This window comes from Lagopus leucura, unplaced genomic scaffold (assembly GCF_019238085.1).
Source record: "Lagopus leucura isolate 7727_CA_CO unplaced genomic scaffold, USGS_WTPT01 Super-Scaffold_100001, whole genome shotgun sequence".
Lineage (NCBI taxonomy): Eukaryota > Metazoa > Chordata > Aves > Galliformes > Phasianidae > Lagopus > Lagopus leucura.
In genome coordinates this window covers 65,764,865-65,836,953 of record NW_024962262.1, presented here as the reverse complement: position 1 = coordinate 65,836,953, position 72,089 = coordinate 65,764,865, and the positions used below count along the sequence as shown (strand labels likewise).

Genomic DNA, 72,089 nt, shown 5'->3' with positions numbered 1-72,089 from the left:
GTAACCAGGTTCTTGTGTTTGCTGGCAATTGAGAATGCAGTATGGGAAAAAAAAAAAAAAAAGAAGAAATGTCATAAACACTTGTGTTGCTTTTAGACATGATGTCTGGATTGTTACACAAGGACAAAGGGGACACAGGAACCTTCTATCTCAAGATGAACAGCAAAGGGGAATTCTGCTAGCTTTTGAAGGAAGAGTAGAGGCTTAATGCTCCAGTACAAATAAAGGAATAATTACTTAATTTTCTCACCTTCACAAACTAATGCTTAAAAGAGCAGAGAGGTAGTTCTCTTAGAATCCAGACTGGCACAAATTTTTACACACACCTATTACTATTGCTGTTTAAAAGAAACAGATATAGCAGATAAGCAGATGTTTTAATGTTCAAAATGCCTCAGTGTTCAAATGTCTGAAGGGAATCATCTTCTTCAAGATTATAAAATGGATAATTCACTTGTGGAAAACAGCTCTCATGACTACCTGAAATTTCCTCTCACATAGCTATGTGTTATCTTCACGGTGGAACTCAGAAGCTAAAAATTACCAGAAGAGAGTGAAAAGGTCCAAAGATGCCAGAGAAGCTGTTGTTCTGAATATGAGAACAGGATATATGACCTTCCTATCATCTTGAGGAATGATAGACAGGTGAAGTATACTAATGGAACAACACAAAGGTGCTCTCTGCGAGCTATTAACCCAGAAAGAAAAAAAAACAAACAAAAAACCCCTATCTGCATCTTAATATTATGGGTGGTAACAGCCTTTGAAGATGATTTTAAGAACAAGTTTTTGAAATTATACTACTTCATTGTAATGGATGACAATACAATAGAGTCAGAGCTATAGCAATAACTAGCAGTAATACTTAGGGTTGCGCAAACACAGGTTTTTCTGAGCTTTTTGTTTTCTAGAGATTTTGTGGCACTCATCACTGCAGTAACTAAGTATCCTCTGGCTAATTAGATATGCATGGTAGATTCCTTACTGGGAGCCTGCTTCCTAACTGAAGATGTTTTCCTTTGAGTAAACATAGGCATTTTTACTCTTTTCCATCCCCCATTAATTTTATGATAGTGAGAAAGCTTCTCTCACAAAGTCTCCAGCAGTGCACCTTGAATGTAATCATTAGTATGGAAGTTCATTTTTCAGCAAAATATTTTGTCTGAAATGCTGTATTTCCTGCATCTTCATACTTTGATGTAGACTCCTTAGCTTAACATGATTGCAACTATCTTTATAAATAATAAAGAGTTAGTTAGTTGGACTCTAACTTGCTGAAGATATTGAAAGAAAACCTTGTGTCAGCTTTAAAAGTGCGCAAGAAGCCTGCAGAGAAGTCAAGGCACAGCAGCATCCTAGGCTATTGACATGCCATGTATGAACTTCCACTTCTATTACATTAAGTACATTAAGTACAACAACACAGCTTGGGCTTTCTGTGGAACAGGAACATTTATTGGGATGAAGATCCGTGAGGCCTTCCAAGACATTTTCAGCTGAGAGTCTTGTGTCTGTGCTAAGTGAAAGCCTAATTCTAACAGGACCTCAAAGCACAAACACCATTCACAAGGCCTGGGAGCAGCTTCTTCATACTACTAGCCTGTTGCAGCTCTTGGTACATCTGTCCATGTGAAGGCCTGATCTGGTCTGTGTAGGTTTTTTACACTGCTTTGGGACACTACATTATACCCTTAGTGATAATCTGATCAGTTCTTTCAGGGAGGAATGAGTGTTATGGCTGAAGCCTCTGAATTTGCTTTGCTGGGCTTACAATTATTTATGTATTTTTTCATAATAATTTTCAGAATAACATTTTTATCAAAAGATTTGTTTCCTACTGGAACTGATCTCCACCAACTGCTTCTATCAGAGAATTTCATGAACAGTGGCGAGAAGAAAAATCCTTTCTTAGAAACTGTAAAATACCATTAGTGGCCACATTTTTATAAAAGCTGTCAGAGTTTTGTGAATCATGAAGAAATTAGTAAGACTGCAACCTGTTTGTAGATGGGCTGTGAATACTGCTGAATACATCAGTTTTAATGTCCAATTTTACCAGCTTTAGTTCAATCAGCACAAGAATTATATTTCTGAAAGCTAAGACAACTTGGGCACATTATCCAAATTTCTTTCCAACATGTTGGATGCAGAGCAAACTGTTTTGTTTATTGAAGAGGACAGCTTTACAGTGAGAGTTTTTTATTTATATTCCTTTTCTTACTCAGTTACAGGGAAAGATTCTATAATTATCAACTATCTTTTAGTGGTGATTTACTTGTGGGAAGATTGATTAGCACAATCAGTCACTCTAAAGCAATTTTCATCACCAAATATCAGATGGTTTCTTTTTCTACTTGATTAGCAGTCCTACTGCAGGTTACATTGTAGATGTAATAACATAAACAGGGCTTGCAAAGTGTTGTTATGTGGCAAATCCATATCTAAATATAGAAATTCTTAAATATTTATAGTTACTAATTATGCGCCTGTGCATGCGCACACATGCGTATATGTGTGTTTGTGTATGTGAATGTGAAGAAAATCTGGAAATGTTGATAGTATTCTAAATGTGGAGCTTAAGATTTGGATTCTCAGATTAATATTCCATATAAGTAAATGAATAATGTTTTTGTTTGATTTTCATCATCCTGCTCCAGTACAATCTGCGTAAAAGAAATCTAAAAAATCCTCAGATGTGCTTAGCAGAAAATAATTCATTTGTCCTTAAAGTACAGCTAGATTCATAGATTTTAAGGGAAGAATTGTGTTCAGATTTTTTATTTTATTTTTATTTTATTTTTAATCGAAAATGCATGTTTTGTGAGTTATTCTGCTTTAAGCTTTGGGCATTATAGGCTGCCCTGTTTGCTCTCTAGGGCTGACCTTAAGTGATCTGCTACCCCAGCTGAAGAAATCACATGTCATTTCTCTTCTGTAGTCCTCCTCATATTGAAAAGAAAACAGAAGCAATCATGTTTAAGAACAAATTCAGGAGAGAAGCTTAAATGTCTGCAATCCTAGGTATATTTAGGAAAAAGGAAGGGAGCTTCTATTCCAGGCCCATGGGCTGGGGCAGTGTTCTCCCCTCACTAAGAAGTCATTGTGCTGCAAAAAGAAAGGATGGGTGTGAAGCCGGCGCAGGAGACTTGGGAGAGTTCAGCTGTTGGTTGCAGTAGATCTGGCCCCTATCTTCCATCTGGGTTAGCAGACAGCATGAGAAAGCCCCTAGTATCCATTTGTAGTTGAGTTAAAATGCTTTCTTGATTTCTCTGAAGCTAATTTTCCAACTAAGTAAAGCCATTCTCCAACTTTGTTTTGACCTTCCTCTCAGGGCCAAATGGGCTTCTCAGTTCCAGTGATGGATACAGCATGCTAGCCCTAAAACTTCTTTACATGGTAAAACGGAAGGAATACTTCACAGAGGCATTCACTGCTTGAAGAAGATATCAGTTCACATAGCAGTTTCATTGAATTTCAAATGGGACAAGTTTTCCCCACTTGGCAGAACCCAGCCCACAGCAGAACACAGGAGATGTGTAGAAGAGTATACTCTCCTGAATCTCCTACCCTTCTCCAAATCACAAAGACAGATAAAAACAGTAAAGCTGTTTTGCATTTAAAAATCAAAACTAAGAGAAGCTTCTGAATTTTTCCGAGTTAAAATATGTATGCTCTGTTGATCCCGCTTATTTTTTGTATGCTCTGTACTGTACTGTACTACTGTATCTACTGTAAGAACTAAGGGTGTTGTAATTTGCCATGTACGAGAGAAAATTATGTTATTATGCAAAGCCATGTAACTGCTATACTATCTCTTATATAAACACATAGTCCCAGAGGCAAATTTTTAAAAAAGATTCCCCTGACCTGAAGACACAAACTGCATGTTCGCATGAATGTCCAGCTTTGAGTCCCTGCTTATGGAGTAGCTGAAAAGAGGGAGTAACAAGGCTAACACACAATCCATTTCTCTAGGCATGGTACTAGGCTGTAAAATTTGTAGACACAAATGCCTGAGTTAAAAATAGCAAATATAAAATTTTAGAAATGTAACTCTGTTACACCATCATAATACACACACAAAAAAGCAGTAACAATATTATCACAAAGAAATGTTATTCTGTGTAATTTTCATATTTATTTTAACAAACAGATTATAAGTCTTTGATTTAGAATCTAAGCTAACAAAAAGAGTAGGAAAATTTATTGAGCTTATGATATTATTTTTTCTTAAAAACATAGATTCATTTATGAATATAAAATATTGCAGAATCACAGAATTGTCGGGGTTGGGAGGGACCCCTGGAGATCAGAGTCCAACCCCTAAAAGCAGGTTCCCTACAGGAAAAGTTGAGCAGGAAAAATCCTGGTCATGAATCTCTCCGGAGAAGGAGACTTCACTGCCTCTCTGTGCAGCCTGTTCCAATGCTCAGTCACCCTCACAGTAAAGAAATTCTTCCTCATGTCTGTATAGAACTTGCTGTGTTCCAATTTGTGCCTATTATCCCATTTCTTGTCTCTGGGCACCACTGAAGAGAGCCTGGCCCATCCATTTGACTCTCACCCTTTAGGTATTTACAAGCATTGATGAGGTCCCATTCTCTTCTCCAGGCTGAACCCCTGGGCTTTCTGCTTTTGCTCATACAGGAGATGTTCCAAGCCCCTCATTATTTTTGTGGCTCTATACAAAAAATGAAGGCCATTTTCCTTTTCTGAACTGAGATTGTGCCATTGGTAGTATACACACACCATAGTCTGGAACCTCTTAATGTATGTCAGGAATCTCTGTGAGTTCATACAGAACTACAAAAGCTTTTAAGTAACTAAGCGAGATGTTGAAATTTTTTAAAATAGTATTTGTGGCAACAACAAATTTGTGAACAATGATAGAGAAAGCTCACTGATCTGCAATGATTTCTTTTCTTGTAAAAGCTTTGGTTGTTCAGCTGCAGAAGATCTCTCAGCTCCTGCGGTACGACCTCCTGTGTGGAGCATGGTGTTCTTGTACAGTAAGCCAACAAGAAATGTATCTAACTTATTTCTGAACATCATTAATGAAGGTGACTTGGGTTCATCAGTAGAAAGCATTTTTCCATTATCTAATTGCTTGTCTGCTAAGAAATGTTTCCTTTTAATTTTACGCCATTAATTCTGATTTGATTTCGAAATAGAAAGCAAGTCATTCCTTTACATTTCTCTTCAGATGTAAGCAACTGGTAAATAGCTTCAAAGACAGTTAAGTAATACCAATTAAGTGCTGCACAATTTATGATAATCACCTTTGCCACAGTGATATTTTAAATGGGACTTAAAAAAAAATAAGGCAACTTAGGTATTTGGTTTTAAAAAGGTAGGTAATTAATGATCTCCTGAGTTGACAAATCTAAAATATTAGACATAGAAACCTAACACATTTTTTTAATAAATAATGTATTTCTTACTGAAATGAGGTACACATTGAGTTTTTGTTAGGTCTGGGTGGGTACTTTCAATCTACTTGGCAGTCTTTCATACAAAATGTTGGAAACTCGTGTATATACATGCACTAAAGAGCATACTGCTGAATTAGAGTTGTTATCACAAAATCCTATGAAAAGCCCCAAATATATCTGAATGTTGCCTAAAACTATTACATTTCACAAAAATAGGAATTAGAAAATAAACAACCTTTAACTCAAAATCCTGAGCCTTATCTTTGAAATTTGTATTGTAAATAGCAAATCATATGAGACATCAAATCAGGAAATAATAAGTATCTTTTCTGACTTGTTTTCATTGTGATGCAAGTTCAAACTTTTGCGAGAAACCTTTTAAATAATAGACAGGAAATGAAGAATATTTCAAATTCTCATCTCGGGGAACAGTTATGAGCATTGTCGGATGGCAACAGCCTGTGCGGTTGCTCATACTCTGCTCAGCTCTTAAATCTTAAATTTATATCACACCGAAGTCCAGAGTGTCTTCTTTGGTTGCAAATAAGTAAAGTTTAAAAGAGAACAGAAACATTTGAAATACACATCAGAGCAGTAAGTGATAATATCTAAACCAGCAGAGGAGCTGAGGTCAAGAGCTTAAAAGCTCCTTTCTAATTTCCAGATGAAGGATAATTATTACACAGTAAGATTCAATAAATAAATAAATAAATAAATAAATAAATAACCAGTAAAATTTTCAGCATGAAAATTGAGGCAAGGCACAAGCGAATATAGAGAAACATGAGCTTATCTTGGTCACAGCTGAATTTTTAGAACAGATCTTCTTTCTAAAGAGAAAAAGTCCTACCCACCCCTGTGGGAACCTGGTGGGGTTTCACTCTGCAACTCATATGCTGGCAGGCACTTCCCTGAGACCTGCTTCTTCAGAGCCAGTGCATACACTTGAGTAAGAGCAACACAATAGAGTTGGTGCATGAGGGACACTTCTCTTCACCCTGCTCTTCTAGTACACCCTGCATTGCCCCCCCCCCAAAAAAAACAACCAACCAACCAACCAAAAGAAACCACAACTGTTTTCAGCAAGAATAAAATGGATTTATGCCTCCTTATATGTGAGGCATCTTAAGCCTCACTAGAGGCTGTGACTGTAACCACCAGCTTGGACAACCAGCATTGACTCTCCCTCTTATAAATAACAGCAGTTTGTACAGCTAGATGGAGATGTCTCCACCTAGTAATATCCCCAGGACATTTTTCTGCTTTCTCTTCAACACAACCCATAATTTTAAAGCTTCCCAGAGGGTTGGCAGAGAACTGTATTTTCCATGTTTTACAGAGAAACCCAACATTCAGAGGATACTTGGAGGAAATTCTTTGACCATATTTATCCTCGTTTTACAAGGAACCAAATGGAATACTATTCTGCAAGCTTTAGGATTCATATAATCAGACATAGTTACTTGATTCTTATTTATTTTTATCCATTGAAAGGAAATAGTACTCATTACCAGAATAGATTAATTTTATTTTCTTCCAAAGAATGCAGTATATCTCAGATTGAAAGATATACACTTAAGCTCAAACCTGACTGAATACCAGGATTTACTTTGCTTCCAGGAGTATTAAGTGTATAATTGCAGGATGGATTGGTGCCACCCAGATAAAAGAACTCAGATGATGTGCAGATGTCAGGTGTCTACTGAACCTAAAAACAAACAAACAAACAAACCCAGAACAATTGTTGTGGTTTAACTTAGCGTGCAGCTCAGCACAATACAACTCACTCCCCCTTCCCAGTGGAATGGGGGAAAGAATTGGAAAAAAAACAACAAAGTAAAACTCCTGAGTTGAGATAAAAACTATTTCCTAAGACAGAAAAGAAAAAGAGAAATAATAGCAATGATTTAATATATATAAATATGTGTGTGCATAAATATATAAATAAATGTGTGTATTTATACACACGCATATATCTGTACATAAACACACACATAAACACACAGGTGCATGAGCAAGGGTTGCTCCGAAACTAGTACCTCCTATTCTATTATGTTGGCTCTCAACATCAGAGGTGAATATTGGTGATATGGCAGTAGAGGTTGAGTCTTCTCACCAAATATTCCATTATATTTTGTTGCTGTGTGACAGACAGCAGCAGAGGAGCAGTCTGACACAATGGTGTCAGAGCTGGAAGAGTTTATGAAGCAAAGGTGTATCACTGAAATCCTCCATGCAGAAAAAAATGGCACCCATTGACAGTTACCAATGCTTGTTGAACGTTTGTGGTGACCAAACAGCAGATGTGAGCACAGTGAGGTGATGACTGTTGTGTTTCAGCAGTGGCAAGAGTGATGTGAAAGATAATCCACATTCTGGATGGCCATGCAGAGTTGTCTCTCCATGAAATTTAACACATCTTGATCAGCTCATCCATGCAAATTGGCTAATGGTGGTGAGCGTGCTGAAAAAATAGTGTTTTGTAGCTGAGAATTTGTTCTATCAAATAGAGTTAGTTAGTGAGTTCTTTGTAACTGCTGTACATAGTTCCCATAGAAATAAGTAAGAAGTATTACTTTCAGAGCATCCTCTGTGTGTGTGGACCAACGTCCAGCTGGTGTAAATAGTGCTGGCCCACCCCGACACACTCCCCAAGTTTATACTTTCACGTGAAACCATATAGAATGGAATGCCCCTTTGGCCAGTCTATGTCAGCATCCTGGTTCTGTCCCCTCCCAGCTTGTTGTTCCCGCCAGCCCCTTCCTGGCAGCGCATCCCAAGATGCTGAAGTGTTCTTGGCTCTGTACAGTACTGCTTAACAACTAAAAGATCAGTGTGTTATCAACACTGTTTCCTCCTAAAGCTAAGACAGAGCACTGTACCAGACACTACAAAGAAAACTCTGTCCCATCTGAAACCAAGACACCAACCAATCTACCAAAAACTAATATGACAAAAACCCCTGCACAATACTGAGAATGCATTGTCCAACTGTGGCCTTAGAAAAGGTCTGAAGGCAAATAAATTTTAGGGGAAAAAAGAACAAAATATTCCCCTGGTAAGTGGAAGAGTAATTGGAGGAAATAGTGGGGATCAATGATATTAACACTATATCAAATGTTATGTATACATCCGGGACTTTATCAAACGTACCATGGTAAAGGAATGTATGTCTCTGACATAAATTTAAAGTATGTATGTACAGATAAGTATTACTAATCAGATTTTATTTAACCATAGTATATTTATGTTCAAAGTTTTACATATACGTGTGCATAAAGTAAAACCACACAAATTTCCCATCATTTACATTGTTTTCCACAACCAACAGGTACGTGAAGAAGTGATTAAAAAACACTGCAACTCAAAATAGATTATCAGTCAGTGACCTCATCTAAATGAATACCTGTGTTTCTGGAAGAATAGATTGCCTTTTTAAGAGGATGGAGGTAGTTTCTACTGTGACAAATCTTATCCCGATATCTAAGAAAGGCATAGCAGGAGCCAATTTATTGAGTGTAATTATTCAGTATGCAGGTAGCAGTAAATAACAAACATGAGCTTCTTAGAGCGTAGTCAGTAAAAGAAATACCTAATTACTGAGGATTTTTGCAAATCTCCTTTCAGGGCACAGAGTTGACATGCAGCTCCTAGGAACAATGCATCATTATCTGTTTTGGAAATGCTTTCGGCCAACAAATCAGCACTGGATATCTTGGCTGTATTTCTGTGATAGTGATAAAGAGGCAAACATAGCTGAATATGGATGACATAGCAGTATGACTTTGTGAAATATAAAAACTCATAATAACTCAACTAAATTGTTAATATAAATTAAAAGTTTATTATTATAATTAAAAGTTTCTGTTGCATTGTCCTCTTCTCTGTCTGTATAAGATTTATATTGGGTCAGTTACAGTATTTTGGCATCTGACAAATCATCAACTTCTAGACAGTTGCTGTTGTCAGAAACTGAATGAGCCTGAGATATAAGAAGGGTAGAAATGTTATTTGGTCTTTATAGTCCCTCCAAGAAGATCTTAATCATCTATTTACTGTGCTCTACAGCATACAGAGAAGGAGCCTAAATGTGCCTCAGAGAAATTTGGCTCATGAAGCATATAGAATGCTAATACTAATATTCCTTAATTTAAAATACTGTGTTCCCATTTTGTCTTCTTTGGCTGCTTCAGTGAGGTGACTCTTCTGGTAAGAGGTTAGTCCTTATCTCTTGCCCTCTTTATCTTAAGATAAGAAGACACTGGAAATAGACCATAACTGTTGTTCCTCTGAGAAAGAAACTTACTTTTGGAGTGGGTTCCTTCCTGTGCCTCCCTTTATAAATGTCTATCAACACTGAATTATCTTCCAAAGACCTGAAGACCGTTGAATTGTATTGTTTCAGGTTAATCCGACATAGATTTTTACCTCTAAATTATTATTATTATTATTATTATTTCCTTATGCATGCATTATGTGCATTAAGAGTACATTTTTCAATTTAGAATCATAATTCTTTTAAAGATATTTAATATCTTAGTACTGAAGTGTTATTCTAAGCACCTTTATTCTAAACGTCAAAGAAGTTTAAAGCAAGCACAGTGTTGGCAGCATCGCTTCAGTTTTGTGCTTCTTATTTCATATCCTTGAAATATATTCTTGAAACATATTCATGGCCTCTCAAGTATATTACCTGGATGTCTTGCTTAATTTTTGTCTTTTAGATTCTTTGGTAGATTTATGAAGAATTTATAAAGCTGGTAATCCTATAGGCAATGTCATCACATTGCCTAGTATTCTCAGAGCTTTATTTATAAAATGAAGTAATATGTTAATGGGCTAGTGAAGAGTCAAGCTGAATTTCTCCATATTTTATTATTTGTGTGCTGATATTTTTAATAGTGATAACCACTATTCTCATTCCAATTTTTTATTTAAAATTGGATTTAATCACATTTCCCTAAATGCAAATTCAACTTCTTCCTCCATCTTTATTGCCCATGCCATATCTTTCAGTTTCCAACATGGAATAATGGCTCAGCATTTTACTGACAGTCATTCAGTGGATTTCTAGGTGACTTGGATGTGTTATTGCATGACATTTCATCACCTTCATTCTGTCTCTTTTCTTGACATATATATTATGTAAGCTGCAGATTGGTGTCTTCCCATATCTTTTGCAGGTTTGTATTTCTTTCCTCCTACTACTATTCTTTGCCCTTTCAATTAATGGCTTTTCATGGTTCTCATGGTATGAGTTTAGTCCCTTTAGAACAAACGTACTCATGTTTACAATATTGATGCTATTGTATTTGTGTTACCTCCTCTGAGGATAGTACAATACTCTAGGGCTACTTTGTCATGGTTTGAGGAGTTTTTGTTTTGTTTCATTTTTGTGCATTGGATTAAGTTACAGCTTTCACTAGTATTTTCAAAGTGTCACTTTGCTTTTACTTGTTAAATTGCCTCACATCTATATCACAGCCTACAATCTTCTTAAAACCCTAAAGTCACAAAATTTGATCAGATTATGAAGTGCATCAGAAATAAATTCTAGGTATGTCTTTTTGCTCTTTCCATTTCCCCTTAAATGTCATTTTTTTAATATGATGTGCCCATAAAATGAGTATCAAAATTCTGTGTATTTAGGCGTAATCTGTCTTTTCCATGTCAGTCATAGACAGCACTGGATATCAAATATCGAGATCTTTGAATTCAGAAACTCAGATGCACTAATGTATCTGAGTTTCTATAACTGATTACTCTTAACATTGTCATACAGACCACAGTTTCCACTGTATTTCATTGACATTCAGCAGTATCAGTAGCAATTCAACCTTTTTGGTGTTTCTTGTACATTCTGAATACCCACTTGTACATAATCATTCTTTCCATAATCTTGTAGATCTTAGTGTTCTATTTTCGCTATTACATTTACAGTTTCTGTTCAGGATTCTCAAAATTGAATCCCTAGTCTTCTTCAGCTTCCACTCCAGCACACTTCATTTTCCACTGCATTTTCACCTATTACTCTCCCTACTTTTCATGAGATTTCCTCATAGCTAACGTGTAAAGGGATTTGAGGGGTTGCTGCACCTTTTCTTTTTCCCTTCCCCTTCCCCTTCCCCTTCCCTTCCCTTCCCTTCCCTTCCCTTTCCTCCCCTCTCCTCTCCTCTCCTCTCCTCTCCTCTCCTTTCTCTGTATTCTTTCTGCAGAAAAGGCACACAGATCTGAAGGAAGGAAAGGCAAAGTTCCCAAACTCTCAGGTAGGAAACATCAGCTGAGTCCAGAAAATTGTCTAAAAACTCACTGAATTCATGCTATGTATTATATTTAAAATTTTCAAATGCAAATATAACAGTCATCAAGAGAAATTTAAAAAAAAAACAAAAACATAAGGCTCATTCATACAAAAAATAAACTCAAGTATTGAGTGGAAGTCAGAATCATAATTTTCAAACGGTTTTGAGAGAGGAAGAACATTGAATATTTGACAGAAATTGCTGTCTCCAAAATTGCATGGCTATTTCTAATCCTCACAACAATCTTTTGTCTATTTCCACAATGGGAAATACTATTCTTCCCACAGAGTTCATTAATTTTAATTAAAAAATCAGTTTGAGAAAGAAAACAACACTTTTCGGCTGCTACATTTTGAAAACCACATTCTTACTTCTTGTTCGGAGTGGGTAAAGGAGACAAATTCAGTATCAGTATCATAAACCTTAATTTGCCTTGTTGTAAAGCCGGAGACATGGAATCATTCCAAATCAATATGGTGATGTTAGTTTATTATGTCCACGTATGCTTGTTCACACACAGCACCATCTGATGCTTATGTGTTAAGCAGAAATACTGGCATTAAGCTAAAGTTGTCACACAATTCAACAAGGTTTGAAAATAATTATGGCTGAGCCAATTTGGATTTGATCCCAACCCTTAAGGTTGTCACTTACACAATTTTCATAAAACTGAAACTTAAAAAAATAAAGCGCATATATTTAAAACTTTGGGTGGTTGCAGATGACACTATTTAATGACTTAAAATAGTGAGGAGTGGAGAATTATGGGTAAATGCTTCAAACGGTGGTCACCATCTCTGGATGTGTTCAAAAACCATTTGGATGTGGTGCTCAGGAACATGATTTAGCAGAGGGTTGTTAGAGTTAGGGTAGTATGGTTAGGTTATGGTTGGACTTGATGATCTTTAAGGTCTTTTCCTGAGCAATTCTATCATTCTATCATTCTAAAATTCGTATGTATTTTTCTTGAGCTAAATTCTGCAGTCTCAAAAAGTTTCTGTTCTTTCCCATCTTCCCTGTGGCAGCCAGTGAGGCTGGTTCCAGCCCTGCTCTCTGCCAGGGCATTGAAGACATGAGCAAAGTACACGACATCAAAAAGTATGTGAGCACTCCTTGCAGGGTGGGTGCTATTAAGCACAAAACGGGCAGATATGATCTTCTATTGTATTAGGATACCTTCATATCATTACACACTACCACACTACTACAGTCTGGAGTGAATGGCTATAAATGAGAGGCTGACCAACAATACTGTAACATCAGTGACATTCACACAGAGAATTTCTGTTAGGCACACAGTTTCAGGGGTGAAGCAGGATGGTGGTATAGGACTTCACATAAATTAAACAGAGGAACTAACACTTCTGGTTAGCTCCCACCTCACATTCTTCCTTCTGGAAATTCCTTTGTTTTCAGAATAATACCACTGCTTCTGATCAGTTCTTGGATTCTAAACGGCATTTCTGGAGAGCTAGATGTAGAATGCAACACAGCCAACGAGTCCATTCCCCTCAGACCCCAGACTTTTTCTGTTAACCTGTCTTCATGCAAAGGCCCCAGCATATGGCTCCCTGGCTTCCTCATGCACACTAAAGTTGTATCCATTTATGAAATAGTTCCTTCATTTTTCACACTGACGAGGCTCTTTTAACAGCTGAATCTTACTGAAAACAGGAAGACAGTTCCTAAGCCACATTTTGGAGATGAAAGGATGCGCAATGCAAGAGATCTGTAATGGTTCATCTCAAAATGAGCAGCACACTGCAGACATCTGTTGTCAGTGTGCCTCTGGATGCACTGCCTACAACCAAGATTCAGCAGCAGGGCACAAGCAGCAGCACTGGTGCCAGCAGTTGGCTGTCATCCCATTGTTGCACCAGAAAAATATTAAACTGTGGGATTATATATATATACTGTTTCTGTAAGTGATAAAGGAAAAGGGAAGATCTCGATGTACTGACAACTGAAAAGGAACTTAATTTTTGTTTGTTTGTTTTTATTTAAAAAAAACAATATCAACCACAAATGGCTGAAGCAAATGGGAAATTTGAAAAATACTGCAGGAAAGTTATGGGCTATTTATTATCAGGGCTTGTTCTGTACCTAGTCTGCATTCCTAACATATTCATCAACTCAAATCAATAAGGGTTTGGGATATGTAAAGAATCTGGGGCTGGGTTTAATTTTCATGCTAGTCAAAGTGATTTTTCTTCAATCTATCATGTACTGTATTTGACATATGGCTTTTCTCTCAATCGATAATTGACTGGTACGTGCTTTGTGCTCCGGTGAAGGTGGATTTAACCCACCAGATATCGTTGTGAGCTACTTTTGTCTTTTGAATGACAATTTATTTTTGTAATCTTTATTATACTATTATTTCTGCTAATTTTGCATTCTTCATCAGCTCATCGTTCTGTGGATCCATAACTGACGTTTTCTTTCAAATGAGCAAGTACCATCATACCTCCCAATAAGCTATGACAGCCTCCTTCATTCTCCACATTTCTCAGTGTGAAGGCAGATGGCGAAGGAAAAATACAAGACTGTGGTAAACAGACAAGAAAATGGTGAATCACTGCTTTTTCAGCAATGCTACCAGTGGATTTTCATTGCTCAGATAAAGCAGAGTAGCAGTTTGAGCAATCTACCTAACCACCCAGTGGAGTGATCCACATATTGAAAGAAAGTGTCACCTCCTATGAGAATTTTTTTCTCACCTAGGCTTATTCTTCTAGTTTTAAAGTCGTTTTGAAACTTGATTTTGTTTATATTGTTAGTTTATGAAAATGAAGGACCTTGATGAACAAAACTCCTAAACATAAGTCCTAATTAGCATACATGATTTTCTCAGTCTTCCAAAAACTTAACCACTTTGATTCTCTTTAGAATCTATTTTAAGTTCTTAAGATTGCTCACTGCAAGCCTCTCTTGGCTGTATTTCTGACTACAAGTTTCCATTTACTTTTATTTTTACAACTTCTTGTGTGACAGAGAAGCCAGATGAGAATCTTTTGCTGGCAGTTTTAAACCGAACAACATAGCAACTGGAGCTGCAGAGCACCACTTCTTGGCTAAAAACAAGTGGTGAGTGTACACTGTGGAGGAGGGAGTGGGAGGAAAGAGAGCTGCTAGGCCTCAAGCTTATATTTTTTTTCCAAATGTTAAGCTTGCATGAAGTTAATCTGATGGAAGTGGAGATTACAAGAAATAGGATGAGCCTAAACAGTTACTGATTCTCAAGGTATTAAAAATAAATAAATAACCACCACAGAAGACTATTTCTTTATTTAAGAGGAAGATCTGAACAATTTGCATGAAAGCGGTGAAAAGAGTATAACTCTATGCTCCTCTATAATAATAAAGTAACCTTGCTGGAATATTAAAATGATAATGGGGGAAAAATGATATTTAGAATTAGCCTCATTTTGCTCTCAACAAGCAATAGCTACCCTTCCTAATCTGCATTTCTACTTAAAGTCAGCTCAGAAAAAGTGAGGTGAGGAAAGGACTGGTATTTAGGATGAAGGAATTGCAGAACTTCTCCTGGTGACTGCCTTGTCCTGGTGTTTGCAGTGCTAAATGGGCCACAGGAAGGTGAAAGCCTGCAGGAGCAGAGTGCTGGAAACAGCCACTCTTATGGAATTGCAGTGACACTTCTTGTATTAGCTGCCTTGCCTGCTGGTAGGGGAAGTACTGACCATCCATAGTGTAGAAGCTGTAGCTAAGGCCTTCTAGTTGGCCTTCGAACTAAACAAAATATTCTATGTGTGCAGATGTATTTCAAGCCTTGACGTGATGTGTTCTGTAAATTCCCATGCATCCCATTTTTAAATGCAGAGTTCTGCAATTAATTTTGAGAACTGCTACGAAAGTAATGCCTCCTGTTTTATTATGTTGTCCCATTATATCAGAGATGGATGTTGGGCGGTGTGGCAGTAAGGGTTGAACCTTCCTACCAATACTCCATTACATTTTGTTGCTGTGCAGCATATGGCAGCAGAGGGGCTGGCTGACACAATGGCATATGAATCACAGAATCATACAATTGTTTGAGTTGGAAGCAACCCTCAAAAGTCATCTAGTCCAATTCTTCTGCAATGAACAGGGATACCTATAACTAGATTAGGTTGCTCGGAGCCTTGACCAGCCTGACCTTGAATATCTCCAGGGCAGAGCATCCACCAGCTCTCTGGGCAACGTGTGCCAGTGCTTCACTACCCTTACTGTAAAAAAAATTCTTCCTTATGTCCAATCTAAATCTCCCTCCCTTTAGTTTGAAACAATTTCCCCTTATCCTATCACAAGAGATGCTGCTAAATAGTCTGTCCTCTTCTTTCTTATAGCCCCTTTCTAGATACTGAAATCTATCACGGTCTTTCCTACCCTTCTCTTCTCTGGGCTGAACAGCCCCATCACTTTCTGCCTGTCATTGAATTCCTCCATGTGGAAGAAATGGCACCTGCTGACATTCACTGATGCTTGCTGGACATTGACGGAGACCAAACAGTGGGTGTAAGCAGAGTGAAGCAGTGAGCAGTGCATTTCAGTGGTGATGACAGCAACTGTGGAGAATTCATGAGAGTGGCATACCGGCTCTTGTTCATCCCTGGCAAAAATGCATAGCTAGTGGTGGTGACTATATTGAAAAATAGTGATTTTTAGCTGAGAATTGTCTCTATCACACAGTGTTATGGTGCTCTTTATATCTTCTGTAATTTTCATAGTAATAAATATGAAGCGTTACTTCCAGAGTGACCTAACATTCGCTCTAACATTGCAGTTAGAGACATTCTCGTAATACAGCAGAATAAAATGAACCAGCTTGCTCTCTCTAAATACCTTGCCATTTTGAGAAGAGTATGAAAAAATAAAAAATAAAAATCCCAAAAGCATGTCACATTAGAAATGCAATGAAAAAACAGCAACATCAATCCAGCCAATGAAAAATGCATTTCTGTTGACGCTTGAAGGCATATGAGATGTGTTAAAATATATGAATGAGGAAATGCACTCAGTCAGGAGTACAAATGACAACGATTAGAGGAAAGATTCAAAACATTGTGAAAGAAATTCCAATGGGCATCAACAGGCAGAACAAATACACTTTCTCAGAGATGATGTTTGGGAAGATTCACAGTAGCTCATTCGACCATATGAGATGATGATATATCAGGAGATAAACATTTTTACCAGCCCATCCTTTGCAGAAACAAAAAGGATATTGAAATTTGAAGTGACTCTGCCCATCTTCTTACATTTGAGTAAATCAGAAGCACTGAATTTTCTGTAAGTTACTACCTTACTCATATATTTTCCCTTGGTAAATCTACTATCTGTTGCAAAGAGTAGCTTCTACTTTGGTGTTTGGTATGTCATGTCATAATCTTTAAACAACATTTTGTTTTCTTGTATGGAAATAATGTTCTTCTCCACTCCTACAAAGACAATTTTTTTTCCCCATATTTTTAAAGTTTCCTTCTTCCTCTCTCTTTTTTTTTTTTCTTCTCATTAACTCTTTGTGCTCTTTGTGGCACAGCCAGTACTAAACCACTAACAAGAAATTAAAGGCTTTCTTCTGTTGCACAGTGCCAGTTCACTGTGTTGACCGAATATGAAGTAGCTCTTGTCTGGTAATGTACTTCCCATTTTTGGCACAATTTAACTTTAGAATCTAACTTAAACCAAAAATGCTGGCAGCAGTGATCTCAGCCCATGCATAATCCAGACCCTAAGCCCATTCAGGGGAAGAAGACTGAACTGCTGCCTCAGTACTACTGCCGTTATCACAGGGTCTAGTCCTGAGACACTGCGCAATGGAAGAAGCCCCACAGACATCAGCATCTTATTTCACAGATGATTTTCTTAATGGTTGCAAGACTAGAACCTTCTCAGGAGCCCTTTACCACATGGCTCTTCCTCTGCAAATTATTGACAGTAGAGGCAAGTGGTGGCTTAGTTCATATGAGACACTGGAGGGAGGGCTAGGGTTCAGAAAGACCTGGGTAGAATGGAGTCTAGGGTCTGATTAAAACCTCACAAAAATCAAGAATGCAAATACAGATAATCCCATGCATGAGAACAAGCTGGGGGCTGACCCATCTCTGTGGAAAACCATCTTGGTGGTGAAGGATCTTGAAGTTCTGGTGGACAACAAGCTAACCATGAGCCAGAAGTGTGCCCTTGCTGCCAAGAAAACCACTGGCATCTTGGGGGAGCATTAAAAAGAGCAAAAGGGAGGTGATCCTCCTCCTCTGCTCTGCCCTGATGATGACACGTCTGAAGAGTATGTCCAGTTCTGGGCTCCTCAGTTCAAGAAAGACAGGAAACTGCTGGAGAGAGTCCAGAGGAAGGCCACAAAAACCATTAGGGGTCTGGAGTATCTCCCGTTTGAGAAAGGCTAAGATCTGGGACTGTTCAGGCTGGAGAGGAATAAGAAGGGAACCTTATCAGTGTGTGCAAATTTAAGGGAGGGTGTCAAGAGGACAGGGCTAGGCTCTTTTCAGTGGTGCCCAGAAAAAGTAATGTGTACAAACTGAAACACAGGCAGTTCTCTCTGAACATAAGGAAAAACTACTGTGAGAGTGACAGAGAGGTTTTAGAGTCTCCTTCTATGGAGTTATTCAAAACCTGCCTGGATGCTTTCCTATGCAACCTGCTCTAGGTCTCCTTTCTTGAGAAGAGCTGAATTAGGTGATCTCCAGAGATCCCTTCCTACCTCAGCCATTCTGTATGACTCTGTGACTTTTGAGGCCATATCTGGAGTGATCTGTCCAGAATTTTGGCTCTCCAGTACAAGAATGATATTGACATACTGGTGCTAGTCCTGCACAGGTCAATGAGGAAGATCAGAGCACATGGCACAAAGAAGAATCTGGGAGTTGGGCTTGTTCAGCTCAGAGAAAAGAGGGCTTTGGAGAACTTATTGCTTCCTGACCAGTGGACACAAAATGATGGTTCCAGACTGTGAAGAAGAGGTGATAGGACAAAAGGCAAAACAAAAAGGATGTAACACAAGAAATTATAATTAGATATTTGTAAAAGCTTTTCACTAGTGGGGTGTTGAAACATCACTGTGCTATGTCCCAGGATAGTTGTGGCATCTCCACCCTTGGAGATGCTTATGCCTCAAGAGGACATGGCCCTGGACAAATTGATCTGATCACACCTGTATTGAAGTTGGGCTGGATGACCTCTGAGGGTCTCATTCCAGCCTAGGTTATTGAGTCTGCAAGAGATATAAAAAGCACCAAAAGAAAAATAGGAGGTAGGAAAGTAAATAAGAGAAAATACTCAAAGGACAAGCTGGAGAAAAAAACAAAAACAAAAACAAAAAAACAGAGAAAAGCAAGGTATAGTCTAAAACTAAGCTGCTACAATGTTTACTTTTATAACATTTTTAAGTATCTTACAAAAAAAACTAGGTTGGAAATGCTATTAATCAGAATTATTCTATTTTAAAATGCAAATATAACAGCATATTGTACCAAAAATACTTTTGTCCCAAAGTATATCTTTTAGAAATGAAAAGGGTTAGCTGACTTTAATTCATCTGTTTCTAGATAGGTACTGCATAAAGATTAATGTTGACATACTAAATTAGTATATGAGCATGCTCTGTGTTTGCAGAGGATCCTTGCCTCTCCAAAGAGGTAAAGCAGGTATTCAATACCTCTTAGAAACTTTGTGATTTTTTTAATTGCATTTTACCTCCATACTAACTTGTTTGCTGATGCAGCACTATTAATTCTGCTACTAAAGTCTTTGTGAGAAGAGCACACGAGTTTTTCTCATAAACTATACTGAACATCTCTGAAAGATTTGGAGATGGTTTTATAAGAGGAATTCCATGTACAGAATTATCAAGAATTATCTGAACGGTTCACTAGTGGTAAGAGAAACATGGGTGCTTTGAAATTCATATTTGGGAATAGTCAACAAGTTTGTAATATTTTACATGTTTAAAACATGCCTGTAACTGATTTCCTTTATCAGTAGGAGCTCCAAGTCTCAATGCAGGTAAGTTATTCTGGTGCTTCAGAAATGGGTAATTTCTCCAGTGCACACTGTGTGAAATTACACTGACCCACAACTTAGCCTTCAGCAAAAGTTAGGCCATCGTAGTGACACACAAGAGACCTTTGTCACTTGAAATAATAGTTTCAGTAGCTGTTTCTTCTTTAGGCCAACCACCCAGGGAGGAAGGGCAGAGATTTTCTAGTTGATTTCATACCCATTAACCAAAGGAAAAAGATAGTCACAGTACTCGGAAATTCAAAGACAAATTTCTGAAGCAATGGCGCTTGTTATTTTGTTACTAACAGTACTATTTCAGTTCCTTCATGCTGCCTTTTCTTTTTTGCCTCTGTTCACTTAATCTTTGCTCACACTCTCACGCTGTCTCTGCTTCCTTCTTTCCAGCCCTCTGTGAAATCCAGGCTGCCTTTTTTCAGCAATTCGGCCTTGATACCTGACTGTGCCTTAGAACCAAGCAGTCCCACCACTTCTGTTCCCACTGCTGTTATTCGAGCAGAACATCTATGAGGTGAGGAAATCTTTCTGCTCTTTCTCATATTCCAAGTGGGCTCTCCCGGGTCCTTCCAGGACAAACAGGTGGCCAGAATAATAGAATAGAATCACAGAATCATTAAGGTTGAAAAAGACCTCTAAGACCATCTAGCCCAACCATCAGCCCATCTCACCATGCCCACTGCCCATGTCCCTCAGTGCCACATCCACACGTCTCTTGAACACCTCCAGGGACGGTGACTCCACCACCTCCCTGGGCAGCCTGTGCCATTGCTTCACCACTTTGTGAGAAGAGATTTTTCCTAATATCCAACCAGATCCTCCTCTGGCACAGTTCGAGACCTTATCCTCTCATCTTATTGATGTTATCTGGAAGAAGCAGCCAATCCCCACCTCACCATATCCTCCTTTCAGGTGGTTGTAGAGAGCAATAAGGTCTCCCCTGGGCCTCCTCTTCCCCAGACTGAACAATCCCAGCTTCCTCAGCCACCCTCCATAAGACTTGTGCTACAGACCCTTCACAACTTTGAATGCCCAGGCTGGATCATGCCATAGCATTCAATTGCTGATACACAGCTCATACAGACATAGCAGCTTTCAACAGAGTACAGTGTGCATGGCATGTTGGTTGTGGTTGTTTTTGTATTTTGGGGTGGTACGTCAGCTTTCTTCTCAGAGAGAAATTTATTGAATTTATTTTTTCTTTTTCATACACAGTGAATACATATATTTCTCAGCCTCACTATGATTGAACTTCATCTAGAACTTAAAATCAACCTGAGGCAGATATCTTGCAGAGGCAACTTCAGCCCTAGCAGCGAGGGTTTAATTAAGTAAAAACAAATTGAGTCTTGTACAGAAAGTGCTGGGAACATTAACTATAGATACCAGTGCTATTTCTGTTTCCATATTTCAGCTGTTGGTATTTTCTCCTTTTTATGAAGCACTAAGATAGAACCATGACACTACATTTCAGATGGTTTTGAGATGGTGTGCTTAGCTTGGCACAACTTTTTATCAATTTTTAAACCCTTTCCCTTTATTTTAATTATATTTGCTATGTTCTCCAAATACTTAACATTCTATAATTGAGAGGTAATAGAAACATGACTTAAACAAACTAATTGACTAACATGTTAATGTCTGCTACATATTTACTCAAGCTATTTCAGAAAATAAAAACACTGATTTCATTTCCTTTCAAATCTTAGCAGTAGCAGGTCAGGGAAAAGCATTTCTCCTTCAGGATTAGTTATGGAATGGCTACTTCACAAATGCTTATGGTGTAGACACACACCAACTGCTGCTAGCATTGTCTATGCATCCCAATGCATTTACTCTGGAATCAAGACACTGAGCTTTGGTGGCTGCTTTTAACAGAGGAGGCATCTAAACAAAAAGGAGAAATTATTGCAAAACCTGTGTTACCTACTGCAGTCTAACTGAGAAATCAGAACCACGCCTCTTAGTTTCCTATAAACAGCTGTAATAGCAAAGCTGGTCATCTTCAGGAGTCTGCAATATGAACATTCATATTCATTCTTTTTATTTCTGCTTTAAAGGACTACAAAAGGAATGAAACAGAATGAAGAAGTTGTCTAAACCATTAAGATTTAGACTTGTACCTTTTGAAATTACTGAGAATATTTCTGTAGTTAAAACAGATCAGGACCTTTGGAAGAAAATCAAAGTGTGTATGTGTGTGTGTGGGGGGGGGGGGGGGAAGGAAAAAAAAAGAGTTAAATAGCTAAATAATATTAACAGAGATATAATAATTTGTATTTCTGGAGAAGTCAATTGATTGATTTATACACCAGATAGTGGCTTTCTGGGCTTGGTTTTCCCCTTCTCATTTTTATATTTGTGCCTTAACTCTGAAGGCTGAAGTCACAGTGCTCTCCTTCAGATCTGGGGGGGATTTATCTTCTTCAGTATTCTTTAATGGACATTATGGAATACCTTGTGTACGTGCTTCTATCTTATGAGGGCAGAGCTGCTTTAGACAGTGAGTTACAGCAGTACCTGTGTTTAACAACTAACCTAAATACTCACCTCTGGCATTCTCGGTGCTGTAATGCTAATTACACAAAATAAACAGAGATGAAATGAAGGCTGGGCATCCAATCCTTTTTCAAGATTTCATTTGGGATCCGAAACACAGCTGATGGGAGTGGGAATTACCACCATGTCCACATGCAAACCATGAAAAAGTGATTTTTTTTCTTTTTCTTTACACTGATAACTTGCAATTTAATGGTCATTTCAGACAAGGAACCAAGCTCACACACTGCTAACCCCACACCTGAGCTGGAGCTGGGTATCCCCTGGCTCCTCGGTCCTCCGGCGGTCCTCACGCATTCCCCCCGCCTCCACCCGGCTGAGAACGCAGAACGTTCTCCAAACTTCAGCCCCAAAGCCTGCCCCGTAGCGGGCCGGGCAGCGCGCCATCCCCCCGCAGGGGGCGGGCAGGGGGCGGAGCTCGGCGGGAGGGCTCGGCAGAGTCGAATCGAGACGGGCCGGGCAGCGTGGAGCTGGGGCCGCCTAGGGGGAGCTGCTGCACCTGATACACCGGGGCGGGAACTCAGCGAGAAGGGAGGGAGTGGCGCCGGCTGCCGCTTGCTGCCTGCCGCCTGCCAAAGCCGCTCCCCGCCGTTAGTCAGCGCTCCTCCCGCTTCTCCTGCCGGCTGCCGGGGCTGTGGCTCCTGTTCCCCTCGGGGCCGGCGGCAGCGCGTCCTCCCGCTCCTCCTCCCTCCTTCCCCCCGGCCCCATGGCTTCGTCCGGCAGCGGCATGGAAGAGGTGCGCGTCTCGGTGCTGACCCCTCTGAAGCTGGTGGGACTGGTGTGTATCTTCCTGGCGCTGTGCCTGGATCTGGGCGCCGTGCTGAGCCCCGCTTGGGTGACGGCGGACCACCAGTACTACCTGTCCCTTTGGGAGTCCTGCCGCAAGCCCGGAAACTTGGAGAGCTGGCTCTGCGAGTCCACGCTGCACAGCGGTGAGTGCGAGAGTGACACGCGGGTGTCCCCGGCCGCCTCCCGGTGCTCCGGCCCCACCCCGCCCGTGGGGACCTCGCCCGCGCCCGGGTGCCCCGCGGCACCCCCTGGCGCTCCGTTCTCGGCTGCTCGCCTTGGCTGCCTCCCTCTCCGGCCGCAACCTTTTGTCCCCTCTCTCCGGGCAGCCTTCCCGACCCCTGTGTCCGTGCTCGGTCTTCCATCCTCCTCTTCAGTCCCGACCGCTCTCCCCGCCCGGCTCCAGCCCGTTTCTCTGTCCTGCGAGTGAAGGGGAGGGCAGTGGAAATGGGCTTTGGACGTAACGTGCGCTGCTGAGGGCTCCGAGAGTCCATGTTCTGTTGTTTCTCCTCCCTGCGTGATAGTCTGGGGTTCAGCGGAGGTGTTAGCTCTGTGAGTGACGGAGGTGACTGATTCTGTATTTGCACGCGGCGGTTTGCACGAAAGGTCCCGACTTTAAGCCGGTTTGGGTTATTTTTCTGTGTCACCGTTGTTCTGAGAAGCTCAGGGGGATCAGAGGTTCTTACCATTCTATCCCCAACCCCCAGAGTCATTGGTCTTAGCTAGCTGGGGCTTCCCAAATATTAAAAAAAAAAAAATTGCTGTTATTTGTCCCGAATGAGGACATCTGGATTTTAGCTCTCTGCCAGCCGTCTTGATGTGCTCAAGTCTTTTTCTAGTGCATATTGCTTGATATTGTTCCTATCATCTTCTGTACTCCTCTTTTCTCTCACTACATTCTCTGTTTTGACTTCTTGATGCTCGGCCTTTCATGTGGCTGGACATATATATATATTTGTTAATGCCATTTCACCGTTACTTGGAGCACTTGAGGGGAAAAAAAAATACAAAAAGAAAACAGCATGTGGTATAAACAAGCTGCCTGTTGAATATTTTTCAGTGAATTCTTCTGTAGTTTGGTAATTGTTTCCATTTTCATGCCTTTTTTAATTTACTTTATGCCGATGGCAACTTCTGGAGTCCCGACAGAAGCACCACAAAGGCAACCTGTCTCCCCCCCCCACATGCATCTCTAAATCATCCCTTTGCATCACTGAACTCTGCAACTTCTGGTACGTTGCCCAGGGATGAGATGCTGGCTTTAGTAAGGGGCAGAGAGCTGCTTTTACCTTGACTTCTCTGAAATCCTGTTGTAGGCTCTATGGAATTGCAGTTCTCTACTGTGGTAGGAATAGTACATGTTCCTTTGCTCCTGTTCTTATTTTTTCTGCCATTGTGTAATGTTGGAGGTTTTGAATGTTGATTGGGGTTTTTGTTTTATATCACATAATGCCAAAACAAATTGTAAAGAAACGTCAGTTCCAATCAGTTACCCGGGCTGCTTCACAAACTTTGGAGAGCTTTCTTTTCTTCTCCAGCATAAATGGAAATTTATGTAGGAATGTTGGCTTCTGCGTGTCTCCTTAGCAACGTGAATCCTTTACCCCTTTTTTCTGTCTCCTGAAATAGTATCCCCTTGATTGCAGAAGGACTTTTCAGATGGTGTGAATGAAAACCTGCTTCCACTCTGACCCCCCTGCGCACACACCCTTTGTCGGGTCTCCCCCCCCCCAGTCCATCCCCCACTGCTCGTGAGTACACACAGACACAAAGTGGGACATGAAGAAAAGCAGGGCAGCTTATGGCACAGCATATACGGCAGCTGATCTCTCTGATTGCTTTGTTAGTTGCCTGTGTGCTCAGGGAAAGGTGGAGGATGAATCGGTGCAGACAGATGGAATAAAATGTAGTTTTGTAGGATGCTGTGTGGTGGAAATTTGCCCCCTCATGGTACTTTCTTCTGCCCTGCACTAAAATTTGACTCACTGAGTTGTGCTTGTTTTGCTTAGATACTTTCCAGTGTAGTGGAGCCAGGTTCCACAAGCTACTGGGGGAGAAGTGAGGGATTGTTTTATTTGAGGAGCCTGGAATAAGTTGTTCATTTTCCTCATGTTTGGCACACGATTCTACATTCTAAGGAGACCTGAAATATGAGAAACCACACTTTATGCTTTTGCTTTCTGGTGGTGTGTTATAATTCCCATTAGAGTCAAGGGAGAGAATCCCAGTAAGTTCACTGAGTTGGTTTGGGCTCTTGTTTGAGACCATTTTGTGTCCTTGCTTAATATTTTAAGTGCACTTTCCTCCTACATCAAAAATATAGCGAGTGGTATATTTTAAAGAGAGTGGAGAGCTCCCACAGGGAAAGCTCTTTTAGCTTGATACTAACGCAAGCGGCTTTGTAGCTAGCTAGCTGTGAAAAGCAGTAGCATACACAGGCAAAAGGCATCTTCCCCCATGGTTCTCAGAGATTTACTTCATCATCCCTTGAAGGAGAGCACCTCAAGTGGCTCCATCAAGGGCAAGCTCATGCTAGAAGCTGTTAAAGCACATTCAAGGTTTAATTAAAAATCTTTGTAATTAGATGTAGGACCCCTGACTGCTATCAAAAGGGCAGCCTGGTAGCACTGAGCAGAAGGGAAGGCACAATGTGATTACATTGGCTGTTATAGCTAGCAGGAAGTGATAATTCTCAGTTTTCCTTGAGCGTTGCTGGTGCTTGGAGTATTTTCTTCGTTTGCTGTTTTCAGGCCTTTTTTCTGTAGCTTACAAGCAATCCTTTGCTCTCATACTGCTTATAAAGTTGTGTAGGTGCTGTACAGGGTTATTGGTTCAAGTGTGTGACATGGCGAGTCAGATTAATTTTTAAAATCTTAAGATTATAAAAAAGCTCATCCTCATTTGCTTTCTTCTTTTCAAGTCTACGTGAAATACCAAATACTTTTTTTTTTTTTTTTTTTTTCTTTCTTGTGATTACAATAACTGGGAGGGTGTTCATGCATATGCCTCTCTCCTTTATGAAATTCTAGAAGTCTCCCTAATATGAGCTTCAGGAGCTGAAGATTTGACGGAGTTGCTGGTGTGGAGAGCTTCGTGGTAAAATCTTGAGATCCAGTGTTGCTGCTCTGCAGTTTCACCAGCTGTCTTTGGGCATAAAATTATTTTCTCTGATTAATGCTTAAATTGGCCTCATGCACAAGTTGTCTTTAATCCTGCTGTGTTTTAAACCCACATGCTAAACTGGAAAACTTACAGTGCTTTGTGTCATTGAACAAAATTTGCTTTAAACCTAATTTGAAGTGTATTAAGTCTGATATGCAGTGGTTCATTTACGGATTTATCAGGAGCTAAGAGTTATGATGAAAGTTCTTGTCTATATCAGCATCTGTTTAAAATTAAATATATCTTTGCTGAACTGCATGGTGAATCTATGCCTGTACAGGTAGTTGCCTTATATTTGCAGAATAAATAATAATAGATTTGAATTTATGCAATTCAGTGTACCCATTATAATTTTCTAAATCTAAGATTTGTCAGCATGATGTAGATTCCATAGAGTCTGATCTGTCAGGTATGTGTTGTATTTTAGATTAGATACATAGATATTCATAAAAAAGAATGGCTCCTTATGAAGCATTTCAGTTTCAGTGGAAATAGCACATATAAAAATATATTTGACTGAATGCCAATAGCCAGTATGAAACCCTCCTGATTTATGGGGGACATATGACTTTGTTACTTAAGAATCTGTGTTTTTATGTAGCACTTGGTTTTCTTTAAGAGTATTACGTTATTTAAAAACTATCCATCCATGGCTATTTGAAAATTAAAACACTCTCAAAGAAATAAGTGTAGCCAGGTCCCTGTGCATATTCAAGCTTAGTGGTACACTGACCATACATGCAAGCTTAATTTACAGCTTAGAGCTGTAAAACAAGTCAAGCTTTGGGCTTATAATTCTGTTCTAATTTGTTCTTAAACATAAACAAAAATCAGAGGCTGCTCCTTTGGTAGCACTTGAAGAGGTTTAACCTTAATTATACCTTAGATGCAGATATCAGAATTAACATGGCTCAGTGGTCTTAGATGGTATCTGCTTGTTTTGAATCTAAACAGTTGTTCCAAGGGAAAATTGCTAGCTTAAAAGCAGCTTCCACGTTAGAAGATGTGGATCATTGCTCAGAGTTGATCTTGACACATTTGTAAAAATCTTAGCAAGTCTGATAGTTTGCTATAAAATAGCATAAGAAGAACAGATGTAATTTTACTAGGTCTGAAGAATGTAGCTCATACAATGTAAAGAGGAATTAATAAAGCGTTCATTTTAGTTTTGAAAACTGTGATCAGTCATTTTTCCATGTTACTCTTATTAATCATCGCTGACACTTTATCTGATGATAGGTATAAAATCAAAAGCCGTAATACCTCCACTCTTCACCTAAGACCCTGAGCAAGCTGCTCTAGCTTTGAAGTTGAGTCTGCCATGGAGACTGGCTCTGCTTTCCACAGGGAGATGGATTACATGACCTACAGAGGTCCTTTCCAACCTGATTCATCCTGTGACTCTGTGATGACTGATAACTCTGTTTATGCCTCGTGTTTGTCTGACTCCTTAAATGTGTTCAAAACACCTTGAATTTGTTAGTTACCTCTCAATTAGCTTAAATAAAGTACTTTAAAGTACGCTTCCTCTTTTGTAAATGGACTGCTTGTTTTAGACAACCCAAGATTTGAGTAGTTTCAAACCACCCAAGGCCACGCTTTGTGAGAGTAACGGGTCTAAGACTTCTGTATAGTAGCCTAGACCTCTCAGTATGTGTATGGGAACTGTAGAGTCACAGCCTGAACCACTGATTGATCACCTGAGGCAAGGACTGAGTCAGCCGTGGGAGCACAGGTGAAGGCAATTCCAACCAGGCTGCACCCCCTCCTAGACCCCATTTAAGGGCTGACCACCACTGGGGAAGGATCTCTTTCTAGAGATTCCTCCTTTTTGGAGTTTTTCACCGCAAGCTTAGATTCTCAGATATGGGTAAGCATTCTCCCTTGATTCTTTCTTTTCCGCCATGATAATCTTTCCAACTATAATACCTGTGAAGTACCATCCTTACCATGATACTCTTCCAACTGTACAAGTATGACATCTCCCACTTCAGCCACCCTGTAAGTTGTCTTTATTAAGAACTCTTGCACCAGTACATTGAGAGAAGTTTCTTATATGAGGGAGATTACAAGTGATTTAAATGTTTGAGGAGACTTTATGCTTAGAATCATAGGATCATAGAATCACCAAGGTTGGAAAAGACCTTCAAGATCATCCAGTCCAACCGTTCACCTATTCCCAGTAGCTCCCACTAAACCATGTCCCTCAACACAACATCCAGCCTTTAGAATCAAGTGTAGAGCAACTTTGCCTCTGTTACTGATTTGTGGCCAGAGATGACTGCATAAGGTTCAAGGTAACAAGCTGTAAAAGGTAAAGTCTATCCAGCTGTCATGCTTTATGTGTTTTAACTTGTTCCAGTTCTACAATACAGAGACCATCGTTTTGATGGAAAGTGCTCTGAACTGTTTTAAACACTAATTGTTTCTTTTTTTTTTTTTTTTTTATAAGGAACAACACAATGAATTTTGAAAATTGCAACAGATTGCTAGTTGGTTTGAAGAACATTGGTAATTGTGGGAGATAGTTATGCTTCTGTTACAACACAGAGTATAATTCTTCCTTCTTCAGATTACTAAAATGTAGTAGTGTATATGGATGAGGTCGGAAAATGTGAGCTTTACTTGAAAAGCTTGTATAACGCATCTCCCACACATCTCTCCTAATGACACCGTTCTAAGACTTCTAGTGTTTTGTGTTGTTCTTGGAGTTGTGGGTGTGTGTGTTTTGTGCTTTTTTTTTTTTTTTTCACTCTCCTTGAGTGAATGAATATCCAGTAATTCAAATGGCGTAGTAGCAAGCTAATTTCAGAGTGCCATGTATCCAAGGGAAGAAATACCTATGCATATGTTGTGTTATTCTGTGAATGAATTATAGGTTGTTACAATTTTCTGTAATGCTGCACTAATCTTGAAGTTATCTGTTGGCAGAAGAGATGTGCAATGCATGTTGCCTTTAAATAATAAAATGAAGATCTTTATAATGGCAGCACTTGACTCTATTTGGAGACGTACTTCACTTAGAGTTTTACTTGGTGATTTTTAGAATTACAAGCAGGTTATGACTCAGAAAGAGAGGAGCTATCCTAAAACCTCCTGAAGCGTATATTTTGTATAAATAAGCAATGTAATCCTTAATCTTCAGGAGATATGTCTGTCAGTGAGCAGAGGAGCAAGCACCTGCTATGTTTAAAGTCTCTCATACATCTGTAACCCCTCAGGCATTAGGCCATCTTGTCTTGAAAATCTGTCTCCTTTGCACAACAGCAGCAGCAGCAGAGATGGTTACCATATTTTTATTGCTTTTGTTGTTCAGTTTGACCTCCTCCAGGGTCTAAGCACAAAGCTTGCCATGGTGTCAAAGCTTGTGAACTTTGAGTCCAGTAATCTCAGTGCCACACACACACACTGTGTAACACAGCAGCTGAACAGAAACGTCAGATGAATGCAGTGCATATTTCATGCAGATCTACTGTAGAGACCATCCTGAGAACCTGGGTCTATATCTGCTTTGTGTGCTACTGACTTCTCTGGGAACCCAAATGTCCCCTGCTTGCTCAGTGGCATCCTGAGGTAGAAGACATAGAGCTCTGCTGGGCATTGGAAGGTGGATGGAGAGTTGCCTGCACTGCTGCCATTGTTCCCCAACAGATCTACATAAGCAGTGGTGTTGTTTAAAATGCTTCCTGTAACATGTCATGTATCTGCACAATGGATGTTTGTTCTGGACCCTGGTCTAGCAAGTGCTTCCCAGTCTGAGGAAGCTAGATAATGGAGCAGCCTCTTGGGAGGGTCATTCCAACAGGCTGCTCCCTAACCTGGAATAGAGCCAGCCTCTCCCTCTGATCAGTTACCTTGCTCTGCCTAAGAGTAGAACGAGAAACAGTGTTGTGTTCCTCCCACTCAGATGCTAGGTGATTGCTGAGGACTTTTCCCTCAAAGCTGGGAGAATCTGGGCTTCCTTGTTGTAAGGTCAGGACAGATCAGTTAATGTAAGACTGACTTTAAAGCAAGGCACAAGTTCACCTTCCCTCACATTTGTTTGCTCGCACATCTTGTAGATCTTGTTTATATTTTTTCTAGCTTGGTTCTAGAAGATGGGAGAAGAGAGTGGTTTCAGTCAAACATAGTAGTTACAAATTCTTCTAGGAAATGGAAACAGAAGTTTAAGTCCAGAAATTGGGAAAAGATGTGTTGTTTCTGAAAATTCCTCTAGCCCCTACGATGTGGTTGATGCCATGTCCCTGGAGACTTTCAAGGTGAGGCTGGATCAGGTCATGAGCAACCTGATCTATCTGTAATGTCCCTGTTCATTATAGGAGAGTTGAACTTGGATGATCCTCAGAGGTCCCTTCCAACTCTAAGGATTCTGTGATTCCATATTGCAATTGAGGAGTCACTTGCCATTCTTTCATTAGTATTCTGTGTCTCAGTAAGATACAGGTATCCCTGATTCTGCACCAGTTAGCTGTTTTCGGACACATCTGTGCATAGTCATTTTTTTTTCTTTGGCTCTACATGGCTTTCCACTCAGCATCAGAAGCATTAAACCATCCTGCAAGCTTCTTGTACCGTAAATTGAAAGCGGCTGATGCCTTATGTAGAACTTCTGAATTATCCTTAGGAGGCACTTAAGGATTTTGGCAGCCAGCTTAAAATACTCAAATTTCTGTTTGGATGTTGCCAAAATCCTGATGAATTAGATGTGGAAAAACTCACTGTTAAGCCCACCTGTGTTGTGCAAGACTCGTGGTATCTACGGCTTTGTGTGCAGATAAAGACCAAGTTCTAAGATATTAGCACGGTACATCAATCTTCTATTGAAAAAGAAGCAGAAAACTGTTTTGGCGCTTCCCTGGACAGCTTCTTTTTATGTATGAGACCTCATATAGTTTATCACATGTTTAAATTCACGCTAACATCACAAGTAGAGGACTGTCTTGATGACGTGTCTGAGTTTTGTGTTAAGAAATGAATGCACTCAGCCACAGCTGGCTGGTTGCCACAGCTCTGCCTAGTAGTAACTGCATGGACAATTTTCATACTTGAGAAAATGCAAAAGATAAAGTGCCTCTGGGCAGCAACTGGTAATGATAAAAATACTATGCAAAATGTCAAAGAGTAAAAAAAAGAGTTACTGTTATTTTGTACAAGGCTTTGCTGTGGAAGGTTGTGGCCAGAGCAACTTAATGGGAATTTAGTATGGATCCTGCCAGAAAGTGCTTCTCGTTGTGTGCAGAAGTGAAGACTGCAGACACTCAGTGAGCTAGCTGTACTTGTGTTTGCTGTACAAAAGTGGAGGAATAGAGACTTTGGACTTTCAGGTTTAGCTGTTTTGCCCTTCATGCTTTCAGCAGCCAAATGAATTCTTTTCCCTTGCACTTTTTTTTTTGTTTGTTTGTTTTTGAACATTAGGTAAAAGCAGAATTCATCTGACCATCACCTTTTTTTAAACAAACAAAAACAATTTTTTTACATGCCAAGTGAGCTTCCAAAGAGTTGGCTTCTTTGTAGATGCAATAATTTTGTGTAAGATCTTAATCATTACTGAAGTGTCTTTTTTTTAAATTTCAGTATTTTGACTGAATATGATGGAGTTTCACCTACAGAGGTTAACATCTTAGCACTAAAATACATCTGTTGATGCTGGAAAAAAGAGCATCATGCAACAAATATAGTTTTAGAAACTAGATTCTCCCTTGACTTTTTATATGACCATCTCACTTTTAAAACTTTTGTTAGCTATCTGATAGTTGAGTTGATTATTGTTGATTACCTTAAAAATAATTCTGAATGTGAAGCAATTGGGAATATTGTTGCAATCTTATTTGATTTAGCTGATGTGATATTCAGTGGATTATATTCCTGATGCATGGGTACCTCAACTTCTGATTTACTTGACGCATACTTAAGTGCTATAATACAATTTACAGGAATGTGTATTGATTGAGAGCAGGCTAAGTTGAAGCTTTGCGATGAGTCAGGAAACAGACTTTAGAGTGTTTTAGGGTTTTTCATTTGTTTTCTTTTTTTTTTTCTCAACAAACAAAGGTTTTATTTTGTGTTATAAGGTCTTTGATTACTTCCAGTTTGTAACAAATGTGTACTTTCTTCAGCCTCTTGTGAGGAGAGGACTGTGGAGAACCTCTATTGAAAGAATTGAGTCATTGATTTTTAAGAGATGCGTTCCCTTTACTTGCGCTTCCTGATAGAACCATATGTACTAAATACTTCTCATGTTCCAACAATATGTTTTTACTTCTAAAACCTCTTACCATGGAATACCACATACAGGGAATATTTAACTTTTCGAGAATTCACCAAAAATATAGTAACTGTGATTATGCTAACTGTTTGTCTTGCTCTTTCTTATGTTAACAAATGATCTTTTTTAATAAACAATGTAAAACTTAGAGGTTTTTTCTATCTTTTTATGACTTTTTTCTGATTTTAACATGGTACCAAAGTACTGTTTGGCCCAAGAAATAGCACATATAGAGCTGCTTCTAATTAAAACTGAATATACTGTCAAAGCTTTAGGTCATTTCATTTGGAGGGACGAAGAGAGGAAAAATCCCATCTTTCAGTGTGAAAATTAATGTGGTTTCCATACTAAGAAACAGGTAGAATTTCCCAAAGAGGTGCAATCAGTCTGTATTTATAAAAGAGCACTTAATTATGTTTGAACAATTAACTGAAATGTAATCATATACAAGAATATTTTTTACTCAAGATAGTAGTTTTTATGAATTTTATACCATATGGGTTTTGATGTACAAAGTACCTGGGTTCAGATTTACATACATATGCAAAAACAGAGATCCACATCCTTAAACTAACAGGCAATCTGTTAAAATAACAATTATGCAGATGTTATCATCACCATCAGAACTGAGGTATGTGTTTCCTATGGTATTATGGTATTCACATTGTAATGCTTTATGGGCAGTGCAGAGCAGTTTTTATATATTGAGATTCTGCCCCTTTACTGTGTTCTCATGAGAACCCACTTGAAGTAATGCATCCAGTTCTGGGTCCTCCAACACAAGAAGTATATGGAATTGTTGGAGCAGGTCCAGAGGAGGGCCGCAAAGGTGGTCAGAGGGCTGAAGCACCTCCCCTCTATGAGGACAAGCTGGGAGAGCTGCGGCTCTTCAGCCTGGAGAAGAGAAAGCTCTGAAGAGACCTTCTAGAGGCCTTTCAGTACCTGAAGGGTCCTATGGGAAAGCTGGGGAGGGACTTTTTACGAGGGTATGTAGCAACAGGACAAGGGGAAAAGGTTTTAAACTGGGAGAGGGTAGATTTAGACTAGATATTAGGAAGAAATTTTTTACTGTGAGGGTGATGAGACCCTGGAACAGGTTGCCCAGTGAAGTTGCGGATGCCCCCTCCCTGGATGCATTCAGGGCCAGTCTGGATGTGACTTTGAGCAACCTGGTCTGTGGGAAGTGTCCCATCCAACCTAAAACATTCTATGAGTCTATAAATTGAGGCTTTTCTTAAGAAATGTCTTGAATCCTTTTACATCTTAAAAGATGCTTTAAAATAATAATAATAAAAAGACTCTGGTTGTTCAGACTGCTTAAATCCTGAAAATCAAAAGAATTCAATTTAAAAGTATTGTTTCTGCGGGTGCAAAACAACAAAGCAACTTAATTTTGGCATGTCTGCATCTTTTACTATCTAAACACTTTTTAAACATTTGTGGCAGTGAAATTTTACTGGTTACTGGCATTTTTCTTAGATAGTTGTTGCACAGTGAAAAATATTTGTGAGTTCTTGAAGTGTTAAAATATTGCATGTTTTGAATCCAGAAGACTGATAATGATCATCTCTGAAGTCCCATTTTGCTCATTTTCACGCACATTTTTTTTAATCTCTGTATGAACTGAACTGCTGAGTCTTTAGAAGTGAGTACAGTAGCTTGTTTGCAAGGTTTTCTCTTGCTCAGAAATGGTGCAACCATATTTTGAATGCCTTTTAAGTAGGCTGATGATGGTTGTGTTATGTGTACTGGTAACACCATGTAAAGGAAAAATATGCTATTCTCATTTTGATGCTGGACAGTCTGAGGAAACTACTGATATTTAGGATATCTGATATGTAGGAAAGTGTGATTGCTGTGTTCATTTTGTTATAGCTAACTTATCTTAGAGGGTGTTCTTCCTTCAGAGGTGGAGATCCAATTGTCTTTGTATGTTTCTTTTCTTTTGCATTAGCAAAAAGAAATGTTAGGTAGAAAGTCCTTGCAGAAAGAAGGTGTTACTTAATGGAACCTAAGTTTTGCTTTGTCACCAGCTCTGATGGCTTTCAGAATTGAAAGTTAAGGTGTTTCTGAGACTACAAAGAGTTTTAAGTGTACAGTTTCATGGTCGGTAATATAGGAAAGCTCAGTCTAGTATTATTCATGCAGTAATGTCTGACTGGAATTACTTCTACAGTGTTCTTTAAACAGAATCCTCTGTTGCAGTTCTACATAAAGGTTGGCAGCATTGTGTGCTCCTGTGAATGGAAGTTGGAACTACAGGGGAAAAAAAAGAAGCCAATTCTAGACATTTTGGCCCAGAACACAATGTTAAATACCTAATTCTCAGTAGTGTGGAACATAACTTCATATTGGTCCTCTTGCCAACATCAATGATGAGGTTCTCTTATTCCAGGAACTAATTTTGTTTGACTAAGTCATTTCTCTTTTAGTTGAGTGCGTAGGTGTTTTTTGACACTGGTTTGTGCTTTTACCTCCCACATCTTACTATAGTAAGGTAGCTTATTTTTTAACCTTTCTAAAATCCATTGATATGTCTGTTCTGGGAACTAAATTATATTCTAACCTCTTGCTTCCATCATCTTTGCCTTAGTTATTTTTACTTGATTGGTGATCTTGCTTTGGGAAGCAGTAGCGTACTCAAAGGTTTTCCCATTTATTTACTACTCTCAACTTGCATGTATTTTATTTGCGTTAGACTTGGCATGTGGTCAATGTGAAGATAACATTTAACATTTTATTATTTGTTGTGTCTTTCAAAAATGTTGGGCTTTTAGTTTTCCCATCTGGCACTTTGACTTACCACTTTTCTATGCCTTTTAACTTTGGGACAGAATGGATTTGTCTAGTCTTTATATCTGTGCAATTCTTAAGTGCAGGGATCTCTTTCATGGTGTTCCAAAATGGTCTGTTCTGTTTATTTATTTCTCTATTTTTATATCCATAGCACACTCTGATATTGGAGAAATACAGTCTAAATCATCACTGAACTAACTCCTTAGTGTTTTTGAAGTATCATGTCAGTGTTAAACACCACTTCTCATAGAATTCCAATCCATAACTAAAATCATATTTTCACCCACCAAGAGTAAAGCAGCAGGACATATTTTTAAAGTAAAAGAGGGGAGATTTAGATTAGATCCAAGGAAGAAATTCCACCACCACAGGGAAGCTGTGGCTACTTCATCCTTGGAGGTGCTCAAGGTCAGGTTGGATTGGACCCTGAACAGTCTGGTGGGTTGGAGCTAGGTGGGCTTTAAGGTCCTTCCCATGCAAAGCCTTTCTGTGATGCTATGACATACAGCAAACTGCTGTTTTAGATTGCATGCTGAAAGTAGGAGAATGAAGGATTGTATCCAGCCTTGGCCAAATAACAAAACAAGGAGTAAATGTTCTTGGAGGCCGAATACTTATTGTTTATTAATACTATAATTACTATGTCTAGAAAAAAACGGACAAGGAAAAAGAAAATAAGTGTGTACTCAAGCACACGTGTAAAGTAACTGTCTCTTTTAGAAATGCTTTTCTATCTCTTTAATTCAGTTTCTTCATTTCTCCCTTTTATCCTTTTTCATATAGCACGCAGTGGCTTTTTGTGATTATAGCTGCAAATCTTCCATTTCCAGAGCCCACAGCTGCACTGTAGGTATCTTCAGCAGATTAGGTCCCTGTTGAAGCAAGCTGTACTATTCGTTGATTATGTTTTTTTTTTTTTTGTTTTTAATTTTAAACACAGAATTTTGATCTTCTCAAAAAAAGAATGTGGATTTTTATTGCTGTTGTTCTTAGTAACCTTAAAATCTCTTCATTTATTCTGAGAATAATTAATCTTGTTATTTACTTTGAACTATGTAACACGTTTAGCCATTTCATTCTGATCACTGTATGCATGATAGTACTTTCAAAGTAATGAGATGATCCATTGGTCCTTTTCTCATAAGCTGATTATGGATCTTCTTCCTTAAAGTAAAAAAAAATAGTAGTGATGAGTAATAAATAGTAATTGGATTCCTTTTCTTGAAGCCCACGATTGCAGGGAAACAGGGTCTTAAGAGAACTGCAAAGAGAGGGAGCACAAACATGTGCTTCTCTAAGGCCTTACAGAATCTTTTAAGCTAGACATTCTGTAGATCCATGGTGGTCATCTGCTTACAAATTGATTTTGCTTTTATATTATCTGAGACTTCAAGGACGTTCATAACTACATCCATAATGCGTGAAAATAGCTAGCAAATACACAGGGTTCGATCAAGAAGTTGCTTTTGGGGGAAGAAAAGTAAAATTGACACTTCAGAATGGATTTCAGATTTGACTCGGTGCAGGTAATGAACATTACTGCCTTTATAAGGGCTTAACATCCATTTTTATTAGTATTGAAAATGATTTATTTTCCCTTTCCTTTATCATCTTCTTCCTATAGTTTTGTTATTACTTGGCCTTGCTGCCTCTGCGGTGGCATGTGTCCATGATCAGCCTTTGCATTTCCCTTCCTATGCCACCCCAGTCAGCTCAAGCAGAGGTTTGACTTTCGCTCTGTTCTCTGAGAAAGTTACAGCACTTAGCTGGGGTCAGCTAACGCATGCTGACTGATTCTGGCCCAGCTTCTATTTCTCATTCTAAATTGGGCAAAACCAAGCTACCAAATTATTCAGTCTTCCTCAAGCTAAAATCCCAGTGAGGCCAACTAAGTCTTGAAAATGTGTGGGAGGTTGCGGCACTTTACTCTTGAATCACATCTGTTGTATAAAGGTGTTTTGCTAATTAGAAAGAAAGAAATCCAAAGTGTAGCTGTGTATTTACCCAAGCTTTGGTGCAGGCTCTCTGTGTTCTTTGTATTCTGATGTTCATCCCCAAGCCCGTGGGCTCGTTTTGCTGCAACTGACTTATATTTTTCTTTCTCTCTTTTCCACACAGACTGGCAGATAGCTACTCTTGCTCTGCTGTTGGGTGGTGCTGCCATCATTCTCATAGCTTTCCTGGTTGGCCTGATCTCTATTTGTGTGGGATCTCGGAGACGATTCTACAGACCAGTTGCAGTCATGCTCTTTGCTGCAGGTAAGCAGTTTACCAGCACTATAATTAAAATTTCACGAGGGCAGTTTACTTTTGCAAAAGATGATGTTTCTGGTTCTGTATACTGATTCAGAGACACTTGGTTTACTTCTTTAAGTCCTAAGGGGCTTTTTGAGGATACTATTTTTGCAAGGTATTAATCAGTTTTGCAATTGCACTATCTCAAAGTTCAAAAACATTTATTGGCATTTAATTTTGTGTCTGGTGAATACATGCAGCAGGGGAAACTATGGCTGATAAACCCATTTAAGTACCATTTTTAGTATATGACTTTGTATAGCTGCATGGCCCCAATCTTATTCTTCATCCAAAGCCTTTTCTGGAATTTTAGCATTCTTCCTTTTACAGTTTTAAAGCGGAAAAACAACTGCTTGGAAGTGAACTCTTGAAGCCATTAATGTAAAAATAAATATGTTGCAAGGTGTTTATGTATGCCTCTGTACTGCTGGAGAACTTTATTTCATTGTGTCATTTTGTTTCCTTAGTTGTTAATTTAACAAACTGTCACCCTGTGGTCCCTGTTTGGCTTTTAAGAACATCAGGGTGGAACAGTTTATCTAGACTGTTGCAAAATCTTCAGGGAGACTTATACATCCTAATTGTCTGTGACACTGTTTCAGTGAGGTATAATTACAATATCAAATCATCTCCTTTCATGGATTCTGGTGTTCTAGGGCTTAGGCAGCACGGATGTTTCTATTTCTCCCGAGATTCACCAGGAAAGGTGTGCCTTCATCCTGTCGCTCACATCCGCATGGGAGCTAGCAGCTTAAGCCCCTTTTGATAGTCCATAATGAAGGGATTGAAAAAACCTAGTCTTCAGGACATATTTGAAAAAGCCACTTACAGGGATATGAAAAAATAAAAACTAGGCGTGTGAAGGGCATTCTGGAATGAAAGGAAGCTCTAGGGAAGACTCCTGCTGCCCCCTGCTGTTTTTCTTAGTTTGACTGAACCACAGCATTTTGAGATGCACTTTTATTTGTTCACGGAATATAAGTAGGTTATATTTTATTCACTTTGAGAAAAAGAGCACAGACTAGGATCAGATTCTCTGAACAGAAATTGTATTTTTTTTTTTTGCTCTGTTTGTTGCATTGCTGAGCTGGTTGAATAAATAAAGGCGCTAATGCCATTACTTTCAAAAATTAACATTAATTTTGACATTATAAAACATGTTGGGTGTTTAACTTTCAAGGAAATGGGATTCTTGAATTTATGTAGGTGTTTCTTATTTGTTTTTTTATTTATCATTACGTGTAGTAATTTAGTAGTTGTTCAGGTATGCACCGTTCTTGCCATATCTCTCAGTTAGTGGGTAGTTGGTACTGGGAGGAGTTGAGGGGGAAGAGCAAAGGAAAAATCTTACTATTTGGCCTATAGCTTAGTTTTTAGTCCTGTGCATAAAATTATTTCTAGTCTATTAAGAATGAAGAGGCAGAGGCAGAGATTTAGAGTCCTAGAATATCCCAAGTTAGAAGGGACCCACGAGGACCACCAAGTCCAACTTCTGGCTCCATAAAGGACTACCCAAAATCCAAATCCTGTGTCTTATAGTGTAGTCCAGATGGTCCTTGAACTCCAACACGTGGGGCTGCAACCACTGCCCTGGATAGCTTGCAGGGCCTGGCAATCTGCTAAAGAACCTTTTCCTAATCTCCAACCTGACCCTCCCTGATACAGCTGGTCACTGGAGAAATTAGATTTGTGAGCTGTAGCTCACAAGTTGTGTTCACTACTCTCTTTGCCTTTATGTATATGTACACATGTGCATGCATTTTAAATTGTTATGTCCTGAAGTTTGTTAGAGGAAGAGAGATGATGAGGTTAAGACAGCCTGTTTTGTTCTTCTTCATCATCTGGCAAATCTGAGATGAATTACGTGGGGATTTGGTGCTGACATTGATGCTGTTCATTTTCTATGGATTTTATGTTTCTTTTCAGATACTTTTAGAGATGAATATGGACTGACATGTCTTGAAAGAATCAGAAGGATAGTCCACTGCTGAAGTTAAAGAGAAGGTCAAGGTTGCAGGACATTAGTTGTGCCTTATGCAACTGTATGTAGGTTCAAGCCTCTATCCATGTTTTTTACAGAACATCTGTGAAGGTAGAAAACTCTGTTCTGTGAACTTACAAAATATTTTGTGTTACCACTGTGGCTGATTAAGAATTCATCTCTGCGTGCTTCTACTGGTGCCTGATAGGAGGATACTGTCTGGAGATATTAATGGCATTTGTGGAAAAGAACGAAAGTGGCCTCCAGTCATTTTAGAATCCAAGCAATTCACTCTAGACATTTTTCTTCTAGTTTCAGTGCATCTTTTTAAAATTTTGTTTTTTATCTTAGTTTCAGGTTTTAGTTAGTGACTTCGTAGGTAAGGAAGGCAAATGAGTTACCAGACCTGGAAGAGATGATGGTGATAAAGTCAAGATACTGAGAATAAGTCAGCAAATAACCAACAGAAGTGTATGTTTAAACCATGCACTATCAGCTCTCTGTAACTGGGAGAGGAACAGGAATACTTCAAGTAATGGGAAAATGTGGAGCATACAGAGGCAGAGTTGCAGGACACTTTTGCATGGAGCTACCTTGGGTTCAGTGGGGTTTGTAGACATTATCTCACTGCTAGCTGTTACTATCTCATGGTGGCTTGTGTCAGTGTGTTGTGTGAAGACCAAAAATCAGTCTTAATTGAGCTGGTAGGCTGTGTGTCCTCATATAGCTCTGTTTTGTTTTGTTTTGTTTTGTTTTGTAGGGACCTAATTAGATTATATACTTGCTGGGGTATCAAAGTGCTCCTGATTCAAACTGTCCCTGAGAGCTGCATTCTCAAAGTACTATGTCCAGTCTTTTACACATGTCAGTGTAGGGAGTCTCATGATGTGGTTACCAAATGAATGCCAACAGAGTCAAAGTTTAAGAATAGAAAGAAAGCATGTAATTGTTGAGAGTCCTTAAAAGCAACTAAAAAAGTAAATTTAAAAGGTGTTTGTGTTCATGCACTATATTCTAACAGTGCTTTTTGAGAAGCTGCAGAGCTTGTGTTCTCTCTGTCTTAATAATTTTTCTCCTTCTCAGCCCATTATGACCCAACTTTACTGACTGGGAGGTAATGAAATTTCGTATGGATGACTTATGTCAAAACAATTTCATTACCTTTTATGATTAGGTCTTAGAAAAAGAACCTTTGGGGTCAGTAAGCTTTTAACACATTTCACAGGGTGTTCTTACGTATAAGCTGGAAAAATGATGGTTAAGTGAAAGTGTGGGTGAGGGATTAGATGAATGACAAGCAGATAATATTTGGAAAATACTTAAAGAACATGTCTTTATATTCTGACAGGAAATGAGAGCACAGTTCTGCTTGATTAACTCTTGAGTTCTGTGCTGTTATTTATATTTATAAGGCTGTGAAACATAGAATAACAGTATACTTGCCGAGCTTACTCTTACAATGAAGCTACAAAAACTGCAGTTATATTGGAGAGCAGAATTTGATTGTGAAGAAGTGGCAGAGTGCTCTGAACAATTAAGGTGAAGGAAGTAGTTAAGTTGCTACAAGAAGGCAGAAAGAATGACAGCATCAAAGAAATAAGTTGACAGGATATTGACAGGATACTCTAGGTCATGTGGCCCAACCTCATTGTTGAAGCAGAATAATCACTAACATTTGATCTGTTAACTTTGCTTTATCTTGACCAGTCTTAAAGAACTCAAAGAATAAGATTGTGTAACCCCTTCAAGTACGTTGTCCTACTGTCACACTTGCCTCCATATGTTGTTTTTCTTTTTCCTGATACCCATCATGAATGTCTGAAACTGAATTTCACATCCATTGCCAATATCCTGGGTTTCCTGGCACTACAAAAAGCTTTGTTTCTCTATCTTTGCAGCTGCATTTGAAGGTAGATGTAGGCTGCTGTGAAATTGTTCCTTTGTCTCCTCTTCATGTATCTAAATAAAACTAGTGCCTTCATCTCCCTCCTAAGGGTGATTTGCTGCAGGCTTCAATCATTTTGTCAGATTTTTGAACCCTAGCTCTTGGCTGGTGAATCTGTGCTGCCTACAGATTGCCTCGTTGTTCTGCCAGTGTTTGGAGGTACACTCCGTATTTCTAAGGTTTGAAGTGAGGCTGACCAGCCTATAATTCTGTAAATTTTTTACTTCTAATCAATTTGAAACACAGGCACAACTTTAACCTTTTTTTCCAGTCATTGCGAATATCTCCGAATCGCTGTTGAGTTTTGTATAGGTGAGAGAAGCTTCACAATTGCAATGACCATCGCTTTCATCACACTTATGTCGGGCCCATCCATCCCCGTAGACAGGTAACTGCTGAGTGTCCTAATTCTTCCCAAATCTTCCACAACCCTTGGAGATCTTGGGGAAGGTTTCATGTTTTTACTGTCTGTCATTAGACTGGCTTTTCTTTCCATCATTGGATGAATATGTTCAGAATTTCATTTTGCAATTAATGCACCTGTGGAAATTCTTAACTTTTTTTTTGTCATTTCCCAGCTTTATGTTGAGCTCCAGCTGGGCTTCAGCTTTCCTGGTTTTGTATCTGTGCATCAAAACTATGCTTTTATATTTCCCACTCATTGTCAAGCTTTGTTTCCTGTTCATGTATGCTCCTTTCTTACATGTTCATTGAAAAACTACTTGCTCGGTCAGCTGGACCTCCTGATGAAATTCCTCATCTTCCTGTGTAGTAGGGTGGCCTGTTCTAAGCTAGCACTATTTTAAAAATCAGCATGAATAACCCCTCCCTTTCTCTTTGTGCTCCTTCCCAGTTAATTGTACAGGATTGTATTAAGTACAAAAACTTCCTGTACAGTAGTTTCTTGTCTGTTAATCCTCGAAAATGCAGCACCCATTGGTTTTTAATAAAGCATATGTGAATGAAAGAATGGTCGAGAGTAGCTGAGAAATACCTGAATTTCTTACTAATACCACGATTTTCATAAGTAGGGACTAATTGAAAAGAGGCTTTATAAGCAAGTCTGTTAAACATTTTAACAAAGGAAAAAAAAGAATACTTTCCTAGTTTTAAATGATTTGTTGTGGGTTTTTTTGGTATGTTTAATATGATGAGTGTGTATATTTCATGTAAATAGAGTAAAACTATTATTCTTGTTCCTGTACGATTCTCTTGCAGTTGTCATTACTTTAGCCATAAAAATCGGTCTAAACTTGAAATGAATAGTCTGTTCAAAGAAGAACAAGAAAGAGTTTTAAAGTGGATTTTTTCTTTAAAAATTTATTTTGCAGCCTTTTTTTCTACAGGAAAGAACCAATGTTTCTCAAGAAGTGTAATACCCATACATTCCATAGGAAACAGGTCAATGTAGCATGGAGTCCATTTAAATTCACTGAAAGCAAATCACTAGTTGCAGGCGTTGACTTTAACATCTTTTTGGATCTTACAGGCCATTTTTCATAACTTACTGTCTTCTTGTGGTCTTTTTCCACTTTATAGGGAGTATCAAAGGTAGGACACTAAATTAGTGCAAAGTGACAGCAGTGTTATACAGTGTGGTTGTTTCTGCCTACCTGTTCTTACCAACACTTTAAATTTTTTTCATGAGTGTAGATGAACTAATAGTAGCAAAAGCAGGAAACCTCATCAAATATGTCAGAACCATCTGTCGTAGCTGTTGCTCCTTAAGTCACAAGTTCTTTTGGTGTAACCACTCTTCTGCTTTGTTTTGACGAGTCCAGCCTATAGAATAAAATTCCATATGCTTCTCATATTAGATTGAGGAAAAGTAGAGAGTTTCCTTGGTTGAAACTTGATAGATACATGCACACTGAGGGCAATTTCTGTATTGACCCAGCCAAGGTGCTGCAGCCCCTGTTCAGGAGGCCATTAGTGAACTTTTACCCATTCGTCTGAGGAAATCCTCTTTGACTTTGAATGGTCTTAAAGATGCTTCTAAAAGTGAACATATGTTGAAGTGTTTTGGGGTGTGATGATACTCTCATTATACAGAATTAGAATATGTAATCTTTTCATAAGAGTAGGAGCTTTCTCTGGTATGTGCTGTCAAAAGTTCTCCAGTACTGTACAGTATTTTGTGAGCTGGCAAGCAAAAATTATATTAAAATGAAATAATGGAAAGTAACACTTCAATAACTCTGGGATTAAAAAAAAAAAAAAAAAAAATCCTGTGGATTTTGGTACCCATATCAGAAAATCCAAACATTGTTCAGTTTGTCAGTCCCAAGGAGGAGTCCAAAGACTAGTCTGTAAGCTAACTGGCTGCTAGGCAGGGATGAATTTCCAGTGTGTGTTTTATGCAGTGTTATCAGTGTATGTAATCAGTACTAAAAGTCCTCTCCCCCTTGCAGTCCCCATCCTGAGGATAGGAGAGCATTAGGCTCCAGGTGTGTAATGGATGGTGACAGTTTGACAGCACTAAATAGGGCATGTGGGAATTAAAACAAAAATGATGGTTTTCAGGTGTGCAAAATGTTCAACCAACAGGAGAATATAATTAACATTATTTTCCTGTGGTTTCCCTGTGTAATTTCAAAAGGGCTTCTGTAGGCCCAGTGGTCTTATTCTTTGCTGTCCACTGGCTTTATAAAAATTCTATAAAGAGTGATTGTTCTTTGTAAAATACCTTGCAAACTCTTTAACAAAATAAATAAATAAAAGACGTTCCCAATCAATGTTAATACTGTCATTATGGCATTATGTTACACACTACTGAACTTTCATTAGAATACATCCCAGGTCTGCAAATGCTTAAGCATGTGCTCTGTTTTGTGGGTGCGCTCATCCTGAGCGCATCAGAGGGATGGCAGTCTGTAGGGGAAATCTTGTGCTGAAGTCTTCATAATTTGGTTGTGCTAAATGCTAGAAGGGAGCCAGATCTTGAATTTGAAGGTTAAAAAAAAAGTTTTTATGTGTTCCTGGGATGGTTAGTCATTTGTAGATGGCTGAACTAGAAGCTGGGAGAATCGCTGAATCATTTGTCTTGTTCTCGTACTTCAAAATAAGTATAATTTTCAGCTGCTTACTCTGGAGACTGCTGTCCCAATTATGCTGTCAGCAGTATGCCTGACTTTAAAAGAGAATGGGCACCAATGAAGCTGAATTCTTTGTATGAAAATTAGGGTTCTTCATCTGCATTTTCCCTTTCAGGTTACTTTGTGCTATTTTGATGTAACGCAATAGCCAAGATGCTGAATTTCTCTGCAGATGTGTGGATCAAGTTGCATGAGATCTGGCACTCAGAGACAGTGATGTAGAAACTAATGGTTTTTAAGCTTTTTCATGCCTTGGATTTGATCTGTTTTATTAACTTTTTTTAGCATGAAACATCTCTGACCCGCCCTCTAAATTCATAATACAAGGAAATGCTTTGCAAGTGGGAAGTTTAGTGATTGATCAAACTTTATGGATTCCTTGGTATTCTGTGCAGTAATATCATTAATTCTGATTACACTACACAGTAATGCATGTGAAATAGGTAATTTGGTGAGCCTCCACTGAACATAAATATGGATCACCTACTGCAATTAATTACTGTTAGATGAAGTAAATGATTTGATTCTGAGCTTTATTTCTTAATACTCATTTGTTCTTGCTTCTCACTGTTTTGACTTGGTTTTAATAGGATTGGAACAAGAGATTTTAGATTTGTTGCTACAGAAGGAATAATGTTTCCAGGCCAAAATACAATGAAGAGAGACAGAAAAGAATTGGAAAAAATTGTTTTCACTATTTATTTACCAGACACCTGATGGATTGTTTTCATAGCATAACAATAATATTTTTTCATCATCAGAGGAATATGCAAGACCTGCTCGGTTCTTCGGATGAAGTAAAGGTTGCGTATGTGATGTATATGGATATTATATATATGCATACATATGTGTGTATGCATAAATATGTAGTACTCAAAAAGGGCAGTACTTACTACACAGAACTGCACCAAGAACATTTGGAAATGCAAATTTTGGTTTTGTGGTAGTTTTATGGAAATGTATTAAGGCCTCTTCTGACATCTGATTTGTTTCTCTTTCAGTTGTTCTTCAGGTGTGCAGCTTAGTCCTCTACCCAATCAAGTTCATCGAAACAGTCAGCTTGAAAATATACCATGAGTTCAACTGGGGCTATGGCCTGGCTTGGGGTGCAACTATATTTTCATTTGGGGGTGCCATTCTTTATTGTCTGAACCCTAAGAACTATGAAGACTATTACTAGAATCATTTAATGAAAAGAAAAATACCAGAAGGATTACCCCCATCTTTTCTAACTCACTGTTTTTTTAGAACACTCGTGGAGCACCAGTCTGCTCTGTTGATAAAATAGCCTTTGCCTTTTGGGTGTGAACACTGTAACCAGCTTTTACAACCATTTAGAAGAACTGCAAACACTAGGATTGTTGATCTTACTTAGGCAGATGCTGCAAGCTGCTGATACATAAGCTTTGTTTTTCCTGACAACAAGCAAAGGATCTACATGACAGCGATCATTGTGAGAAATTTAGTAGGAATGTGAATGCAAGGCCAGCATCTGCTTTTGCCTTCAGGGGAGCAGCTGGTGTAGGCTCCATTTAGAAGTTTCCCTGTATCATAGAGGATTCAAATGTCTGATAAGCAGGCAATGGCATCTTGTACAATAGGCTGTGTTGGCCTCTTGTTACTTGCTCAGAAAAGCTCTTAAGGAATTAGTTGCGAGTGACTGTGTCCAGGGCAGTGAATGTAACTGGTTAATGGCTTGTCTAATATCTGCATTCAGCAGTCTTCTGGGAGAAGTAAAACAGCTACACAGAGAGGATTTCATGAATCGACATCACCATGCCAGCTGTAGCAGATTGTTGAAGGAAGTCCAAACCCAGAGACATGTGCTTCTGACTGTGTGGTTGGAAGTTGTCTCAATTCTTCAGTATTTTGTTGAGGGGGGGAGAGCGGGGGTGGAGATAGGGGGGAGAACAAAAAGAGCTTATATGTCCCTAAGGCATCTGAAATGCATGAATGAATTGCAGTTTTCCTAAGGACTCATTTAACTTCTGAGCAGCATTATGAAAAAATGCATATGGAACAAGTTTGATTATATTTTTGGAAGGTATTAGTATAAGCAAGTATATATAATACATATATAAATTCAGAGGAAGAAAGAGAATTATCTTTAAATTGTAATAGGAGCTGTGGTGCAGTGGTTAAAATACTAACGTACACATTCTTCGGGGTCTTAGACCAGTACCCACAGTCATGATTGGTGTTACAAAATAAACCTAAAATAATTTGTCTTCTGTATATGCCCTTGTACAGACTCTGTTATGGGAAATGCATAAAAGTTCATTTCTACTAAAGTAGAAGTGGATGAAATAACTACTTTCTATTCCATATGTAATTCTGTATTTAATAAAAATTGTAAAAAAAAAAAAAAAAAAAAAAAAAATGTTACAAGGAAGAAAAACTACCATTTGAAAAAATAAAATCTAGTTAGATTGCAAGTGTTTCTGATAATCAAGAATATAGCCAAGGCCCAATCACATCCATATTACAATATTAGCGCTGCAGGAGCTGATCTCGTGTTTTTAAAGGCTGGGTTTATAATGGACTGGCTGATGATTGTGTATCTAATTACTCCTTGCTTGGTATGCTTCCCACTTAAACATCCACAGACTGTACCCACCAAATGGAACCCAAGTTAAAGTAGAGAGAACTTCTATGTGAATTTAATCAGCATCACTTTTATTTTTGTTTACGATTTCCTTCTTTTCGTATTTTCAAATTTAATTATGAACATATTTTTATACAATTCTAATCTTCAGAAATGACTATTTTTTAATGGAGAAATTTAAAGTATATTCTATGTGGGCCTCTGCACAAGCAGATATGCTGCTGTTGCTTGTCCACCTCTGCACAAACGGTTTTGCTGGTTCCAGGGAAAAGGCTGCCGATTGCCTTGATGTTAAGAATGCGTTTGCAGTGTTGATGTTTGTGCCGCAGTGCCCAGAGAGCAGAGGATCTGTAGGGACCGTGCTACCCCAGGACTGCCTCTCAGAAGCTGTTCTCAAACTGCTGCTGCCGTGTGGAGGTGATTTTTAAGATGTGGTGCCTCTTGGGAGTTAAGTCTTTACTATCACAGCAGAATATTCTGTATCAGCACTCCTGAACCAGTGGTGGTTAATTAGATTAGGCAGAGCAAAACGATAGCTGCATTTAGGAGGGATTGTATGGCAATGCCTAAGGAGAAAAGAAGATGGGAGGGAAAAATATGTCCACTTATTTTGCAGGCACCAGAGAGCATTCATAACTCTGCTCTTCCTGAGGCTGACTTAAGGCAGATAATCAGTATACAGTAAACTATATCTTTCTGAACAGCTGTGTAGTTGTGCTGTTACTTAGCAGCACAGAAAGTATTGTAGATTGGCGTGGGAGTTAGGCTGACATAGAGAAGCCCACTGTGAGAAGATCGCTGTACCTTTCTAGGAGAGCGGTGTTTTGGTGCCAGTGTAGCACAGTACTATGCCTATTCTGGCAGGAAGTTACTGTGCTTAACTCGTATCGCATCTTCTAATTTATCAGATAGTGGTTTTTTTTTAAAATGTAGAATTTGAGTGAAATCAAGCGTCAGCCTTAAGGCACACACAGATTAATCGCTAGCACTCCTAAAGTCACACAGCTCTTAATTTGAATGATGTTCAGGCAAAAAACAAACAAACAAACAAAAACCCTACAAACATGGATGCCTAATAACAAAGTTCTTCATTCATATGTGAGTTGGAGAATCAATTTTTCAGTCTCAGCACCTGATTTTCCTCCAGAGCCTAACGTTAGCTGTGAGGACGCACCTCTCAAACTCCTCAGGTCCGTTAGCAGTGTTCAGATTTAGGCACCTACCTTAATCAACTTGGAAACCTCTTGTTAGCTTATGTTGCTACTTCAGTTTCTTCTTTTTTAGTAAATGCTGCTTTTCAGGGCTGAATGAAAAGTGACTACAATGTTGCCCTATTTTTTGTTCTAGACACAAAAACAAACACAACAGCACATGTCTTTGTGTGTCTGTACAACAAATTATTCCTTTTGAGTGTTATGCTTGTGTCATGCCATCATTATTTCAGTTGTTTGGCTTTATCTCACTGACAGGATTTTTTTTTTCCCCACACAAATCCATTGTTTATCATCCAAATATGTATGAATGAAGATATAAATATATATATATATATAGCGGACTTGCAAGCAGGGCTAGTTATTTGTATTTTTTAGGCTTAAAGTATACCGTCCGGTGCTGACAAGTACCTAGCACCTCTTCTGGACTTCTTGCACAACTTCGGTTAGTTTTTGTAAATTTTAAAAACAAATATAGAGAGACCTATGTGTTTGAAATATAAATGATATATATGGATTAGCATGTACCTGTATATTATTAAACATGCAATGAACTGACTGGTAAGTGAAGTCTAATCTTATGGCTAGCAATGTAATTTATTCAGACTGTATTTTTGTACAGAGCAGTGCACACTAACCTATTGCCTCTGTGTCCTCTATAATGCCTAAAACTGTGCCTAGAAATTTAATTTGTCTTTAAGGGAAAAAAAAAAAGGACAACTAAATGCTTCATGTTGTTGATGGTATTGATTTTTTTTTTCTTCTGATTATGTTCTTTATTTATTTTTGGGAAGTGTATGGTATGTTTATTAAATGAATCCATCAAAATATGGTTCATTTTAAATGGTTATTGTTAACAGGGAAAGACACATTTATTTTTGTTATCAAAACTTAAGTTTGCAGTTTTAATATCATTTCTGCATTTCACACTTTTTGTAGCTTATATGAAGTTATATGTGAAAAAAGTAACTGAAATAAAAAAAAAAAAAGTTACACTAATCGAAAGTGCCTGTTTTGTTCTAAGTGCAATACCTGTGCAGCTGAGGCTTACCTGGATTTTCTGTTGGACTCACGATCTGTCCTACTAAGTGGTCTTGTCAAAATCTATAGGGAGGGAGATGTCAGATTTTGTTTATGTCACCCCTCTACTTTCACAGGCTGTAGAAAAGTACAGGGAAGGCATCAGTGTGTCCCAGAGCCCTGTAATGCCTCTATAAATGCAATTATTGTAACATCAGGATAAAAACAAGTTGTTTTTAATGATATAAATAATAAGACAATGTGTTGAAGTTACAATCTATGCTCAGCACCTTGTTCCAATGGGGAAATTTATTATGTATAGGTCTGCTTTTCACATTCCAGTAAAGATTATAATTTTCTGTTTTGATTCCAAAAGTTTTGCTATTTTTCACACTGAAAAAATAGATGCTGGTTTTGAACCATTGCAAAGATGGAAAAAGTGTGTTTTATGTACTAAAGATATGCCATGGTGTTATTTCTGCTGTTCAGAAAAATACTGTCATCCTTGCATCACTGGATTCCATTCATGTAAGCGGGCAGCAGTGGCAAGAAGGACCAGTCAGCAGAAAGCAGTAGGAAAACTGCAGACAAAAATCTGTGGCTTTGGTAGTGATTGACTACCTGCAGGAGGGTGGGGAGCACAAAGTGGAAATCAAGTAATGGCAAAGGAATTCAGAGCAGGGAGGGAGTGGGATGGGTGACAAGGGGTGGAGGGTAGGGTTGTTTGAAGGTTCGTTTCCTTCTGAAATGCAAGTACAATAAGGGAGGAAATTGACAGGGAACATAACTGTGCAGCCACTGGAGAGTGAGAGCAGGCCAGAGGTGAAAGTGTATTTCTTAAAGTCTGCATTAAATGATCATTTTAGTGAGTGTGGCTTTAAGGCAACATTTTTTCAATGGTTTAACCAGTGCTTGGAGCCCAAACTCAAGGTTATCTACATGCCTACATGTTGATGAAAGATTAGAGAGGCACACTGATTTACCAGGGCAAGAAATGAAGTCCAAGGTGACGGTGCCTGATGCTAACGCTGTCTCTCCGAATGCACTTAATGATAGGATTACTGAACTAGTGTGCCTTTGGTCTACTAAAGTTGTCCCAGCTGACTTGGCAGTCTTAACCTGCGTCTCGCCATATGTTTGGTATCTGGCATAAAAGCAGGCCTATGCTGTGCCACTGAACCAGATGAGGTGTGGCTGGATGTATGGCATGTTACATGCAAAAGAAAATTTGTGAAGAACGGTGTACAAGCCCAAGTTCATTCCTACCAAAATGCAACTTGAACATGAGTGAGTGATGCTGAAAAATCTAGTGTGCAAACTGAGGCAAAGGCAGTGGAAGTAATGAAAATGCCCAGTAGGTGATGCTACACTCAGAAAACATATTCTTGATTTATGGATTTAAATAAACGTAAAACTCTTTGGAACACTGCAAAAATCTTATTTTAAGTTGTTGATTTTGGTGTTTGCCTATGGGTTGTATGCCTTATTTATTTCTGTGCCTTTAAGGAGTACTTCCCAAGGAGATGTTTGTGCCTTAGAAGTGTGGGAGTGATGGGATTTTGGAGATATAAAAGATTCTTCTACTGTCTTAATGACTTCCTGGCAGTCTTGATGAAAAGTACTTGTAACTTTTCAAACACAGTAGCTTCAAAGAGGGCTTTGAATCATTCAAGTATCCAAAAAAAGCATGTGTATGGAATCTGATATGACAAGCATTACATCCTACAGGAGAGCTAAGTTTCACGATTTTCTATTGTACAGTTAATACTTTCACCATGATGCATTTACCTTGATGGAAGCAGTGTATCCTGAGACAGATGAAGGATGATTTTGCATTTCAAGAGTGGGTTTGATTCCTGACTGCACTGCTCATGCAAATGCTGCATGATTGCCCCACAGCCTGCCCCAGAGAGAGCATAAACATTCAGCACGTTTCAGTTGAAGATGCTGAAGAGTGATATGGCTGAAGCACATTACGTATGAATATTGGAATCTTGAATCTACAAGACAGAAGAACTGTTTTGTGTGTGTGAGCATGGTTACTGTAGTGGTACCTACCATATGTGTTACAGAATCACAGAATCACAGAATCACCCGGGTTGGAAGGGACCTCAAGGATCATGTAGTTCCAACGCCCCTGCCTAGCAGGGCCACCAAACATACACATTTAGATCAGGTTGCCCAGGACCCCGTCCAACCTGGCCTTGAACACGTCCAAGGACGGGGCATCCACAACCTCCCTGGGCAGCCCGTTCCGGGGCCTAACCACTCTCCTTGTAAAGAACACTGAACAGGCTGCATAGCAGGGCAGCACTCAGTTTACATTGTACTTTGAATGAGAGTTAATCCTTTTTTGCATGAAAGGGAGAGAGGGAGCCCACTGTCCCACTTCAGGATGAGAGAAACCCTGGAGAAGGAAATGCCCTTCCTGTCTGCAGAAGAAACAGACCCAGAGCTAAGCTTCAAGGGTGAAAAATGTGACAAGGCTCCCAAAAGATCTGCTCAATTACTGCAGGCTCCCTGAGAGGTGTCAGCCTTCATAGCATGTTTGGAGGTGCTTTTGACCACCATGGTATCTTCTGAACACCTCTGTGTTGTGCTGTGGCAATGAGAGATATGTGATTAGTGGGCATAGTGGTGATGTGTTGGTGGTTGGACTAGGTGACCTTAGTGGGCTTTTCCAAGGTTTATAATCCTATGGTAACTAAAACCCTATCCTGAAGAGGGTAAAATGAAATTTAATCTCTGTGGGGCACACTGGGATTTGGGGTGGTCCTTAGTCATGCCACAGTTCAGTATTAAATGCCAAAGTGGCTTCATCTCTTGGTGAATATGAAACTCTATAACTAAAATATAACAATGCAGCAAGGTACAAAAGAATTTCTGCGGTAGCACAGAAGTCTTGGTATATAACAGTGATGAGTGGATTCATAAATACCTTCCTAAATAAGAAGAGTGACTCAGAGCTTCTGTGGCTCTAAATACTCACCTTCAGCTGCAAGTTTCTGTTATAAGAGTTATCTCGGGAGATGAAACCAATCATTATCTTAATTCCTTTAATTGAGAACAAGTAATGTTTGGCTTTTTACTAGCATTTTTACAATATTAGCTTTATTTAAAGTACTCAAATGTATTCAGGTTATAAAGCTTTAACTTTTTTGAATAATTTCTTCTGAGCCACTTGGAAGGTAAGAGAATAGGAAAGCAATGATGACCATTACACTTAGCTTGGAATAATAGGACTGGGGGTGATTTTTTTCAGCAGATAGCTCAGAAATGAAAATGTGTGAGAAAAAGTGAATGAAGAGCAACTGAAAAATATGCTCCTTATTTCCTACTCAGACTTTTTTTTATTATCCATTCCCATTTATTCTCTTTAATCCACAAGAAAAGAAACATTTATTTCAGGATCTGTGGTTACCATTTTTTGAAATAAGAAGTATGCCTGCTGTAAAAATGTATAAAACTGGTTAGACTAGTATGAAGAATTTCTAATGGAAATGTTTAGAATCCCTAATTTCCAAGGACTAATTGGAAACAACTAACAGGACTGCATCAATAAAATTTGCTTGAGGGGAAGCTAGAGGGGATTCGTGTAACAAATGAAGTCCTATCTGGAGAAAATTATTTTCACTGTGAAACATTTGAGAAGCTTTGCAGCTGTTGGATTAAAAGAAAAACTACTTAATAATTCTGATTTTTTGAACGTGTTTTTACACAGAAGATCAGGCAGGCTGTTTTACAGCAATTTAGCAGAGGAGCAGGCAAAGCTGTTCTGAGACGCTGAAGTGTGAACAGATTGAGCTCCATTTGTTTGAAAGCAACTTTTACCTGATTGAAGTGCTATGCTATTATACCTTTACCAAACACCTTGTAATTCTCACACACTTCTTTTTATGGCTGCTTTTAAAGCTATGAGTGTGACAACATGGGGCTTAGGACTCAGGCCTATTCTAAAACGGCCTATTCTCTTGGGAACTGTGCAAGTCAAGGCTGCCCTCAGCTCAAGTCTTTATCTGGGAAAGTGCCCTCTATTAATTGGGTTTGATGCTATTTGCAGCTTGCAATTCTTGATTCTATTGACGAAAGCTAACCCCTTCAAGATTTTGACTACTCTGTGGCTATACAAAAGATGGCTTTTCAGCAGATATGGGAAAAGCGACTGGGCAGAATTCTCCATGCAGTTACACTCAAATATGTGTGTGTTTGTGGGCTCTCCGTGTCAGGGAGGTGTTTAGTCCATCACTGCTGCTACCACAGGACTTTGTCCAACTGTTCTCACACTGTCAAAACACCTAGAAAGTAATGAATTTCTGATTTCTCCCTATGATGCTTCTATCCAGATTTATGTGCATGAAATGTGAGTAGGTAAAGCTGTAACCAACCATCTTGGTGGCAGCTGAGCAAGTCCCAGTGTCTTTACAAAAAATGTTGAAATTGGTGAGTGGGCAGCTCTTTGGTGTGTGTGTGTGTGTGTGCGAATGGGTGTCATTCAACAGTATGCAGAGGTCATTCAGGATGCTATTCACACTATTAGAGCTAATAGCAGAGAAACTAGATGATCATCCTAGAAACAAGAACACAAGAAAAAATTAGAACCTTCAAAGAAAAAAAAAGAATAAAATCAAGCATGAAAAATTAATTGTTCATAGAGTACACATCTTTTCACAAATTTTTCTTTTCACGAGGAAGTTTCCTTGCTCATGATGAAAAATTAAACACTTGTGCTGCTTTGCAAGCCTTATTTTCTGGGAGACTTGAATAGCTACAGGTTAATTATTTGCATACAATGGAGTTCTTCAAACTTCTGATTTAATTTTGCCAGTTTCTAGCAGATGAAGCTCCTGAGAATAGCTGCATTAATTCTTTTAAAGGTCTCATTTTTATTATTTGAAAAGTTTACAAAAAAAGTCAGATCAGCAGCTTCTGCTTCCCTATGTAGTCATGGATCTGCGGAATTCAAAGCACGGTTTCTAGAAGCTGCTAATTGCCCGTCAATCATCTGGCACACTAGCAGCTCACACATTTTTGCTATGGACCTAGCAGATTAATAGTATAACCCAAACAAAGGAACAAAGCCTAAACTGTTCAGTCGGGAAGGGTTATGTGTGGTCTTTTCAGGCCAAGATTAACAGAGAAACAGAAAAATAGTGTTCTTTGTAAAACTAAAGCTGCAGTGACCTTAACTCTGGCAAATAGACTGAATGAGTTCAGCACTATTTGCCAGAAAAACCTGAAACAGCAAGAGCTTTAAAAATAACACACACACACACACACACACACACACACAAAAAAAAAAAAAAAAAAAAACCAACAAAAAAGCAAACAAACAAAAAAGAAAAGTGCACTTATAGTGAAAAATCTTACCAAGCAAACACTGTGAAATTAAAATTAATTTGTTCTAGCTTTTAGCAGTCGGCAGTATGGCTAACGTGATTCACAGAACACTGTTAGACTGCTGACCATTATGCTGCAGTCTAATGCTGAATGTGTTTTTGTATCTGTGTAAGTCTATTCTCAATATTGCACTGTTTAAAAAGAAGTGTTTAAATTTTCTTCTGACATCTTTGAGTCTTGTATTCTTGGATTGAGAGCTATCAGAACAAGGATAGGGCAGTTCCTGAAGTCAATATTTCTGTAGTTTCTTGTGTGTTCGTCACAGCTGAGAATTCCAATCCAGATTAGGACTCTGGTATGTTAGCACTGAGCCAGCAGCAAAACAGAGCCCCTTGAAATTTCCATTCTCTTTGTAGAATGTAGTTTCCAGTAAAGGCTTCATAATTAATACTGCAGTGAGATATGCTCTCAAAGTAGAACAGTGTTGGATGAAGTAGAAAGGATTTGCGTCTGGATTGATGCTTCAAGGAGTACTTTAGCAACCTATATAGACATTTACTTGGTATTAATTAGTTAGAATCCAGAGAGAGAATTGCTTGCAGACCAAAGGAAAAATATATTCATATATAAAATGGGCATCTTGACTTCCTCAATTTTTTCTAGACAGGTTTCTTCCAAGGATGTGATGCACTTCTTCCTTTTACTTCCCTCTGGCTTCTTGTTTCTAGTTACCATAGCCATGTCCACAATTTCATTACTGTAATACAATATTTTGTATCAAGGACTGTGTGATAATTTGGGCCTCTGACATGACCCATGACAAAATATGAGTATGGAGAATGTTCTTTCTCAAATTAGGTCTTTTCAGCAGTGAGGCAGCAGCAATAAATAACTTGTACCAGCTTCGGTGCTGCAGTCAATGTCATCACAACCTGTTTCTTCAGTCATTCACAACCTGCAAGCACTTACTGAAAAGAGCACCTTGCTGCTGCTGCCACTCCCAAATAATATCTGTTCTTAAGGTCAGCCTTGGAAAATGTCAAAAGGCACAAATCAGGGAGCCTGAAGCAAGAATGAGTTATTCTGATATAGTTTGAATTCTTAACAGGTCCAGAAGGCTTCCCCAGTATTTTCTGCAGCAATTAAATTCTATTTAAGCAGCATCTCTTGTCTCTGCAGGTGCTTCCAGCAGCTTTGAGTCAACCTTTCTTGTTTGTCCTTTTTTTTCAGTACGTAATATCATGATCAACTCAAATCTTCATTTGCTTCCAAAACATCAGTTCCCTTCAAGCAGTGGTCATATGTTCAGGGGAGGCTTTATTGCTCTCTACAACTACCTGAAAAGAGTTTGTAGTGTGGTGGGTGTGTCCTTCTGTCTAACCAGCAATGGAATGAGAGGTAATGGACTCATGTTGTGCCAGGGGGGCGGAGGGAGTTGGGTTTGGTATTAGGAAACATTTATTCTCAAAAAGAGCAGTGGCACAGGCTGCCCAGCGAAGTGGTGGAGTCACTGTCCCTGGAGGCGTTCGAGAGCCATGTGAATGTGGCACTGAGAGACACGGGCAGTGGGCATGGTGTGATGGGCTGCTGGTTGGACTAGGTGTTCTTAAAGGTCTTTTCCAACACTAATGATTCTATGATTATATGGTTCTATAGTTTTAGCACCCAAGCCACTTTGGATTTGAGATGTCACAGCAACTTTAATCTCAGCACAAAACCCACAGCCATCAGATTTCAGCAGGGTTCCTACTTAAAACACATAAAGGTATCAAGTCAGCATGAAACCAGATCCTCCATGTTGCAAAGATTTGAGCTTAGTCACATTCAAGTGGAATTGGGATACAGAGCAGCAGCTGAGTAAGGAATCTGGTGTTTTGCATGTGGTTCCTTCAAGAGAACTCTCATCACCTCAAGGAAGGGAGAGTGGTGAGTTTGCAAGATGTCTATAAAAAAATTCAGCTTGTGGCAGGAATGAATGTGTTGACCACATGTTTGTTCATATCTGTCTTAACTAATCAGTCTACAGGCTACAGCACACCTTGTGAAAGTTTCAAATGCTTCATATGGAAAACTATAATTTTCTATATAATTTTTTTTTTTTTTTTACTAATACCCACAGACTGGAGAGAGGATGAATATGTGAGAGCTAGTTTGTCTTTCAAAATAATTCTTGTGACTAGATGTTGGTCTGTAAAGATAGCCATCCTGAATGTTTACTTTTGAAATTTAAATATAATTTAAGCAACTTACATGGGTCGTTTTCATGACATTTTCATTCTTTGATTGAAACAGCACATAATTCATAAAAGAGATTTCTGAAACCAACTAAGATTGGATTCAAGCTACGTTTTCTGTTAATATTATGTAATATTCATTTGAAAATTCCCATTGCTACAGATATTCAATTCAGTAAACTCATTCATTGGCCTATAAACTGCTGATGAGTTTTAAGGCATTCACCTTCGTATGCCCTTTCCCATCCTTCTTTGGTGAAGACTGCAAATAGCACTATTTTATCTTGTAGTCATAAAAGCACAAGGAATTTTCAACCTGGAATCAAAGCCAGGAATGGCAGTCAAAGAAACTTAAGTAAGGGCATGTAGTAAAGACAGGTAGAAGAATATTTCAGACCTTAGAAAATCAATTGAGAAGTAATGAACATTGATGTACATATAAAACTTGCAGAAAGTCTCATTTATTCATTGCAAGCTTCAATAAAGGGCATCCCATTTTTCTGCTACAGAGTTGGAGCAGGACGGATTACACTACATAGTGAATATTTTCTTTGGTGTCTTATTGATCTGAAGAGGAAATACAGGTTGTACTGTAGAGTATGAACTGGATTGAAAGCCACTAAAGTCAGTGGGAAGATTTCTTTTGACTTCAGGGGTTTTAGAGCAGCTTCCATCTGTGAAGCATAGGTTGTTGCATGGTCAATGTAAATTGATTACAATCCTGGGCCAAAGGAAAGAATATTATTTGTCTGCTCCAAATGATCTGTAGCTACTTCTTAGCATTTTCTTTTGTGAACTTTGTTGCAGGAAAGAAAACTATCTGTAACAAATCATCTGAGATAAGAAGGTCGACATTCTTGCATGCAACCTCCATCCTTGATATCAGTAGGGCAAGCAGCCCTGAAGCTACTCTAAGCTAAAATGCTGATCTGAACTGAACCCAGTGTATTTTGCTTTGAAGTAGCAGTGTTCAGTTGAAAAAATCAAACAAACAAACAAAACCAGCCATCCTCCTCAGGAGACCAAGCACCAGATGCCAGGAAGGAGATATGAAACATCAGAAGGGATATCCTTTGTCCTTACAACCAAGTCAAGTTGCATCTCCACCAAATAATATTTTCCTCTTCTCAGTCTCTTGAGGTGTTTGAAGAATATAATTGCAATTCTAAAACTGGAAAAAAAAGATGGAGAATAGGCACCATCCATTTCAAAGTATACACAATGGCAAATGGATGCTGACAATGAAGATGAGCATTTATAGTATGTGTGCTGTATATCTTTTGGTTCCATTGACAATTTAAAGTAGTTTTTTGTTTGTTTGTTTGTTTGTTTGTTTTTTTTTTTTAAGGGAAAATACAAAGTAGATAATGCTTGGAGTGCTACTAAACTTTCCTTCCAGTGCCTCTGGCATTATCTCAAATCAAAATTGCAAATTCTTCTTTGCAATACAAGCACAAGGACCATGAGGCAGCTCTTTTCCTCTTTCTCCTTTTTTCTTTCTATTTCAAGATACCATAGATTTGTATGCTAGAGTAGAGGGACTGTACTTGGAGGAATACAAAAAATGGCACTGGAGCTAGGTACAATAGCTATAATTAATTAAAATATAAGCTATATATTGTACAATAGCTATAGTACAATTTGATCTGAAATATCAGAAAGATATGAAAGATATAATATGTTGTGTGCTAGTGACAAATCTCAAAATATCAATATTTCACAAAGACTTTTTGTTCTCTGATTTTGATAGCTGCAATTTGCCTTTAGTTACTTGTGATGGAACAGTAGAATATGTTAATTAAAGGTATCTATATGCATAGTTTAAAAAAAAAAACCACCTTCAAACGAGCGTTCAAAATAGCTCACTATGCTATTTAGTCTTTGCTGAGAACTGATGAGTCCTGCCGAGCTTTGTTTCAATTTTCATCTGTCAGAAATAATGCACAATTTGTTTTAAGAAACATGCTTTTCCTGGAGGAAGTGATGTGATGAACGTGGAGTTCATCAGCTAGTACTTCTTATCCTGTCTAGCTCAGTAGAAGCCAGAAATGTGCTTCTGGGATAAACAGAATTCTGAATGGGATTGTAATGTTTGCTTAATGTCATGGAGCGACCAGAGGCAGGTTTGGACTACTGTGGAGAAAAGGATGCTTTTGGCAAGTCAAATAACTACATTTCAGGACTAGTTTTGAGAGGGACTGTGGGTGGTTCTGGTAAAGCTTTTCAAAGGACAATATTCTCTATTCCAGTATTGTTACTATTTCTCTTGACAGGACTTCTAAGAAATCAGAAATGTGATCAGATATATACAAAAGAGTACATTTTATTAATTTCCTTCTATACAGAAACCCTCTAGCTCTGTTGGCTTGTACCTTTCTTCCAGCACACTGCCATCGGTTGTGCTGATGTAGAGCTGAGCTATTGGTGTATAAAATGCTGGACGACGCCTTCAGGTTCAAATATAAGTACTCACAAACAGTATAAAAACAATTACTGTAATTGCTAAGTGCAACAACTACAGTCTGGCCCTAATTTTACTTTTTCATTAATGTCCCTCACCAGTGTCAAAGAGTAGAGATCCTTTTACATTTAGTATCAGGAAAGTCATTGTTAAAAGTTTTTGAGCATTTTATCACGTCATAAATCTCATCTTTGCAAGTGTGCCTACTTTTAAAATTTCCCAAAACTACAGCACACAACAGATTATTGTGTTGCAAATCTTGAAACAAGCCAAATCTTACTTCTGTTCAAGATATAGTTTATTTTAAATTCCGGAGTAGAAGTAATCTACTATGGTTTAGCTACTTTCTGGTTACAGATCCAATAGTTACACTCAAGAAATTGGAAAGATTATATTTGTCACCAGACATTGTGAGTATTTATAGCAAAATCAAACACCAAGATGATTGCTGGGGTGGCTACTTGGTCTTTAGAACAAAATCACATTCTCCCCAAAACTCGTGCATTTTCTCAGAATACAGCAGTTACAGCTCTTAGACAATGGGGACGCTTGATTGCAATCCATACAGTCACATGCTGGAAATGAGATTAAATAGACTGGGTAAAACATTAATTTCCAGGAATTCGCTACTTCATTACTATCGCAAACCACTGCAAGATCATCAGGTATGACGAAGAATAAGAAAAAAGTTGTCTTCTGCATTTTACATTCAGCAGCAGCACAGTGCATTTATCTACAGTAAATTGCTTGTGCATCTGCTTTCTTCCCAAGGCTTCAATGCATACTAATTATTTTCTCATGTATATTAACTAGGATTTTATAGCTTTTGCTGCTTTGTGCACTGTTTCATATCTTTATCCCATAGCTCTTCTGCTATCTTGCTTGCTTAGAGCTGAAAATATTTTTACAGAAGTCTGGAGCAAATTCCTATTTGTACATGGGCAGAATCTTATATTAAGTTTAATGCTGAACAGTACAGAAAACAAAGTCTTTAGACTAGTCTTAAATTTATACCTCTAAGGTCCTCCAGTACAACTGTCCACCTATCACCAGTATTTCCCACTAAACCATGTCCCTCAGTACATCTAAACATTTCTTGAACACTTCCAGGATCAGTGACTACTACATCCCTGGTCAGCCCGTTCCAACACTACACCACTCTTGGAGAAGAAATATTTCCTGACATCTAACCTGAATCTTTCCTGGGACATCTTGAGGCCATTTCCTCTAGTCATATTGTTAGTTACATGGGAGAAGAAGCCAACTCCCACCTCCCCATAACCTCCCTTCAGGTAGTTTTAGAAAGTGATAAGGTCATTCCTGAGCATCCTTTTCTCCAGAGTAAGCAATCTCAGCACCCTCAGCCGCTCCCCATAAGACTTGTGCTCCAGACCCCTCACAGTTTCACTGCCCTTTTCTGGACATGCTCCAGGGCCTCAAATTCTTTCTTGTACTGAGGGGCCCAAGACCGAACGCGGTACTCAAGATGTGGCCTCACTAGGGCTGAGTACAGAGAGATGCTCACTTCCCTGCTCCTTTTGGCAATACTGTTTCTGATGCAAGCCAGGATTCCATTGGCCTTCATCCACCTGAGCACACTGCTGGCTCATATTTAACCAAGCATCAAACAGTGCTCCCAGGCCCACTCCTTCCATACAGTCTTCCACTCCCCATTTCATCACCACTGAAAATATCCTTTTCTATATTACTTTTTGGCCTAAATAAAATGTAATTCAGCATTGATATTAATGCTGCATCAGGTCATTACACCTTGCTCTGCTTCAGTAATTCACTCCATGGTCTACGGGTTGCCTTTATTAACAAGTCAGCCTGAGAACTAAGCCTGCTGAAGGAGAACTGCAAACAGGATTCCCCATCCCCTCCTAACTGTTCTGACATATTACCTAATTTTCACAAGCCCATAAAACTTTTAGATGAGAAGGACCTACCCATTTAACTTTGCAATACAGTCACGCCTTGCTGATTTAGAGCTTTCTCCCCACACACACATAATTTGAACAGATGCAGTGTTTAATTTATTGTGGGAATCTGAGGGTGGGGGCAATATATTCCAGGTAATGCACTCAAAAAATTTATCATTGCTAGTTAATAGCTAAAAGGTTATTGTATTAAATTTTAAAGAGTATTTTGCATTATCGTGTGCAGTGGAAGTGAGCTAGCCTTATGCATGGTGCTAAATATTCCTCTGGTTTGGTCCATCTCATCTTTTTGAAAGGTAGAATCAAAAAGCACAAGTTTTGTTTTAAAATAGTTACACTCAGTACCTGTCAGCTTTGATTGGTTGGTTGAATCAGCATATGAATGTTTAAATAGGGGCTGAACTTTGGAAATTGACTTTATAAAACGTGATAGGCAGAGATTCCACATTTGCAGTATCGTATGGCACTTCTTACACTTTGCTTATGCATTACTTTTATTCTCACCCTCCACTGTCTAACACTCTACCATGGGACTTGTTACACACTGTCACCTACAACCATCTGCCACCAAATTACTTTTAGGATAATTTGAGAGAGTTGTGGTTTTTTCAGAAGTACATACTAGAATTGCATCCTGATGTCTTTATCTTTGCTTTACCTTATAAAATTATGTCCACTTCCTAAAGTTCCAAGAAAAAGGGTTCTGGGACTATATGTGGAATTCTCAGGTCTCCTGTGAAGTTCTTGTGGTATTCTAGGAGCATCTCTAAATATTTTCATGTTAGTCCCTCATTCTTACAATTTGTTATAGTCCTTCATACATAATGCAGCGAGGAACCAGCAATGAAAAGGTAAACACCACATAATCAGGTAGTAAACTGAAGAGGATCTGATAATAATTCTAGTAGTAACTAATTCCTTGTAGTAACTACAAGGTTGGAGCTCCCTCAGCTTCTCTGGGCCCCCATTCCAGTATCTGGCCACTCATTTTCCTTGTAACTAAACAGAATTTTCAGTGTTCCAACTTGTTACTGATGCTTCTCATCTTTCTCCTGTGCATCTTTAACAAAACTGTGATTCTGCCTCCCATGCCCCCTGCTATTAAATACCTGTAGACTGCAGGATTTCTCTTGACCTATCTTCTCTCTAGGCCGAGCAAACCCAGCTCTCTCAGATTGTCCCCGTATGCCCAGTGCTCCAGCCTCTTGATTGTCCTGGTTGTCCTGAGCTGGTTGTTTCAGCATGTCAGTGACATTATTGCTCTGGGGAGACTACAACTGCAGAGCACACCAAATACAGAGTAACAAGTGCCAAACAGAGGTGAAGGCTCACTCTCCTGTTTGCACTTCTCCTAACAAAGTTCTGAATGCTCTTGGCCTTCAGGGGCACGCTGTTAGCTCATGTTGAGTTTATCTAAAAGTCTTTTTTAGTAGAATTGCTCCCCAGTCAGTCATTCCCTATTTGGTAAGCCCTTGCAGCAAGCTATCCATTTCTCAGTCCTGGGCTTTGCATTTTTGTTGAAGTTCATTAGGTTTCATTCAGACAATTTCTGCAGCCTTCTGAGGTCCCTGCCTCCCAGTGTATTTTTCTCTTTCTTCCCATTTGATGTAATTTTCAAACTTGCTTTCTATCCCATCATCCAGGACATTAATAAAAACACTAAATAATAGTGGTCCCAGTGTTGCTCCCTGAGGAATGGCACTAGTCAGTAGCTATGAGCTGCACTTTGTGCTACTAAGTCTGGTGATAAACCTTAGAGCCAGGATGTCCAGCCAATTACCAACACTATTGCTTTTCCAGTGTGTATCTCTCTAATTTGGCTATAAGACTGAAATGAGAAAACACAGATTCACTGATTCACAGAATCACAGAATGGCCGGGGTTGGAAGGGACCTCAAGAATCATGAATCTCCAACCCCCTGCCACATGCAGGGCCACCAACCTCCCCATTCAATACTAGACCAGGCTGCCCAGGGCCCCATCCAATTTGTCCTTGAACACCTCCAAGGACGGGGCATCCACAACCTCTCTGGGCAGCCTGTTCCAGCACCTCACCACTCTCTCTATAAAGATCTTCGCCTGACATCCAACCTGAATCTCCCCTCCCTCAACTTCAAACCATTTCCCCTTGTCCTGCTGTTATCTACCCTTTCAAAGAGTTGATTCCCCTCCTGTTTGTAGGCTCCCTTTAGGTACTGGAAGGCTGCAATAAGGTCACCCCGCAGCCTTCTTTTTTCCAGGCTGAACAAGCCCAGCTCCTCAGCCTGTCTTCATAGAGGAGGTGCTCCAGCCTCCTGATCATCTTTATAGCTCTCTTCTGGACCCTCTCCAACAGCTCTCTGTCTTTCTTGTACTGGGGGCTCCAGGCCTGGACACAGTTCTCCCGATGGGGCCTCACAAGAGCAGAATAGAGGGACAATCATCTCCCTGTCCCTACTGGCCACCCCTCTTCTGATGGAGCCCAGGATACCATTTGCTTTCTGAGCTGCAAGAGCACACTGCTGGCTCATGTTCAGTTTTTCATCCATCAGGACCCCCAGGTCCTTCTCCACAGGGCTGCTCTCAAGGACCGCTCCTTCTAGTCTGTATGGATGCTGGGATTCCTCCAGCCCAAGTGCAAAACCTTGCACTTTGCTGTGTTGAACCTCATTGCTTTCACCCAGGCCCACCTTTCAAGCTTGTCAAGGTCCCTCTGAATGGCATCCCTTCCTTCTACCGTGTCAACCGCACCGCTCAGCTTGTTGTCGTCAGCAAACTTGCTGAGGGTGCACTCGATTCCTTCATTTATGTCATTGATAAAGATGTTAAAGAGCACCGGTCCCAAGACAGACCCCTGGGGGACGCTGCTTGTTACTGGCCTTCACCTGGACATAGAGCCATTGATAACCACGTTGTGTCTGCAGCCTTTCAACCAGTTTCTTATCCATAAAGTGGTCCACCCATCAAATCCATATTCCTCCAATTTGGAGATAAGGATGTGGTGGGGGACCACGTCAAAGGCCTTGCTCAAGTCCAGGTAAATGACATCAGTTGCCTTCCCCTTGTCCACCAATGTCATCACTCCATCATAGAAGGCCACCAGATTGGTTAAACATGACCTTCTCCTGGTGAAGCCATGCTGGCTGTCTCAGATCACACATTCATTCCTCATGTGTTCAAGCATGTAGTCCAGGATAATTTGTTCCATGATCATCCCAGGCACAGAGGTGAGACTCACCACCCTGTAGTTCCCAGGGTCCTCCTTGCTCCCTTTCTTATAAATGGGAGTGATGTGACCCTTCCTCCAGTCATCCGAGACCTCACCTGACAGCCACAACTTTTCAAATATGATGGAGTGCGGCTCGACAACCACCTCAGCCAGCTCCTTCAGAACCCTGGGATGCACGCCATCCAGCCCCATAGATCTGTACACATTCAGTCTCAAAGGCCTTGCAAAAGACAAAAAAAAGCAACACCTACAGCTCTCCCCTCATCCGTGCTACCAGTCATCACAATTAGTAGATGTCTGGAGAAAGGCAATGAGGTTGCTCAGGAATTATTTTCTCTTGATAACTCAACCATCTTCTCGATCTTGATGTTCTTGGAAATAAATAATAAATGGAAACTCTACAGTTTAACTTTAGTTGACATTGTCTAAATAGCTCTGAGAAACTAGTACTGAAGTGACCCGATCTCACTGAATACTAACGGAGCAAATTTACTGAACTATTATAGAGGAGAACCATACCTTGCTTCAGCATTATTGATACTTAATCAGCTGGTGTTTTAAAAAAAGGCTCTGCATGATATGTTATAGTGGAAGGAATCACACACCAAAGATGCTGCTGAAGGCTTTGGCAACAACACCAGTATAAATAAGTTCAAAATTGTTATTTGCAAGCACTGTCAGTCTATCAACTCATCTAAACTGTTTCCTTAGCTGAGATCTGATACCCTCAGTTCAAATTTTATTATATCTATGCAGCTATTGAGCCTTCTGAAATGTAGAGGTTGCAAACAATTTCATTTAAAACTTCAATCCATTCTTACTCTTAACTGCTTTCCTAGGATGCTATATTTAAATTCATAGTCAGGAACCTCCTGTTCCTTGTATGAATGTTTCTTTTAATTAAATAGGATAAGTGCTTGCTACTGTGAGTGAAATTCTGAACCAAACAGAAATTGGATACTGTTATCTCTATGTGAATGTCTTTTGAGATAATTCCTGTTTGCACTGCCTCATTAAAATTGTCTAGCACATATTTAGCTCTTAAAAAAAAAAAAAAAGAAAAGAAAAAGAAAAAAAGAAAAAAAGAAAGTAAAGACTGTATAAGTATTCCACTTGAACCAATTTGCTTAGTAGGATTTGTTCACCTGGCTTATAATTGTCTCTACTTTTAAAATGTCAGTGTTATAAGGTTAACAAGTCCCATTTTCTGCAGCATGTATATCTGAAGGAGTCTGAGCTGAAGGAAAAAAAACACTTTTTTCCTTTAACTTGCTAAGGTGGTACAGACTGCTGTCAGTTTCACCTTATCAAGTTCTAAGAACAGCTTATTAGTTCCTTCAGCTTTCACCCTCCAGTTTTACTCCTTCATCACTTATTCTAAGGATTTCACTTGTGCTTAATCTATTTTAAGGCTATTTCACAAGAATTCAGTAGGATTTATTTCTGTTTATTTAATTGTAGCAAATAGAAGTGAGCAGAGTCACTGCTCCTTCATAAGAAAAGCTTGTGTAGTTATGGAGAAATTGTTGCCTTTCATTATTGGAATGTAACTTTAAAAAAAAAAAAAAAAAGTGTTCTTTTATTTTTTTTCCTAATGTATTTTTACTTTTACTCAGCAACTGTCTCCCTAAACATATCCAGATAGAAAATCTTTAATCTTCTGTGAAACCTCTGTTATCATAAAAAAGTGCCACAGTGAATGCAAATGCTCATAGTAAAGAATTACCTCTAAATGAGAGGAAATACAGGCATATGGTGTCTGTCTTTCAAAGGTTTTCAAAGCAGAGCCATTCTATTCTAGGTCACCCATCCATTCCAAAACCTAGTCAGTGATAGCAAAAAAAAACCCTTGAATCTCAAATTGCTGCATGCTGACCTCAGCAAAATGAATATGTCCACTGTGTGGTTTCCACTAAAAACAGATCAACATATCAAATAGTTGCTGCAGCCACAAATACTATATCCTTGGGTTTTTCTTCCCTTCTTTAGCAGCACTGTGAGCCCTTTCAGCAAAGATGGCAAATTGTGAGTGTGAACCACATTCTCTTCTTAGTTTCTTTGGTTTTTAGGCCATGTTGCACATGTGATTTTCTTCTCCTATAAGAAAGCTATTTGTGTGAATATGTATGTCTAAGGAACCAACAACAGAGCTAGATTCCCTCACCTAGGACTGTTAATATGGGTAGATCCTTTTTGTAGGTATCCATTCCTGAAAAGTTCGAATGACTTTTTCCCGAGTCATTCTAGGTATAGAAGGTTAGGGAGCCAATTGAAGAGAACACATTTCTTAGAAAGTGATAGATGGTTTTCTCTGAAACTCTCCAAATAGTCTCAAATTGAATATCAAAAATAGCAAACATATCTCGGGACTAATCTCTGTGAAAACTCTGTCTTCTTATAAAGTATTTTATAAAAGCAGTGATATGTAGAGAGGTTATTGATTGTTGATAGTGATAAGACCAGGGGGAATAGATGGGGTGAGGCATCCCTGGAGGCATTCAAGGCCAGGCTGCATGTGGCTCTGGGCAGCCTGGTCTGGTGGTTAGCAGTCCTGCACATAGCATGGGGGTTGAAACTAGATGATCTTTGAGGTCCTTTTCAAGCCTGGCCATTCTATGATTCTATGATCTCGAGGGAGTTGGAAGGCAAATGGATGAGGCCTGGCTCTTGTTGATGGTATGTAGCAATAGCACAAGGATTAATGGCCTAAAACTTGTACATAGGAAGTTCCACACTAACACGCGGGAGAACTTCTTTATGGTAAGGGTGATGGAGCACTGGAACAGGCTGTCCGGAGAGGCTGTGGAGTCTCCTTCTATGGAGATATTCAAGAACCATCTGGACAGCTAGCTGTGCCACCTGTTGTAGGGTTCCTGCTTTAGCACAGGGATTGGACTCAGTGATGTTTCGAGGTCTTTTCCAGCCCCTGTGTTTCCATGATTTCCCCATTTTCCTTTGCCTGCAGGCACCCACAGTCCTCAAAAGCACTTCAGCAGCTGCGATGTGAAATGAAAGCTGGTAACTAGTGGCCAGCTGTATCATCTCCCTCCCTCTGGTTCATGAATTGTGTCTCTCTGGCACCGAGGGCCCCTTCTGACAGAGTGGGTTGTCCCTGTGCTCAGAGGCAGTCCTTCTCTGCAGAGCGCCACGGCCCTTGCACAGCTTCAGTGTCCTGGCACAGTTCTGCTGCCGTTCCCCTCTGGCATTACCGTGCAGTTCTGTTTCCATCATGACTCACTCACCGAGAGCAGCTGCCTCGGAGCCAGAACAGCCAGAGTTGGAGCAAGCAATCTCAAGGTAGGAGGCGGTGTGTGGCTTCCTCCACCAGGGAAACACCGAGACAACAGAGCTGCGTGCCATCAGGGAGGCACAGCTAGAGAGAGTCAGACAGATTCATGTGCAGTCTGCATTGAATGCACGGTCTGGAGCCAGACAGCCCCAACTCCCCCACTGATGTATCCAGCAGTATAAGCAGTAACGAGAAATGGAAAATTGCTATGAGAAAGACTAGCAAGAGGGGGATGCCTGCCTGCAAGCCTGAGGTACCTCTGCAGAGCCCTTGCAGATTCAACGAGTTCTCAGAGAACTGGTGGATGAAGTTGCCAAGCTGCTCTGCATCGTATTTCAGAGGTCATGGAAGTGTGGTGAAGTTCCCCCTGACTGGAAAAGGGGAAATATAACCCCCAATTTCAAGAAAGCAAAAAAAGAAGATCCAGGGAGCCACAGGCCAGAAAGCCTCGTCTCTGTGCCTGGCAAGACCATGGAGCAGATCCTCCTGAAGGCCATACTAAGGCACATGGAAAATAAAGACGAGGTGATTGGTGTTAACCACTCCCTTTCTATCCATTATTCCTTCCTCTCCAACCTCTGGATCCTCCTTCATGTTGAGATTTCAAGGTGCCCTATTCTACATCCCAAGCAATGATTGGAGTCAAGAAAGGTGGTCAAAGGTGCCTTTAGAGCCTTTCCCCAGCCCCTTGCAGGGGCCCGCAGCTATGGGGTTAGTCACTTCCTGTGACAGCACAGGGAAGGGCTAGAGTTCCCCAGCCCATGGGTCTCTGGTTCTTCCACGTCTGGGAGACAGCAGTCTTTCACCACATAACCCAGCACTACCTCATTGCTGTAAGGTCCATATGTGACTTTGGAAATGTTACAAACAACAAGTAAAACAGCTGTTGTGGAAGGGGAGGTGATGTGCAGTGGTGTAACATCAGCACCTTCAGCAGTGGCCATCTCCTGCTGCCAGCGTGGTATGCAGGCACGTACACAGCAGGGGCAAGGATGAGTGAAGCAAAAGAGAAAGAATGAGAATGAGAGGGGTGAAAGAGAGCATGAGCATCAGGCAGAGGTGATCTGGAAGGGTGCTGCTAGAGAGGCAGCTGGCCTCAACCTGCTGCTCGGAGAAAGGACAAGGATGAAGGAGGCACAGAGAAATGACAGAGGGGCAGGCAAGAACAGAATGCATCATCTGATGTGGAGAGAGATGGGCGCTGCAGGACTTGCTCTTCATCTGCAAATGCAAGGAAGTGGAAACGCACCATGAAGGAGGGTGCAAAAAATAAGTAAGCAGCCAGATAAAGAAATACACATGGCACAAGCAGAGTCGAAAGTGGAAATATAAGTGAGCAGGAGTGAGAGGACTCATGTCAAACCACCTGGCTAGGCTGAAGGGAATTCTCCAAGAGTTCAGAGAGAAACAGACCTATACCTCTAAGTCAAAACACAGGAAGAGCTCTGAGTGTGAACAACAAAGTAACCTGCTTTGGCAAGGCATGTGTTTGGAAGACATTCTGCAGGAGACACAACATACCCACAGCAGGGGTTTTGGCATCCTGTGGAAATGCCCATCTGCATGCAGACACAAGTTCTGCTGTGGGAAGTATGCTCCCCTTGCAGACCAGTTCATGGTGTAACTGGTATGGAGATGGTCTACAGCAGCTATTAAAATGAAGACTTGGTAAAAAAAAAAAAATAGCCAGGATTGTGGTATTTAAAAATGTTTAATAAATAGTATATTAAAAAATATATACACATACAAAAAATGTATAAAAATATATACATATACAAATATATACAAATATAAAAATATATAAAATATATACATATACAAATACATACATATATAAATTTATAATACATTAAAAATTTTTTTAGCTCAGCTTTTCTTTTCATTCTTCTCCCGTCTCCACTCGCAAAGGTAAAACTCTCTTATTCTCCTCCACATCTCGCTAGAAAAAGGAGAGTCTCAAGTTGTGATTGAGTAATTTTCACCTCAAACAGACTTTGAGAGTAACAAAGAAAAGCTGCTTCCTCCTGGGATCCCTCTGAAAGAGGCAAGCTGCAACTGGGACCGCAGCATGAGCAAAGACCGGAGTGCCAGTACCTGTCTGTCGGCTCCAGCAGCTGGAAGAAGTTGTCAATTGTGACCTCTGCGTGACAGCGGGTGAGGATGACCACTGCCTGGCACAGGAAGGGCATGAACGTGCTCTGCTTCATGGATGACATGCAGCTGCGCAGGATGTAGATGATCACTGTTGCCTGAAAGAAGAAAGGAAGAAAGAACAACTTGCTGCATCCTTGACTCTGCAGTGAGTAACCATGGACATTCAGTACATGAGCAGTGCCGGCTCTTTTGACATACTGCCAAGGCCTAAGCCTAAATTTCACACCAATCACCCTGTCCAAGCCCTGGCTCTGCACTCAGGCTGTGCTTCTTTAGCACAAGAGGCAAATGGCACAAGGCGTAGTGCAACAACCAGCGAAAGTCTAAGACACGTGGAAGAAAGTCTCTTAACGTCCCGACAGATATCCTTCCCGTACATCTGCAGAAAGGTGATCATCCACTTCCCAGCTGCACGCACGCGCATTCCTTTGCCTTTCCGCAAGGTCTCCTTGATGGCCATCAGGAAGTCAACGGTGCGTTCCAGGGGGAAGTTTCTGCACACCATCTGCAGAGAAAAGAGAAGAGGAGAGATCTCATCACTGCTCTGCAGCAGCTCTTCAAAACAGAAAGCAGTCTGGAGGGCGTTCTTAGCTCAGCAGCTTGCCGCTCATTCAGGGGCAATCACAACGCTCCTGCTCTCCTACCCTGCTATTTATACGGAAGGCGGTTGAGCCTTCTCTCAGCTGCTCCACCCATGCTGTTTGCTTACATGCAAAGCTTACCTAGCAGCCACAGTCACACATCCACATGCACACACACACACACACACACATATATATATATCATGGAATCAGCTCCTTGCACTGGGCGCCTGAAGGCCAGATGTAGCTCAGAACCTCCTGCTACTTGTTGATAAAAGTGGTCTCAGGGTGACAGCTCATTCTGGAAGCGGTGGGCGACATTGGGGGCAGCAGAGGGATGTGCAGAAGCCTATGCACTGAGATCCTACCACCCCTTTTTTGGGTCCACTTACCCTTGCAATTTTGGACAAGGTCCGGAGCTGAGAGTCGGTGCTGCAGTCATTCAGCCCCTCACACAGGCTACTGATGTCTCCCATTTTGATGACTCTGTTAGCTGCCCTGGCTGGAAAGAGCACAGGAAGAAAAGGGAAGTCATGCTTCTTGAAATGGAAGCGCTTTCCATAGGGACAGAGGACAGGGTGGGGATAAGAAGACAGCTGTGCATGGTGCCTCTCCCTCCTGTAAATAGGGCCCAGCCCATGGGGTAATGGGCTGGTAGTGCTGTGGAGGAGAGCACAGGGCTGGTGCATCCTACACTACTCACCTTGCATTCGGAGAAGGGAGCTCAGGCAGGTGGCAGCCAACTGGCAGGATGTGGGCATGTGGTCACACATCAGAGGTGCCAGCAATCCCAGCATGGAAACAAAGTGCTTGCAGGCATCTCCCCCCTGCAGGGATGAGAAGCAGGAACAAAGCTGTAGGCAGCCCAATTCTCCCTACCTTCTCCTGCCTGTGCCTTCCCCACGTGTTGGTGACACAGCATGCACAGCTGGGCGGAGCTTGCCTTCCAGCTCAGGAACACCAGGGAGGGAGCCAGGGGCATGCGATGGGGTTCTTTACTCACTCAAAGCTATTCACAAGCAGCCAGCAGCTGGGAGCAGGTCTGCAGGGCTCTATTGCGCTCCCACTCCCATGTTGTCTGATGTCAGTGATTTCTGCAGGACCTGGAGCAAAGCATCTGTATCACTGACGACATCTTTTCGTTCCCTTCCTGCCATCCTTCTCTCTGTCCCTCCTTTCCCGATACTTCCACTCAGGGCCTGCCCTGCGGCTCCACACAGCCCCCTGCTCTGCTGAGCACTGGCACTGCTGCCCCAGCTCTCTGCAGGCACTCCTGGAGCTTTTCCTCAGCTGCGGCCTGCCAGGGGCTGGCTCCTGCCTTTCTCCTGCAGGGCCCATTTCTCTGCCCATTTCTGAGCTCACAGTGAGCTGGCACGTCAGCAGATTTCTCCCCCTCTCAG

At 39.8% G+C, this 72,089-nt stretch overlaps 2 protein-coding genes across 2 annotated transcripts in view; one reads left to right on the top strand and one right to left on the bottom strand.

Annotated features, from left to right (window-relative positions):
• The first annotated feature begins 22,913 nt into the window (after positions 1-22,913).
• On the top strand, positions 22,914-47,555 carry TMEM47 (transmembrane protein 47). The gene is made up of 3 exons (XM_042866360.1): positions 22,914-23,256; positions 37,452-37,592; positions 45,651-47,555. Exons 1-3 carry the CDS (start codon positions 23,031-23,033, stop codon positions 45,827-45,829), a joined length of 546 nt encoding a protein of 181 aa, XP_042722294.1. The 5' UTR covers positions 22,914-23,030; the 3' UTR covers positions 45,830-47,555.
• A 22,265-nt stretch (positions 47,556-69,820) lies between these two features.
• Positions 69,821-72,089, bottom strand: part of LOC122177423 (maestro heat-like repeat-containing protein family member 2B) — a 94,791-nt gene continuing 92,522 nt past the window's right edge. The window contains 7 exon segments of the mRNA XM_042866801.1: positions 69,821-69,893; positions 70,049-70,203; positions 70,461-70,613; positions 71,082-71,191; positions 71,393-71,516; positions 71,693-71,758; positions 71,760-71,792. Coding sequence (XP_042722735.1) covers positions 69,821-69,893; positions 70,049-70,203; positions 70,461-70,613; positions 71,082-71,191; positions 71,393-71,516; positions 71,693-71,758; positions 71,760-71,792 — 714 coding nt within the window.

What these genes read in the sequence shown, in the direction of transcription:
- TMEM47 (XM_042866360.1), top strand. Translation starts at nt 23,031, where the DNA reads ATGGCTTCGTCCGGCAGCGGCATGGAAGAGGTGCGCGTCTCGGTGCTG. An exon ending in CGAGTCCACGCTGCACAGCG is followed by an intron (nt 23,257 to 37,451) that starts GTGAGTGCGAGA and finishes TTTTCCACACAG; the next exon opens with ACTGGCAGATAGCTACTCTT. An exon ending in AGTCATGCTCTTTGCTGCAG is followed by an intron (nt 37,593 to 45,650) that starts GTAAGCAGTTTA and finishes TTTCTCTTTCAG; the next exon opens with TTGTTCTTCAGGTGTGCAGC.